This window comes from Gallinula chloropus (assembly GCF_964237585.1).
Source record: "Gallinula chloropus genome assembly, chromosome: 5".
Taxonomy (NCBI): Eukaryota; Metazoa; Chordata; class Aves; order Gruiformes; family Rallidae; genus Gallinula; species Gallinula chloropus.
Window position 1 is genome coordinate 43,494,710 of NC_140090.1, and position 72,089 is coordinate 43,566,798.

General features: G+C 40.4%; 1 protein-coding gene across 1 annotated transcript; it reads left to right on the forward strand.

Annotated features, from left to right (window-relative positions):
- Nucleotides 1-6,732: 6,732 nt before the first annotated feature.
- On the forward strand, nucleotides 6,733-58,214 carry CABCOCO1 (ciliary associated calcium binding coiled-coil 1; the record flags this gene model as incomplete). Its single annotated transcript, XM_084264987.1, has 8 exons — nucleotides 6,733-6,750; nucleotides 13,836-13,948; nucleotides 16,837-17,006; nucleotides 20,085-20,229; nucleotides 25,122-25,194; nucleotides 54,554-54,676; nucleotides 55,366-55,503; nucleotides 58,200-58,214. 8 exons carry the CDS (start codon nucleotides 6,733-6,735, stop codon nucleotides 58,212-58,214), a joined length of 795 nt encoding a protein of 264 aa, XP_084121113.1.
- Between the last annotated feature and the right edge of the window lie 13,875 nt (nucleotides 58,215-72,089).

The following is a 72,089-nucleotide window of genomic DNA, read 5'->3' on the forward strand; positions in this document are numbered from 1 at the left end:
GCAAATGAGTAACAAAATCAGACTGAATTGCCTTGATCATTAAAACTTTGGAGGACTTGGTGGAATATTTTGGAGCCTTCTTGCAGCTGCTGTTTTTGTGCTAATTGCAGGTAGCCTGCACCCTGTAATGCTTCACGGGCAGCTGTGACCTCCTTTCCCCCTCCAATGGGGCCTTGTGAGGCAGGTATGCCTGCTCCCTTCCTGAAGGCTGTGGTATCACAAGGAAGTTTTTCTAGGAAGACAGCCGTGCAGTTTGTTGTGCAGGGAGCAGCCAGGAATTGCTATCTTCACAATGCTTCACTGCATCATTAGCAAAATGAAAATCTGAGGCCTTGATGAAAATCAAGGAGAGCTCTTCACCCAGCCAGGGCTGAGTGTAAGCAGTGGCCAGTCACCGTGAGCTGAAGAGTTTTAATCAAAGGCAGAATGAAGAGGAGGACTGTGCTCCCTCAGGCACACTCCTATGCTGGGTGATACATCTCAGAAACCTGAAGCCTGGTTGCTTCTCAGTAAGACAGCCATTTAATCTGTGACACTGTGCAAGGCTATGTTTTCAAGTGTGGTTTGTTTAAATGCAGCATGCCAGAACCAACCCTTTCTGGGAGCTCCTGTATCTAACGAGGCTACACCCTGGAGCAGAAGGAGCTCTATAGCAGGAGCTGTTCCTCTCCCCTGGCCTGGAATGTCCATGACCATCACCAGCCATAGATCTGCTGTTGTTACCCATAGTAGGAAAGGACTAGAGCAGAGTTTTAAGATCACTACTTCTGCGTTGTGCTCTGTCCTGCATTTGAAGGAAACTAAAAAAGTGGCCTTAAGCGCTCACATGCACACACAAATATGGGGTTTGTAAACATGAAGGACCACATGAATCCCAGAATCACTAGGTTGGAAAAGACCTTTGAGATCATCAAGTCCAATCATACCTGTCCTGTACTAAATCATATCCCTAAGTACCTCGTCCACCCTTTTTTTAAACACATCCAGGGATAGTGACTCAACCACCTCCCTGGGCAGCCTGTTCCAGTGCCTGATAAACCTTTTGAAGAAGAACTTTTTCCTGATGTCTAATCTGAACCTGCCCTGGTGCAGCTTGAGCCCATTTCCCCTTGTCCTATCACCTGTCCCCTGGATGAAGAGACCATCACCTACCTCTCTACACCCTCCCTTCAGGTAGTTGTAGGCAGTGATATGGTCTCCCTCCTCTTCTCCAGGCTGAACACCTCCAGCTCCCTCAGCCTCTCTTCATAGGATTTGCTTTCCATCCCCTTCATTAGCCTGGCTGCCCTTCTCAATGGCTTAATGCTACTGTGGAAACTTTTTGGCTGGTACCTTTTTTTTTTTTTTTTAAATATCTAACCTTTGTGACACTGGCTAACTACAATTTGAAGAGAAAAGTAGAAAGTTTAGAAGTTCACTACTGGAAACATGGGCTGAGCTCCAATCAACCTGCTGAGTGCAGATATTCTGTGAGAAAGGATGTGGCCGAGGGCTGGGGCCTTTAAAGTGAGTAGGGGAAATGGAATTAGCTCCTTCTAAGGTTTTTGCACCTCTGTGTCTTTCACAGTCAAAAACATTCATGGAAGAGCTGGCAGGCCTCATTGACAGGGCTTTAAACTAGTTAGGAAGGGGGGAGGGGATATAGTGAGGCTTGCTAGGGTAGAGCAAGTAGCCTCTAGCTTTATACTATATTCGAAGGGGGAAGAGGGTAAAATTCAACAAGATAGAGAAGGGCTTGGGGATGCTGAAATTCTACAAGATTGTAGTGAAATACCTCTAGTGTCCCATAGGAACTTCTGGGGACTCCTCAGAGGAGGTAGTATTGCTGACCCCCCCTTCTGGAACCTTCTAATGTCCCTCTAGGAGGCAGTGGGGGAAAACTTCAGATTCCTTCCAGAGGTTTGAGGGAGGGCTCCTCAAAAAAGGTAGGGAGTCAGAAAGCCCAGCTTAAGTGTCTCTATACAAATGCACGCAGCATGGGTAATAAGCAGGAGGAATTGGAAACTGTGATGTCACTGGAAAATTCTGATCTAGTTGCAATCATGGAAACATGGTGGGATGATTCCCACAGCTAGAATACCCCTGTAGAAGGGTATCGCCTTTTTAGAAGCAATAGGCTAGGTAGGAAGGGTGGAGGAGTTGCCCTCTATGTTAAAAAGTGGATAGACTGTGAGGCACTCTCTCTGAGAAGTGGTCAGCAGCAGGTTGAGAGCCTGTGGGTCAGAATTAGGGATGAGAATAATAAAGAACAGCTGGTGATAGGGGTCTACTACAGGCCACCTGATCAAAGAGAGACTGCTGATGAGGCTTTCCTCCTTCAGCTGCAGGAGGCATTGATGTCACAGGCACTCATCCTGATGGGGGACTTTAACCACCCGGACATCTGCTGGGAAAACCGCATGGCAAGCTTCAAGAGATCCAGACTCCTGGAGTCTATAGATGACAACTTTCTGGTTCAGGTTTTGGACAGACCAACCAGAGGTGATGCATTGCTGGACCTGGTGCTCACCGGTGTGGGGGAGATCATTAAAGGTGTTGAGGTTGGAGACAGCCTGGGCTGCAGTGACCATGCCCTAGTTGAGTTTGTGATCTCAAGAAATGTGGGCCTGGCAAAGAGTGGGATCAAGACCCTGAACATTAGGAGAGCAAACTTTAGGCTGTTTAAGGACTTGTTGGCCAAGATCTCCTGGGAGGTGGTCCTTAGAGTCAGAAATGTTGAGGAAAGTTGGCTACTCTTTAAGGATGCCTTTCTGAGAGCTCAAGAGCTCTCTGTCCCTCTGAATAAGAAAGTGGGCAGGAGGGGCAGGAGACAAGCATGGCTAGGCAAGGACCTGCTGGCCAAACTGAGGGAAAAGAAAGGCAAATACAAGCTCTGGAAACAAGGGTGTGTTGCCTGGAAAGAATACAGGGATGTTGTTTGGACTTGCAGAGACGGGATCAGGAAAGCCACGGCGCAGATGGAACTGAACTTGGCGAGGGATGTTAAAAACAACAAGAAGGGATTTTACAGGTACATTGGCCAGAAGAGACAGGCCAAGGAGAGCATACCCCCCTTGGTAAATGAGAAAGGAGAATTGGCTGCAACTGATGTGGAGAAGGCTGAGGTACTGAATGAGTTCTTTGCCTTGGTCTTCTCTGGCAGCCAGGATTCTCACAATTCTCAAGACCCAGAGCCTTACATCCCTGGACCTCTAGGTGGGAACTGGGGGAGTAAATTCCCCCCACCCCCACTGTAAGGGCAGAGCAAGTCTGAGACCGCCTCATGAGACTGAATGTCTACAAGTCTATGGGGCTGGATGACATGCATCCCAGGGTCCTGAAGGAGCTGCTGATGTGTTTGCTGAGCCGCTCTCCATCATATTTGAAAAGTCGTGTCTGTCAGGAGAGATCCCTGGGGACTAGAAAAAGGGTCACGCCATTTATAAGAAAGGGAGCAAGGAAGACCCAGGGAACTACAAGCCAGTGAGCCTCACCTCTGTGCCTGGGAAGATCATGGAACAGATCCTCCTGGAAGACATGTTGGAGCACACGAGGGACGAACCTGTGATCCAGGGCAGCCAATATGGCTTCACCAAGGGGAGGTTGTGCCTTACCAATCTGGTGACCTTCTATGATGGAGTGACAGCATCAGGGGATAAAGGGAAGGCAATGATGTCATCTACCTGGACTTGTGCAAGGCCTTTGACACAGTGCCCCACCACATCCTTATCTCTAAATTAGAGAGATGTGGATTTGATGGGTGGACCATCCAGTGGATATGAAACTGGTTGACAGAACGTAGACAAAGGGTGGTGGTCAATGGGTCTATGTCCAGGTGGAGGCTGGTGACAAGCATTGTACCACAGGGGTCTGTCTCTATCAATGACATCGATGATGGAATTGAGTGCATCCTCAGCAAGTTTGTGGATGACACCAAGCTGAGTGGTGTGGGTGACACAACAGAAGGAAAGGAAGCCATCCATAGGGATCTTGACAGGCTGGAAAGGTGGGCCTGGGTGACCCTAATGAGGTTCAAGTGTCAGGTGTTGCACTTGGGCTGGAAGAATCCCAGACATAGATACAGACTGGGAGAAGAGCACCTTGAGAGTAGCCCTGCTGAGAAGGACCTGGGTGTTATGGTGGATGAGAAACTTCACATGAGCCAGCAGTGTGCTCTTGCAGCTCACAAGACCAATGGTATCCTGGGCTCCATCAGAAGAGAAGAGGCCAGCAGGGACAAGGAGGTGATTGTCCCTCTCTACTCTGCCCTCGTGAGGCCCCATCTGGAGTCCTGTGTCCAGAGCTGGGGCCTGCAATACAAGAAAGATGTAAAACTGTTGGAGAGGGTTCAGAGGAGGCCACAAAGATGATTAGAGGGCTGGAGCACCTCCCCTACGAAGAGGCTGGGGGAGCTGGGCTTGTTCAGCCTGGAGAAGAGAAGGCTGCGGGGGGACCTCATTGCAGCGTTCCAATAGCTCAAGGGAGCATATAAACAGGAGGGGAATCAACTTTTTAAAAGGGTAGACAATGGCAGGACAAGGGGGAATGGATTAAAGGTAAAGGAAGGGAGGTTTAGATTAGATCTTACGGGGAAGTTTTTTACAGAGAGAGTGGTGAGGTGCCTGGAAGTGTTCATGGCCAGGTTGGATGGGGCCCTGGGCAACCTTGTGTAGATCCAGGCCTGGAGGCTGGTGTCCCTGCCTGTGGCAGGGGGGTTGGAGCTCTATTATCCTTGAGGCCCCTTCCAACCCATGCCATTCTATGATTCTATGATTCCATAAGGCAGCAGCCATTTTCAGCACCAGAGGAATGCCGGGTTTAAACCCAGTATCTACCTGCTACTGACCAGATAACAACAGAACAAATGTACACTCTGCTATATTACATCCAAATACCACATTTCATTCCCCAGTTTTTACACCATTCTGCATGCGGTGCTTGCAGCTCTGAATAAATGTCCTTACTTAGCTAGATTTATATACACAGTAAAAGGGAAAGTAACTGCAGCTGTACTGCTATCAGCTATAGAGCACGGCACAAGTTGTGGGAATTCACAGTGTGGGCTCTATGCAGAGCTAAGCAATTCTTTAAAATGCGATGAATAATTCTACAAAACAAGGCAAAATCCAGCACTCTCAACCTCATTCAAAATGATTTCTGAGTCCTTTCAGAAGCATGATTGGTTTATGTGTGTCAGTGAGGGACAGGGTGTTTGAGCAGGAAGAAGGGTTACATATGTGTCTCAAAGTATAAATCAGAATCTTAGTGGGTAACAGGCAGGTTCTCGCTTCTCATGACCCAGCTGAGAAATGGGCACTGTACTGAGGCTTTGCGCATTTTAAGAAACTGATGATGACAAAATTCAGAAAGCAGCAAACCACTCAGAAACAGTGCAAGGCCTTGAAACAGCTGCAGAAATCCCGGGAGGCCCTTGCTTTTTACATAGTGGCACTGAAAAGAAATTGTTTTGTCATACTAGATCCCTCAGCGCATCAATAAACTTTGCAAAGTTAAGTTAGCTGCTGCTTTGTTCCCGTTACTGTTCAGTCACCAAATGCTTGCATTTTACTTGATCTCACAGGTAAGTGCTATTATTCTGAATGATTGCTGCTGCAAGTTCTGCATGCAACACAAACCTGACAGAAAATGTTTCAGCGTGGCTTAGTTTATTAGTCGTCCAAGTTTAAAATGAAATTAAAAAAAAAAAAAAGATAGGATAAAGAGGAGAAACAAGAAACACTGATGTATAAAGTACTGAAAATGCAGTTCAGTCTCTAAGTCTTTTTCCACTTGCTATAGTTTTTTAATTATTCCTACATTGTGCATAAAACGCAAACGTAGAAGTCCAGATCCTTAGCTGGAGTAACACTGCATCCCTTTGTTGGTCCCAACAGACAAGCCAATTTATGCCGGCTGACATCTTGAGCTATAGTAATTGGTGTTGACATTCTTGGACTGTACTTAGGTTTAGATATTTAGGTGTCTGAAGAAGCTGAAAATGCTGGGATGTCGTTAAGGTTACTGTGGGGATTAACTGTGTGATGCCCTCCTTGTAATTGTTATTCAGACTGTTTAGTTACTGGCCCTGTTTTGCTTGGGAAAACTGCAAGAGTGGAATTAGAAGGGGCATGGAAACGTCACTGCATTGTGTGTGCTGGTCCTAAGCCTTTGCCTTGTTAAGTCTCTCCACAGCGGCCTCACAGCGACCAGTGGATCTGGAAGGCAGACATAGGCACTGCCCCAAAGAATGCCTCACACCTCCTCTGCCACCTTTTTGCCAGGACTGTTCTTCCTGCAGCCTCCATGGTGCTGCTTCTAAGTACACCTCGTCCTTACAGCCCTGTGCCCTACTCAAAAACATAGCCTGTGGCATCTGCTGTATGAACCGTGATGCTCACCAAAGCCCATGTGACAGCAACGGACTGGACGTGCTTGCAAGGAGCCGAGAGGAGCCAGTGGAGCTGTCAGGCAGACTGGATCCTTCCACGGGGCACCCAAGGGACTGGCAAGCTGCGTCCTGGGCAGGAGCAGTGAAGGCAGCTCGCCTTGGCCCTGCCTCCGCCAAACCTGCCAGGCTGCTCTCAAGGCATGCTCCAGGCTCGCCGGCCTGCTGCTGCGGCGACAGGGAAAGCCCCTCCGCAGCCCGTCATGAGGTGAATACGCTCGGCAGTCAAGATGGCGCCTGGGTCCGGGGAGGAGCTCCGCGCCCCGCTCTCGCTCTCCGGGCGACGGCGACGCGGAGCCGCGGGCAGCATGGCGGCGCCGGGGCAGGTACTGCCTTCTGTGGAGTTTGAGCCGCGGCACGCCCGGGCTACCGTTCTCCCGGCGGTAGCTCGCCCCGCGGATCGGGGGTGGCGTAAGGGGCCGCAGCGCTGGCGCCGCCGAGGTGGCGTGCCGCAGGGACGGGACTGGGGCCAAGAGCTGAAGGGAGGGGTGCCTGGCCGTCCCTGCGGAACAGTTCCTCCCCAGAAACAGGTGGAGGCCTCGGCTGGCACAGGCCGGGCACGGGTCTTCCCGTGCCTCATCTCACCCCCACATCAGGGAATCATAGAGCATCCTGAGCAGGAAGGAACCCGTAAGGATCATTGAGTCCAACTCCTGGCTTCACATCTCAGGTGCTCATCTCCTCACATCCCTGCTGTGCCTCCCTCCACATGCTTGCTGTGATTCAGTTAGTTAGGGGTTTGCCTGGTTAAGTGTATGGCCACTTTCTTGGCTCGTTCGCAGTGGTAGGAGCCTCTCAATTTTTGATAGCTGAGGGAAAGGTGAATGGTTTCAGTTCAAAGAGCATGGAGGGATGGAAGCAAGTTCAGCAAGCTTGTGCCTCGGCTTCAGAAACATGACGGTTCTACTTCTCACCTTTCGTTGCATTAGGAAGCCAGTGTGCTCTAGAGGATTTTGTAAGTCCACAATCAGTCTCCATAATATGTGTTTTTTTTGTCTTGTCTTTGGTCTCCTCCATTTTTCTGTGTTGTTGTTTTGTTTCTTTTTTTTTTGCATTGCCATTTTTGACTGGGTTGGCAGAGGTGTGAGTTCTGACAGGCAACTCGTGTCATGCCACACATCAAGAGAAATACAAGATTACGAGCTGTTCCTCCAAGAACATATGAGGCGTTATGTCAGCTCAGTTTCTCCCTCAAACCTATGTAGTTGTAGTTACTATGAGATAATTTCCTTCCAGTTGAACTGCTTTGTTGTCTTAGATATCTGAGGAATTACCATGGCTCCTGTGGACATGATTAACCGCTTTCAGCCAGCATAAGGGTTGCTTTCATCTGTTGGCACAAAGCTATGCTAGCTATATGAAACATTTACGTTTCCTTAAATAAATAAATCTTCTTATATGTAAAACGTATTATTACGTGTTCTAAATGCATTATGAAAAATATATACACCTTTCACAGTATTCTCTGTTAGCGTTGTCTGTAAATATTTTGGCAGTTGGAACAGCGCAACACTGGGGTAATGCAGTCAGATCATAGTAAAAGGATACAAGGTGTACTGTATGAGAAATGACAGGCTGTCAAAAGTATGTTGTACATCCACTTGAAATGTACCACTGAATTTTTTGTCGTTTTTACTTCGTAGCTTTATCAAAGGAATCTTTAGGGGAATTCAGTGAACAGTTTTTCATGTATTTTCCCTTCCTTATATATTGTTTTGTTCTACATACGATAGCTTGCCTCTGTGCTATTTCCCACTATCCGTTATGATTTATTTTTATTGTAAACTCTGTGGAATTGTGTGGGTTTTAAATTAAATTATATAGTCTCCAGTTTTGGCTGAAGCTAGCTTTGTACACTCCGTACATAGATTCTGCCACCACCTATACGTAGGTACTGTATTCTGCCACTGCTTTTATTATGTTGTTTCTTAGATAGTGAGACAATTCCTTCTGATTTAAATGGAATATTTTTTATAATTGTTTGGACATGTAATTACTTTTAGCAGAAAGCTTATTAGAAAATCCAAGTCCTGATCTTAACAAGTTTTGCTGCTGCTGCTTTATTTTTAACAACATTTTTTTCCAATAAGTAGTCTGCAGCTGTGAAAACATAAGTGAAGTTTAATGTCATGATACATTCAGTTATCCATAAATCTTGACATTTGGACTGAAATTTTTGAAATATTTTGTTATTAAAAAGATGCTATCAGGGACTGTTGTTTATAATGGTCCTCTGAAAGCTGCATGTATCTCTTTTGAATGTAGCTGAAATTAGCGTTACTATTTTTATTTCTGGATTTGTTTGACAACAAAAGAAATATTATGACTAAAAATAGCAACTATTGATTTTAACTTCCCATTGTGGGAGTGGACAAGAGGGACCTTTTTAAAACAAACAGGAACAGGGAATGTGTTTCTGTTTCTGCCTTAACTATTTACGTAGACAGCTTCAAGATTTGCTGCTGCTGCTGCTGCAGTATTTGACAGCTTGATAACAAAATGCATATAATAATACAAATAACAGCCTGTGTTGCCAGTGTGGGGAGATGTTGGGTGGGTTTTTTTCCATTCCCATTTTGATTAAAGCTGTAACTGATACACAACACTTTCAGGGTACATCTCTATGTTTGTCAGCAGTATCGCTCAGGCAGATGGAGCTGAGCTAGCTTTAAATGAACTAGCTCAGGTACCGGAAACTATCTAGATGCGGCAGCAGAGTTTAGTCCAGTCTAATTTCCCTGATGGAGTGAGGCCAGGAGGATCTTGGGTTCCTTACACTTCGCGAGTTTGCTGTAAGTTGGGAGCTGGTAAGCCATTCCTTTCTGAGAATATTTTGGAAAGTCATGGTTTTGTAAAGCATGGTGGTACATCGTCAAACAAGTGCAAAGTGACATCTTCAGCCACTGCAGAGGGCTCACCCCCAAGGAGGAATATATTTTCTTTTCGGAACACCGGTGCTAATTTCCATTGATGTGTTTCCAGGTTTTGCCACTCTGGAAAGGCTCTCACCAAAACTGCAGATAACGGAGTGTTTTTTCTAACCATGGATGGCTTGGTTGGGATTTACATTTTTGAGAGGGGGTTCTTCCCCACCCTGCAATCACAGGTTTTTTGCAGTTTGATATTTAACTGCATCGCTCTTGCGCTAACATTTTCTACTACGTGGAGGTTCGTAACCATTGGCTGAGAGATTCAAGGGAGATCTTGTTCGTTTGATTTAGAATGACTGATTTAGTGTTTAGATGTGATGCCGTTGGCAAGAGCTTCCCAAAGTGTTTAGAGTGATGTGTTGAACAGCCAGAAACATATTGCATGTTCAGAATGGCTAACAGTTCTTTGAAGGAAAATAAAAGGGCAACAAATAATTCTCTAGTAGCAGTCTGTATTTAAATAGGGTTAAGTCTACTGCCACGTAGGATTGGTTTGGATTTTTTTTTCCCAACACATGAGGGTAGTGTTACCAGCATTGACTCACACTGGATTACCTCAGTCAGTCACTACAGTTAACAGTAAAATGAACGATAAATTCTTTGACATCAGTGAACATGCATGTAAAATCTCTGTGAGTTTTTAATGATGGTTGAAGAGAGCAATCAAGAGACAAAACAGTATTCAGTCAAAAAAATTGTAAGTGTTTAGGCAGGTGTCTGGGTATGCCCTACCCAAACGGAAATTTTATGGGATCTTTCACATGATTCATGGATTTTCACTACTTTTTGAATTACAGAAACATTGATAATTTAAAACATTAATTTTCTGAATTATGTCCGTTCTCTCCCATAGTTACTCATCGGTCATTTGGAGCTCTTAATCTGATGTTGGCAGTGGTTGTAGCAGACAGTGATGCCACAAATACATCCTTATGAGCAGTAACAATGACAGGGATACACTGTGGGGAGGGGGGGGTGTTGCTGCTGGGAACACCGTTACATGTGTGAGGTGATGAAATGGTGCAATGGGAAGTGTTCACCTTGCCGTGTAAACTGTCAGATTTTGATGTGGAGATTACGGACCCTTATCTGCAATACTGAGTTAGCACAGCTTGAATATCTCTTAAGTTTAAACTGCAAATTTTAGTTGGTTAAAGAAAAATATTTCTAATGCTAGAGGACATTTGAATGTGTTGAAAGAGATTATAGGTGACAGTGCAAGGCACCTGGAGTTATTTTTAAATTAATTTTTGTAATCTCATATAGTTTATATATTGCTGTAACACAGCACTACATCCTAAGACCTCAGCAAATTTTCCCAGAGGTCCTTCTTGCTGTTTGTAATTCAGAGAATGAGATGAGCCTTAGCACCAGCATGTTAAGTGTGCTGGGCCTCTTAGTACTGTGTGGGATAGAAGGCTTCATACCATAGTAAACCGGGTACATACTGGAGGCAGGAGAAAATTCCTTTTTGGATGAGAGCTTTTTTCTGACATGATAAATGTTGCCTGATACCTTTCAAGAAGCAGTGAGGAATTAGTTTGGGTAAGATTCTTGAGAGTTCAGTGAAAAAGTTGCGTTCCAAATTGGTCAACTTTTTGCCTTTTAACCTGCTCCTTAGACTGTGAGATCCAAGCAGTGGGAGGGAAAAGACTTTTGATGCACCTCTGTACCTAGGGCTGGTGTCACTGTGATCCTAAATGATGGAGAAGTGTTGTGGCTGAGGGTGTGCTTCATTCTTATGCCTGGCTTGTAACTGTGGAGGAGAAACTGGAAGATAGCTTGATGAGAGCAGAACTGCTAAGCCTTCAACTTTCTTAAGCTTTTCTTTCTGATACAGCGCTGAATTCCTCTTGCTGTACTAGTGAAGTCTGTCTGGGGTGTTAGCTGTAAAATATTAATATTTTGTGTCATAAAGAAGTACGATCAGTAAGGTGTTGACTGGTAATATGAAATATGTAATGGTGCAAAAAGACATATTAAAGTATCAAATGTATTGGACGTGTTAGGAGAAAGGGATGAATTGGTATTAATTTGGTTTTGAAGGCATCAGTATAACCTATTTTAACTCAGCTCTTGCAATTCCTAAAGAATCAGTTGCTCACCAGGCTTCTTACACCACTAATGATATGAAGAAAGCATTTGCTTCCTTTCCATTCCTGGCTTTCAGCATCTGTATAATATTAGTGCATCAAGTTATTAATTCTTTTATTTTTATTTTTTTTAAATATATTTTCTGAGCTAGGACATGCAACTTCAATTATATCAACATTACTGACTGTAAGAGTGCTTCATTTTATACGGTACGGATTATTACTCGTAGAAAAACACCCCACAAACACTTGCCATACTACTGTCTGAAGAAGGCCTTCGTTTACTTCATTCCCATTGCTGTGATGAGACATTGTATCTGAGACTAACTTTACAGTTGAGAGTAGTAATTTTTCACGTAAAAGCACTTGTGAAAGTACTTTGGTACTTAACTAGAAGGAGAAAAACCTTGTCTGCCTACTAAAAGTTCTCCTGCCCTGTTTGATCAGTCTCGAGTGTGATCCTGAGCAGGTCCCAGTTTCAGGTCTATCTTGCCGTTCAGCAGCAGCAGGGGGAGCAGTGTAGCTTTATTTGGGGCTCTCCTTGACCTACGCTATAGTTATTAGCCCAGAACAATGCTGTTCAGACTCCAAAATTAATTCCTGTAAGAAAATCTTCTGCTTCTCTCTCTCTAGGTGAGCCAAAAAGATTACTGTGTGAGTTTTGTCTCGTTGCACTTTTTTAAAGCCCAAGTCCAACAGATGTAGAAGTCTAACTGCTGTGAGTAAATTCTGATAATGTTTTACTCAGGGTTGTTTATGGCCTGGTTCAGAAGCTGGTCAGACCAATTAGACTTACAGCCATGAGGCTGGAAGGGAATTTGGGGACATAGAGTCCTAGAATCTCCTGAGCTGGAAGGGACCCATAAGGATCATCAAGTCCAACTCCTGGCTCCACACAGGCCCAGCCAAGTCAGAGTATGGGACTGAGGGCATCGTCCAGATGCTTCTTGAGCTCAATCAAGCTCAAGGCCCCTTTCCTGGGGAGCTGTCCCAGTGCTGTACCCCCTCTCAGTAAAGAACCTCTTCCTAACATCCGACCTAAATCTCCCCTGGCGCAGCTTCATGCTGTTCCTTTGAGTTCTATCACTGGTCACCAAAGAGAGAGGAGATTGCACCTGCCCCTTTGCTCCCCCTTGCTAGGAAGCCACAGACCACCATGAGGTCTCCCCTCAGCCTCCTCCAGGCTGTACAAACCCAGGGACTTTGGCCTGTCCTTGTAAGACTTCCCCTTCAGACCCTTCTCCATCCTTGTTGCCCTCTGGACGCTCTCCAATATATCTTGTGCTGTGACGCCCAAACCTGCACCCAGGGCTCCAGGTGAGGCTGCACCAGCACAGTGCAGAGCAGGACAATCCCCTCCCTGGACCTGCTGGCCGTGCCATGCTTGATGCACCCCAGGATGCAGTTGGCCCTCCTGGCTGCCTGGGCACACTGATGGTTAATGTTTAACTTGCTGTTGATCAGGACCCCCAAATCCCTGTCAGTGTGGCTGGCCTGCTGATGACATGCCTCACCACATGAGCTGGTTCAGCTGCCTGCTCAGAGCTGGGCCAGCACTGAATGCAGCCTTGGGCTTTGTCCAGTTCAGTCTTGAAAACCTGCAAGGATGGACATTCTTGCAACTTTCTGGGTAACCTGTTCTACTGCTTCATTGTCTATGTAGTGAAATATTTTTCCTTGTACTATCCTGTGCTGAGGTATAACCCCAAAATATCATCAGACATTCCTACTTTTTATGAGGTCATTGCATCGTTGGCTCAGGCTCAGTGGCTTACCCCTGTAGTGTGTACAGCCTTGTATTTTTTATAAGGAACTGCTTTCCCTGAAATACCAGTGTTGGTTCCTCGTATGTGTAATGTTGTGTTGCAGCAAACATTCTTGGACTTTTCTTTTTGTTAGGGATTAAGTCGGTGTCAACAGTAAATTAGAAAATGCAATCAAGTCCAGGGTGGAGAGCAAATAGTACAGTAATGCCTCTGTGTACTCATAATATCTTAAGCAGAAACTGAATTTAAAATTTAATTACTCTGCAGTCTGGTATCGTGTTGGTCAAATCTAGATTCATGGATGATTTTTTTGCACCTTTGTATTTTTATTGTTTTTACTTGCAAGGTAATTTAATCTTGTGCTTCACATAATATGTCACTATGTTCCCATATGAATTTAAGATAAAAATACTATTTTCCCTGTATCTGCCTGGCTTTTCTCTAGTGAAAATGTGTTAGGGTATTGTGTTGCTGCCATGTAATTATAGCTGTGTTACATTTTTGGCATTTGTTGATTTAATCCCTTGCATACTTCCTCAAAATAAAAATGTTATTTAGATAAGTTGCCAACATGATAAAATAAACATTATAAAATTGTATTTCTACATACTTATGCATGTAGGAAGAAGAACAAGGTCAGGATGCCAAAGGTGGAAAGAAGGTTATTAATTCGATGTTCCTTTCTGTTTCCCAAATTGCTGCTTTGTCAGAAGAAAATGTAGACGGAGTTCAAAAGTAAGTGGCAATGATAACAATGCTAGAACCGATATAATAATGAAATAAAAATTACAGGCTGTTTGCTAAATTTCTTTTGAGATGGTTACGTCATTAATCTTTAATTGTTCAGTTAAATCAGTGATAATTAATGAGTCATGAAGGAGGGAATACCATTATCTCAAATCCACTTTGTTTTCCTGTATTTTCCCTAATTTGTCTTTGACTTTTTCCCCTCCCCCCAATGTTTCAGATTGATGTGGTTTCTGAGTTTACAATACTATTAAATATGCTGTAAATTAAATACTAATGTAAATAAGAACAGGTCAAATATTGAGCCTTTTTTTAGTAACTCTCACTTGGTAGCTTTTTGTTTTGTAAAACATTTAGGAATCTGTACTATAATGTGAGCTACAGACAAATCAGGAAGGTTTAAAAAATTCAGAAAAGGATGGAAAGCTTAGGGGAGATACTAATAGGTAGTTGTTATGGTGCACTGGGGAAAGAGGGGGCAGCCAAAGACTTATGTTGTAAGCCCATCTTGTCTTATCTTTCCTGTAGCAACAGTCTCCTTTGTTATTAGCACTTAATAGCAGCCCCATTTAGGAGGCCAGGTTAGCCTGAGACTCTGGACTTATGTTTTTAAGTGCCCAGATTATTTAGGAGGCCTTGCATCCACTAGAAAATCCTTAGTGACCTGAAAGCCCAAAGGGCTGATCCATTGGACTAGTTTGGGGTAGGGGGAATAAAAAAATCCAACTTTATCTTTCTGAATAGGTAAACTATTTAATAGAGATTAAAATATTCCTGAAAAATACTCTGTTCTTCCTACTTGCCACTGTTCTGGGGGGGAGGGTGTGGTGGTGCGGGGGGGCAGGAAACGATCTTTCTCTTTTGGGCTTTTGGGTTTTGTTGTTCTGGGTTTGTTTTGGGTTTTTTTGGGTTTTTTTAGAAAACATGAAAGAAGATATATTCCCATCAAATAATAAAAAGATGTATTTCATTTAGTGTTTTCTCTTGCATGATAGGCTTCTTATTTTAGGGGAGACTAAAGCATAGACTCAATGGACACTGTAATGTGCTTAATGAGGCAACTTACTGTGAAACTTTCTCATTAAGATTGAAAAGCATTGAAAGATCATACATTTCTTCTTAGTCTCAGCTGATCACCTGTGTTTATATTTCTATATACTGTAAAAGTGGAACATAACGCATATACTGCATCTGACTGAGAAGAGGATAGTTGCAGGGGATTTTATTCACTCTGAGCAGTTTAGCAGCAGCATTGAAATGTCATTACTTCATTGTAGTGCATCATGTCTATACACAAGTTCAGTTTGAAGGCCACAGCTAAGGTTAGAAAATCAGAACGGGTCTGATTCAGTATGAGAACTTTGATGTCCTGCATTCCCATCTATTGTGGAATTCTGTACTGCTGGCTGTCTCTGTAGGACTTGAGCACCTTCTGTGAAGGAAGAAATAGCAATCCAAAGAATAGAAATCCACATGCCCCATCATTTCCCAGTTGTTCATAGGTACTGTTGTCAGTACCTATGAACAACTGCCTTACAGAATATTGAGAAGATGAGTACTGGCGTTGTTAGCAACACTGGAGAAGTGCCTGAGAAGGTCTGATTATGAAAACACAGAGTTGGCAGAAGCTTCAGAAAGAGAGGACTGTTTCAAACCTTGGAAAGTTCAGCTGGCCATGTTCCACTTCTATTTCAGTACACTGTTAAGTGTTTTTAACCGACTTGCATGTGTGCAGCCATACGAATTTGTCATGCAGAACAAAACTGATTGGATTATATGCTTTACTTTGTTAGCTATTGAGGCTCTAATTAAAAAAAAAACCAACCACTGTCAAATAAAATGAGTTTTATCTCTACCGGCTTTTGTGAAAACTCTGAAAATCTCGTGGTTGCCTATCTGTAGGTCTGAGGTTAATGCCCTTCTTAGGAAAGAATGAGAAGCAGAGGGGTAAAATAAACCCAAACAAACCAGGCTTTGCTCTTTTACAGGGAATTAGAAACTCTGATCAGAACTGGCATCTGTATTTTCAGGTGCAGTTACGAAGCCAAGGACTGCTTTAAGGTGAAACTTAACTACCTGAAACATAGCTGAAGTTATACTGGAAGAAATGGAAAATGAAGTCCTAGTCCTGATGCCCTCCCCTTATGTGGAAAAATGCACGCAATTATTATAAAAGACATAACTAATTCCATGTTTGGATAGAGTAGACATAAATGTGTCAGCAATAGCATGGTCTCCTACAAGGGAGTGCATTTTTTTCATTAATTTTTCAAGTTAAAGTGGAAAAACCTCCACAGCGTGCCAGCAAAAGAAGGATAAGGCTCTTCTTAAATGTCTTGACCATTACAAAAGTGGAATTCAAACCTGTAAATTTTTTAGGTACTTTCAGTGATTTTATAATATTTATATTAATTTTCAAATGTAATTTTTCCTCAGAGGCTGCATGAAAAATAATCTTGAAAGATTATTACAGCATTGTAAAGCTGTCTCAGTCAGAATGAAAGAGGGGTAGTACAAACTGGAGACTAATTGTTTCGTTTCGTCCTACAAACCCCTTCCTGAACAAACACTTGGGGTTTTTTTTCTCCTCCGGGATTTTCAGTGCATTTCTCTTTGTTATGTGCAATTCTCTTATTTTTATTTCATTAATCATATCTTAACATTTAAATAGCATCTTTTGAACATTGTTTGCTTCTTTTTTCAGCGGATATGTCCTCTGATCATAAACATTTATAGTAAGGAATTAATATAGCTAAGTCAGGAAAACACACATACACATATATTAGCATTATAGGTATAACTGATAGCAGACTAAGTTAAATTTTGGAATCTGTTATTTTTAAATTTCATTATTATACTCTGCAAATTTTTTCTAGGCAACTGGAAGAATTTCTGAATTTTAAACAGGTAAAGACATCACTGAAAAAAGCTATTTTGCTGGATTATTATACTGCAGGATTTTTGTGGGCTAAAGAAATGAAGTTCAGTCTTATACAGCTCTCAGGATTCATGGATCTATTGCATTTCCTGTTGAAGAATCTCCTTGGTAAGTATAATTAAATGTAAAGTAAATATCTGAATTGGAAGGCATGAATATTTTCAAGTCATTTTAATAAAGTGATAGTTAATTACAAGTAATTGTAAAGTGATTTATTTTCCTCTTGAACGTTGGCATGTTATACCTTATACCTGAAAACAGTTCTTATTGTCAGGCGTTAAAGTTTCATTAGAGAGAGCTGTATTCTTTTTAGCAGAATATCCCTTATTCTTTGCTTGTACAATATGTGGTATAAAAGGACCAGGTCCTGAAAAGACCTCATCTTTGCTAGGGTAAAATAAATAATAATTATGGTAGAGTGAGTGCAAGGAGCTCCTAAATTCCAATTCCGGCTGTCTCAGTGACTGACTCGCAGTAGCCCTGGGCACATTTCTCTGCTGTTTGAGATATTCAGTACATCCTGTAACATTACAGCAGGTGAATTACATTTATTTTATCCTTGGAGGTCAACTCTGGCACAAAATATATCGCTTAACTAAAGACTGGTGAGAGAAGTAAACTGGCATCACTGCCAAAGATGAAAAATGACAATGAGAGGACTGTAGCTCCTGTGGCTATGAGGAAATTTGCAACAAAGCATGTAGCTTGGGTCTAGTGGGAACAAAATAGCAGAAAAAATGGGTAGCAGCATCCTCTAAAACCTGTATTTGAGAGATCACAATGCTTACTTAACATTCATTTTGAAGGTGATTATTTTGAGAAATGTCCATCCCAGAGGAAGAGTGAAAGGACTCAGTGGTTCTAGTCAAAGAGAAGATGAATATTTAAAATAAACCTCATAATAGTTATTATACTCTTTCATTGTAATTTAATTCAAGGGCCTTTCTGACTTGGAATTTTGACAGAATATGTACGTGCTTTATGATCATTGGAATTCCACTTGTCCTTCCTGTGTCTGATGAGAAAGTATCTTAACATATGCTAACTATATTAATACAACAATGGAGAGGAATGGAAACATGCCAGAAATTAGTTTTATGAGACTGTATGTAATGCATGTGTACTAGGCAGACTGGTAGCACAACCAATTATTAAAGCAGACTGACGTTTTTCAGGAATGGGATCTTAGGGGGAGAAAGCTTTGCCAAACTTTAACTCTTTATGCTGAAATTTTGCACAGCAACGTCTGCCTCTCTTTAATTTTTATATAAATAAATTACAACCAAACAGTTCAATGGACTTCCAGACAGAGGCTGTGGAAATAATAATTTTTTTTAAAAGTAGTATTTTATGCCTTTTTGCCTTTTTTTTTACCAGCTCTAATACCCATATGCTTTGAAGTAAAGACATAAGGTTTGGCAAGCAAGTGATGTGAATTTGCTTTTTGTTGTCCTGTGAAAATTCATTTGGATTTGGCTAAGATACATGACTCTTAGGGAAGGAAAATGCAGTTTGTAAACACTTACAGGGGATGGCTTACATTTTTTTCACAGCTAAATTTCCCAAATAATCCATCTTATAAAGTATGCTGTAGCCCAGGGCTGAGATGAATTTCCTTGTAATTACTGTTCTCAGCTGGTGCAAGTTCCAAGACCGAACATTGCAACTAAGAGCAAAATAATATCTTCTATATTAATGGCCATTTCCTTTCCCTTCCTTACACCAGACCCAAGCGGCCTTGAGAATTAGCTACTTGACCATAGTAGCAAGAATAGCACAGAGCAGGGAGATGGCTTTAGAGAAGGAAGGCAGTGGAAACTCATTTAAGGGTGGTAAAGGAGAAAGGAAAACTGAGGCTTGGAAAGCGGAGGCTTTGGTTGATCGGGAGCCAGGATGAATTACTTCCATAATTTGGTTCATCTTCTAGATATTGAGAATAAAGTGCTCCTTACCTCACCGACACCCTGTAAGAGGAAGCTGGGGCTGAAAATCAGTTGTGCAAAGGAGGGAGAAAATTTGGACAGGCTAGCAACAAGGCCTGACTTCTCATGAACTTGTTCTGTGGCTTCACTTCCCTACTAGCTGTGATATTTCTGGTTCCCATACTGTTTCACATTTCCCCTGGCTTCTATTCTATTTCCTCTACATTCTCTCTATTACTTTCTTGCTTCTTCCATTATGGTTATTTATATTGTGCTGCCTCCATTACTGAAAACTGAGGTGAAATTTTCAGGGTTTTGATTGCTATACCACTAAAGGGCAAAACTATAAAGCTCAGAATCTTGTAATTTCTTTGTTTTCTGTATGAAGAACCAAGGAGCAGATCAGTAGAGAATTAAAACAATAAGGAAAACTAGATTTATTTCACCACTGGTGGTGGATGTTTCCCCATTTTCTACTCTAGATTTTTTTTAGACTTAAAAAGAACAAGGAAATTGTGTTCAAAACTTTTTTAACCACTACCACAGTTCTAAGGATGGCACACAGTGTACAGAAAAGATGCATACTTTCTTTTTTAAGGTTCAGTGAACAGTGATATATTTTCTGTCAAGACAGTTTAAAAAAAATAATTGAAAGTTTTACTGACACTTGGTTTTGATTTCCAGCACAAAAAATGTAAAGTAATTATCTATTTTTGGGGGTGTATGTGTGTGTAAAAACACATCCTGTCCCAAGATTTATGATACATGTGGAGTATTATGCATATTCATGATTAATCAGTTATGACTGTAAGCACCTAAAAATCACTGTTACCCTTTTTAATACCTGTTCCTGTATTAATGTTTTATGTTGCAAGGGGCATGGTCAGAACACAAATCTTTTACAATATCTATGCCAGTAGTAAATTTATTTTTAGAATAAAGATACTACACATTTCAAATTTACATACTCTTCTGACGACGTTTATCTCTGCGTAAGTAGGAAGCCAAGGTGTAGTATTGTAAACAGGCACCGTTGTAATCCTTATGTTATGAAGGTGAAGCAGTGATTTCATGATGGAATTTTAATGCACTTTTTATTGGTAGGAATAATGGCAACAAACAGGAATTTTTTACTCCCCTTGCTTTTTAAGATTTGATGTGGGTCGTAACTTCTTCAACTTAAACTCTTAGAATTAAAATGGGCCAAAAGCCCCCACTGTGTCATGCTTATACTTGGATTTTGTTCTTTGGGATTCCGTTGCAGACAAACATATGACCTTAGGAGATAATTTAAAAGAACTTGGAAGAGCAATGGCTGGAATTGGAGAAAGTGATTCAGAAAGAAGTGGTGACTTGAATTTCTTCAGCATTGAGGAAGCCAAAGCAGTGATTGATTACTTGAGTATCAGGTATTTATTTCTAGAAGATCCATTATTTCCTATTTGAATAATTTAACATGGTGGGAAATTGACTGATAAAGTAAGTTGAAGGCTTTTAATTGGGTATGTTCATACTCTGCCAACATACTGCACACAGCAAACTTGAAACATTAAAAAGAAGAGATAACATTCAAGTATTAGTAAAGATCTGGCCACAGATGTCAAAACCCAGGAAAGAAATTTTAGACTGGAAGTTTATCACAATGTGAGAATACACTGAAAAAATGTCCTGGGTTTTGTTATAGGTGATTAAATGAAAAGGGGAGTGTGGTATATTGAGAATATTCTGAGCTTGCTTTTAAAACTTTCTACTTTTAGATTACAGTTGAAGAAAATCCTAGGTCTTGTCTATAACTGCAAGTATTCATCTGGCTCTGGAAGCTCTATTGGACTTAAGTGGTTTAAAGTTATGTACTTAACAGAATTTAGGCTATGACTGCATGAGTCATAAAAATGTTGTGTTTCAAAGTTAGCAAAATTTCAGCATCTACATGAAAAGGCTTTGTGATAGTTCTTGGCTTTTAAACAGAGACACAGACTAACAGCAGCAATTCAGTTAATTTTCTGAGTAGAAAAATTAAGGGTCTCATAGCAGCCAGTCACACATCACCATGTAAACACATACAGACCTTTCTTCTGCAAGATGCCACTCTAGGGACAGTGGCTGTGTTCATTTATCACTGTTTACAGTACCTGATGGACAAAGTGGTTCTCAACCTCCTGTATCACACACAAGTGTTGGGGGCAAGGAGATGGCAAAGTTTCTGTTGTCATGTTTGCCCATACTGTCTACTTCACCTGTACTTTTCAGTTCATTTGCTGACCTGAATGGTAGTTAGGGAGAGAAATTTTGTGTCAGATGGGTGTAAAAAGTTGGTAAGTTCATCACTGATCCATACCTAGAATTGTTGGGAATTTTCTGACCGTGTTTTGCAAGGAAAGGTTTAACACATCTTAAGTTTAACACACAGAGTTGTTTTTTATAGAGTATTTTCTTGGATGCAAAAAAGTATTTCCTCTTGAAGGAAGGCAAAAATACTAGAAAGACAGATAGCCTTCCAGTTTAGGGTATGCTGATTTAGACTGGGGATTTAAACCCATCACGGGTGATTTTTTTTACAATTGGGCTATAATGTTTGTCTCTTTCTCCTGCTCTCTTATTTTTTTCTTTTGTTTCTTTTTCGTGGAAAATGTATTTTTATAAAATCCATCTTTTCCCATATGAAATGAGAACATCTCTTTAAATCTCAAATTTCTGCAGTCAAGGCAAACCTATGTCCTGCCAAGTACTAGCCCTAAACTAAAAGGAAACTTGGCATTTAAGATGTCTCACACAAATTCTTTTACCTCCCCCTTCCCATCTGTGCCTTTTATATATTTATTTGGAACAAATGTTCTTTCCAAATAGTGTGTCTATAGCTCTTGTGTAAATTATCCATTGAAAGGTATCTTGTCCGTGAATTAATTCCTTCGTAGTTGCAGGAATTTCATCCAAGAGCTTAGGTGCTCCATCCCAGTACCACCAAAGTTATAACTGGGCAGGAAGACTATCAAGCCATGAGACTTTTGCAGGAGAAGAATATTTTAGCCACATACTGTGTGGCTGAATGTTCAAACTATTCAATTTTATTACAAGTATGTGCTGTTGCAAGGTCATGGGTATATACAATTAGACTGAAACATGTCATATGTGTCTAGTTTATACAATCCAACATTTTAGTCATTTCAATATTTATTTGTTTTTAAATAAGAACTGAATCAGCACACTTCTTATGTGGGTGTATTTTTGAACTTTATGAACTCAGAAATAGGTTGACTGGGTTTTATTACAATTCAAATTAATGTATTGCTTCCACATTTTTTCTTGTTCTTCACTTTTTTGTTTAATTTTAAGTGATAGACCTGTAGCTGATTTTTCTACTCAAGATAGCATGACATGTTTTAGTTCAGATCACATTTTTACAGATGAGCTATAAACCATGGGGATTTAGAATGGAAATGGGGACAAATGCTTAACCACATTGGCACAGGCTGTGCAGCAACTATAATGACACCTTCAGGTTTGGTGGAAGGTGACAGTTATCATCTTTTTATCTTGTCTCCTTGGGCAAACACACGTCAACATAACTCTTGACATTTTCTTTCAGGAAGCAGTGGAGCCAGGGAAATATGTCATTGCTAATCACCTTCAGATTCTCATATGACATCATAGGAGGGTCTAAAAAAAATCTTACATGAGTAAAATTATTTTCGTGTAATTGCTAAAAAAATTGGCATGGAATTTTTCAATTGTTCACAACAGATACACACAAAAACATTTTATATGATGCCTGATAGAAGAAAGAACACTACTCTGTTGTTTAAAAATAAATGTCGATGTATAATTTTCGTGATTTGATTTAAAGAGCATTAAATGGAGAAATTCTTTCCTTGACAGAGGATTAAGGGTACCAGGTGGAGGAATTTTAAAAATAAACAAAATTCAGAAACGCCCAAAGTAATCCTTGTATTTCTGAGAATATTATAAATTACCTGTACCTGTAACAGAGTCTATAAAGAATATCATAACCCTGCATTTAGAAGGGAAGAGGAAGAGTTGATTTGCAGGTGCTGTAAATCTGGATCCTTTCCAAGGCTCTGGAATAATTAAAAGCAAAAAGTTTGAAACGTTAAGTTCTGCCTGTGCAGTTTGAAAGACACACATCTTATTTCTTTGTGTGTCTCTGACGTTCATAAAATATTTTTTTTTCCAAATAATCCCTGTTAGAATTTTATCAAATAATAGGTGTATATGTGAGGTGACACCTGTATTTCCATACATGCATAAAAATGTACTGCAAATGAAATGGCAAATATCGTAACAACTTAATTGCCTATGTGTGCTTTGGGTTTGGGGAAGGGAGCTTGTCATTTGTGGAAGCCGAATTTCCTGTGCAAGTTGGTAAACTCAGTTGTTTTTAACTAATGGTAATTGAATGAATGAATTAAATGTAACTGTAGAATAAAACTTTTATATGGCACTTAAAGAGCCAAATGCTCAATGAGGCTGCCATCATACTTCTCACCAAATTAAGAAATGCATCTGCACATATGTGCAAAAACGTCTGCTCCCATCGGGTAAAAATGTATTGAAAAGTTTCACAGATGCATTTGACTAACCTCTGGAAGATGTACTGCTGCGTAAGGGTTGCAGGCCGCGCCACCGCTCCCTTCTGTTTCTGAGCTGCTGTCATGGGCAGGAGGAACCACAGTTGTACCTTAGTGGGCACTTCTGCACTGCTGAAATTAGAGCATATTGTCCCTGCTCTGACATATTGTGGAACCTCTGATGCCGTGGCAGCAAGCAAGTACGGGATGGTGATTCAGGGAAAGTCAGCTAAAATAGCACGTACCAAGCATGAACTCCCACAGCTGCCTTCCCTGTTACCTCCCAGAGACAGGATTGTATCTCAGATACCTGTATCCCACCACAGCAGCCTTTGGCTGTTATGGGGTGGGAAGCTGCTAGGTGGGAGAAGAGCCTATGCACCGTGGGTCGGCCAGCTGGAGTGGCACCTGTGGGGCGGGCGCTCTGAGAGCCTCAGGCAGCTCCACATCTCAAAGAGCAGCCTGTACTGGGGATGTGGCCAGGCTCTGGGTTTGTAAACTTGTTTTCATGGCAGTTGTATGACATCCTGCAGCTCATAACAGTGTCTTTAGTGTTAGCTGGATAATTGTCTATGTTGGGTGTAGTAGTTAATTTTTATATTGGGCTTTGAAATTGCAGTTGGAAGGGATTTCTGGAGGCTGTCTAGTCCAAAGCCCTCCTTACAGCAGGCCTCGGTATTCCAGATGTGGCCTGACAAATGCCAAGCCAGGAGGCATTGCCATCCCTGGTGATGGCTCTCTTAAGAACCTCTGTCCTGTGTGTAGCTGGAAAGTACGGGAACCAATTGCAGATGTTCGCTGCAAATATTGCAGTACCTTTATGTGTACATCAGGCAGGAGTGTGATAAAATCTTGGAATCATTCTTCAACCTGGACTTGCTATGAAATCAGAGAGTTGTGTTTTAACTTGTACGTCAAAATGACATGACAGAAGCCAGAAGTTCTGTATCATGATTTTAAGAGAGCAAGTAATTGTAACAGATGGGCTGTGACAAACCAAACCTTTGATTTAACAAATGCCATATCATTGATCATTAGGAAGGAGAACAAGGAAAATTATTTAAAACATGTGAAAAGAAAACCCAGATATGTTTTAAGCAAGATAAATATTTTGGGCCATTGAGTAAGTCTATTTAAAGTTACTTTTGTTGTAATACACATAACGCCAGTGTGTCAGTCTAATTTTTTTTTAAGTGTTTTTGTTTCAGTTTTTTTAAGGTTTTTTTCAAGAAAAGGCTATGTTGATTTTGAAATATGACCTTGAGAGAATAAATGCTTCCATTCTTTATTGTTGTGGTGCTCCAAGATCAATCTTGCTCCCTGGACTGGCAGCCCATCCCAGAATCTGAAAGCTGATTTGGCTTTGTTTCCTTCTTGTCCACTATTATTGCTGATATTAAAGGCATAAGGGTCCAGGTGATAAGTGTGTCAGGAATTACATTTTTCAGAGTAGAACTTTGTCTTCTCAGGGTTCAATTTCATAGGGACCAAGTGGATGCATTTTTAAGTATCGTGCTGTATTTTCTAGGGCCATCTGGTAGTAAACCCCGTAAATTAAATACTCTGAGTATTGCACTTGAAGTTAAACAACCATTTCTTTTTAAAATGTGGAGCCTTACCATGCTAGCGAGTAACTCAGCTTAACAGAATTTTTAATATTCTTTATTTCCAAAGATTTCCAGCTGCAATAGTACTATATTCTCTTTTTTTTTCAGCTTATTTAAACACTACAAGCAATATGAATACCTCTTCCACAGTCCTGGAGAAGAATTTGTGATAAGTAACGAGGTAATTTATATAGATGGAACTCATTATGCAAAGTTATTTAATGAATGCACCATGGCATATGTTTTATATTGCTCAAAGCAACTTCATGTCAACATTACTGCATTACTAACGTAAAATGGCTGATTAAAGAATACAAGCTAGATGTTTTGATCCTCGTATTCAGAATTAATTTTGGATTTCAAAAAAGTGCAAGCTTGGTTAAGATGTTAGTTGTGTTAAATCAGGAATACTTGCGTGCTTGTCTTCATGAGTTGGTGTACTTAATTTGAATTAGCAATGCATGTGTCTGACTCTTCTTAAAAATCGACAATCAAAAGCAGAAAAGGTTATGTACCAAGCCTAGTCTGACCACAGTCCTAAATTTATGTATGCCTGCGTATGATGGGTTTTGTTTCTACTGCAGCCAACAGTTAATTATACTGACTGTAAAGAAGCAAGCTAGAAATTCAGCATTTTGAAAGCATTCAGTTAGTAACAATGAGTTGGCTTGACTGTCAACTTTGTCCTACGCTCTAACTTGTATGTGAAAATACACACAGGAAAACGTATTGATACAGGACGTGGCCTTTAATCAAATGGACAGATCCAATTCATCATATAGACCTTCCTTTAGCCCTGACTCTGCATTTTTTGAGGAGATGTGTTGCAATGCAGAGGAAAGGATTTACATTTATAATTTATATTAGGAGACAACTGGTTGCTCAGAAAGGCACAGCAGTGGAATGTTTCTGATGGTACATGTTTTAGCTAATCAGTACATAGTGAAGTTAATGCACTGGAAAATTTTCTTTGCACTTTAAGTTCCTGGTTTGACTCCGTGAATGATGTGGGATAATTTCTTCCCATGCTGATTCTAAATATCCATATTATTAAAAAGAAGGACTTGACGTGGGTGCTAATATTTGAAAATTATTTTCATCATTTGTAAGGTGGGTTAAAATTCCAACTATGATGACATCAGTGACAAAACCATCATCTACCAAGTAGAGCAGGACTTCAGCATGGCTGTGTTATGGTTGCTTGTTTTTATATTAGCTAATCAGATCAATCGCTGGTTAGCACTTTCTGATCAATAAAATTATTTGTAATGAGGCTTTGATTAAGTAATTTCTGGTGTAAAATTCAGTAGTATTTCTCATAAGTTGTAGACCTGCTTAAAAGAAAAGTCTTTGTGTTTTCTGGAAGGCTGAGGTGAGTATTTGAGTCATGGAGATGTGGTTACTTTGCACAGTCTGTGGGCTGGGCAGTACCAACCTCTGCTGAAGGCACCACCTCCAGCAGGGAATGGCAATTGGTTTTCTGTGAATTGCTTGGGTGATGATCCATCAAAGGAACAGGCTCAATCTCTGATTATAACCATCACAAAAACCTTTGTGACAGTTTTGAGCCGTAACTCTTTTACGGCCGTTTCTTACCTATGCACCAGTTTAGTGTAACCCATCTGTTTTGTATTCCAAGTTCCATGGCAAAGAGCCTTTAATTTGTCCAACCGCACTTCACTGCCCAAGAAAATCAATACTTGTATTCTTGCAGAGTTTATTTTGATAGGGTGATACATTGTTCTTCAATAAGTAACAATTTAAGGCATTGGAGCTACACATACAAATTTACAGCGTTATTTGCACTTGCTTTATGTATTAGAATGTGATGAGAGGTGAACCCTCATAGGCTTGAAGCTCGTTTGCTATCACTTTGTTAAATTCAGAAGTGCTTATCCGTGAAGGAGAGTGTTACCTGCATTGTTTGCAGTCCCTTAGATGAACAGCTCAAACCCTGACAAGTTAAGTGGGGCAGGTGCAGTTTGGCATGGTTGGCTATGGCAGGCGCACATCTATGGCAGGGGCACATCTGGAGTCGCGGGCTCAGTGCATCTGCTCAGGAAACTGAAGGGGGCAGGAGATGGCTTGGGAATGTGCCTGCTGAAAGCAGGTGATAAATCTGAGCTGAAAAAGTAGCCCATGTAGACATGTTATATATAGCCCATAGCTAGATGCCGAGTGCTGCTAAAGTCTGAGAAGTTTTCTTCTAGCTCCGGTGATAAAGGTCTGTTCGTTTGGAATGGGGGACTGTAAATTGTAATTTGCCCAAATAACAAGAGCCGTGGTGTGCTGAGAGCTTAATTACACTATTATCTCCTTTTGCAAATGAAGACTTTGAGACAAGTCAGTGAAATGACTTGCTTCAACTGAAATAATTTGCTTCAACTGAAATGGCTTGCTTTAGCTCAGTGAGTAAATTTGTGTGCCGAATATATTACCTACGGAATAAAAGTCCAGCAGCCTAATGAGAAGACCTGTTTCTTTAAAAAAGAGGCAGCTCGAACAACTAAAAGCGGGACGTGGTGTTGTAATGGATATCCTTTTAGAGAAACCGCAGTATGTGTTTTCCAGAGAATTCTTACAGCAATGGATTGTAAACATATTGGATTTTATTTTTTCTCTAGCACAGGCAATTATACAGCATTCTCAATCAGGTTTCCTTTTTGATCTTTCACTGCAGTTATTTCCAAATGACCCTGTCATTTCCTGTGTAGAATAAAATCAGACAAGAAAAGGGAAATGACTCAAAACTCAGATTATGCATACAATATCTGTGGCCATGCCGCTTGATAAAATTTAACTTCCTTAAATATGGCACGTAATTAGTGGAGCTTCACAGCCTGATTAATATTCTGTGTTTGATGCAGCTAGCATAACAGAACCACCTTTGTAAAATACAGACAGTGTTTAAGTCTTTAAATAAAAAAATAGTCTTAACAAATGCCTGGCTAATTTAAATATATTTTTGCTTTGGCTAAAACCTTTAAATCAAACTACCTGAGGTGATCATATTGCCTAGGAAAAAAAGAAAAGGTTAAAACTGAGAGACATGAATGCTTGGTTAGATGATAAAACACACATCGTATATCTAACCTACTTTGGCAGTATTTAAAATTTAAAACTTGCCTTTCCAGCTATCAAATCTCTTACTTCTCCTTTTTTTTCCCAGATCTACAAAGACCTATATATTATGTATGCATGAATACCTGTTAGAAAACATGATGGTACAAGAAATTACTGAGAAGTGCTCAGAATGCCAAGTAAATTAATTGCTTTTTTTTCCCCCCGTCACTATTATGAGCAGTTCCCCACATTTAGAAAGATTGCAGAAGAAGCAGCGCTTTAGCTGTTCTGTGCCTGTGATCCAAAATAAAATGCGTGTAGTGCTAGCATACCGGAGTTCTTCAGGAATATTGTTGTTAAAAATACTGTGGGTTTTTTCCTCCTCTTGCCTGCTCTGGAGGTTTCTATGCTCTAGCTGTGATTTAATACACCTATATTAGCCTGCAATTTCAAAGAAAGCAAAAGGAAATACAGTCTAAATCTCGATGTGCAGGGATTCAGTGGAGCAATTCCTATTAACACACGTCAGGTCATGTAACAAAGGTTTAAATTGTTAATACGTGTGTTACGTAGAAGTTTTTATTCTTTTCTATGTTCAGTTAATTTATATTGCTTTGATAGGATGATATATTGCAGCACATCTTGTATTTTTTTTCCCCTCACCTTTACAAATTGTACCTTATACTGCATTTCATGTTTTTGCTGCTCTCTGTTGTGTATTTTTGGATGGAATGAGGCTAAGGTCTTTTGGGATTATGTCTGCTTTGAAACATTTCCTAATAAAAATAATGTGGTTGGTAAATCTAGTTTTATTCCTAGTTGCTTGAGCCAGCCTGATGGAGTAATCTGCTATTTTATGGCCCAGATTACTAGTTAAGTTTGACTTCTTGAAATAGTAGCATACAATGTAATTTTCTTTAGAGATGTCATAGTGGGTCAGGTTGCAATAAAAATATTGAAGATTAAGTTTAATGGCAGTGCAGATTCAGTATTATAGCAGTCACTAGATATCATCTTCTGTACTTTGAGTTCCAAAACAGTTTCCATTAATGCCTTCTTTCCATGCTGAAACATTAAGCTTTCTCACTGCGGCTGGTCTTTATCCAATTGTGGGTTGGGGTTTGGGTTTTTTTTTTGAAAGTTTGAACAAAATCCCTTCTGTGTTTGAATTTAAGGGAGTGGATAGTAAGAATATACCATTTGAAAACTAATAAAGCATTTTTTTTTCTGATGGCAAAAGACCTGAAGTCTGTGACTGGACTTTGACATGTCATCTTCATTAGGTGTTGTGTATTTAGATTGGTTAATCAATCATTTTTTAAACAAATTTGCTCAATGATTTCTTGAGAACTGCATTTTAAAGATGTATGAAACCAGAACATTTCCATAAGCATATTAGCTCACACTAGAGAGACTCATTCCCCAGCTAATGGAGTGCATGCTTTTCAAAGCTTGAAGGTTTCAAATATTTGTAGTGCATAAAAATCTCTGAGTTGATTTTCTGTAGCTTTGTTTTGTAAATATCACCATGGCAAAGACATCAGGACAATGTTGAAGGAAATAAGAGCATAGGACTGGCAGGGACCTCCTGTTGTCAGCTCTACTGCGACTTTCTTATAAGCAAACATAACACAATCCTCTTCAGGAGCTTCTCAAATTCTGGCTTTAAAAGACAAGTTTTTTGTCTTTGCAGTTCCAGTTAGAAGCCTGCCCTGGTGCCTGATTTTTGTAATGGTTGTAAAAGCTCTTATTTTCAGCCTAAGTGTATTCATAGCAAGCTTACGTGCATTTGTCCTCGTGCCAATTTGTGCCAGTATTGACCTTTAGTTCTTGTTCTATCCCCAGTGCTTATTTTTCTAGTGTATTAAGAGACAGCAATCTTACTGTCAGCCTTCATTTGGCTAAACTAGAAAAGCCAGCCTTCTCTAATCTGCTTTTAAGGTAGGCTTTTGATACATGAATTCTTATATTCATACCTGCCTCTAGTCATCCTGTTGGCCTTCTTCTGTAGTAGTTCCACTTTAAATTGGTTGTGTTTGAACACGAGTGACCAAACTGCAGGTAATATAGTTGCTGAGATAAAAGTAAGGCCTTTTACAGTATCAATAGTGCTCTCTTGTTCTCCACTGGGAATAGCCTACGTGATAGGTCCTAAATCAGTCGACAGTTCATACCTGTATCGTGTGGCTCTCTTGTCATAGGCCTGCTATTCCTATTCTCCTTTGTTACTGCGTCTTCCAGCTGAGGGTAGTCCCACTGCACAGTGGGTTTTAAAAAAATTATATCCCTACAATGTCACCTTACGATTTGTCATTGAGTATGAGAGTGAATATTCTTCAAGGTCATTCAGTCCCTTCTGTATGATATCACGGCCCTCCCGTGAATTGATCGTGTCTCTCACATTCCTTTTGCTTAGAAAATCAGTTATCTTATGAAAATAAACTATGAAATTTGTCTGCCAACATGTATCTTTGATAAATCAATGTTACGTTATATCCCATTTTCTTTAATTTCCATTTCCTTATTTATTCTTTCTTCCAAACATGTTCCTCAGGCTTTTACTACTATGAAGATCAAAACTGCAGCATCAGGAGCAGGTTCATTATTTTACGATTATTAATGTTTTAAACTGCTAGTTTTAAACTGGTATTTGGTCTTTTGATGTCTGAGGGGAAGTTTTTGATGTCCGTTACAGAAGTGTGTCGTACCCAAGACCAGATTACTGAAGCAAACAGCTGGAGAGCCAGTGGGGTTTTGTGACAAAAATCCCTGATATTCAGTCCTTTGATCCTGAAGTTTGCTATGGCTGCAACCAGAGAGATGTTGAAGGACTTGTGATTAGACTGAGTGAAAAGTGGAGTCTGTTAGAATTGTGTGCATTATTACTTGGAATATTTTAAGCGTATCTTGCACAGTAGAAACCACTCTTGTTTTTCAAAGACTGTCTTTGGTATACTCAGGTGCCAGTAGTGGGGATATTTTGACCTTTAATAGTTATGCTTCCATGTAGGTCACATGCTGCTGGTCTTCTGCAACTAATTTAATGTTCCTCAGTTTGGGAAGCTGAACTGCGCTGCTCTGAAACTCCAGAGGGTTCGTGGAATTCATAAGCCAGTGCTGAGTACTTTGCAAATCTTCCTTTAGAGAATGATTGACAAAATGTTTCCAAATTTTTTTTTTTTTTTAGGAAACATCCAATGCAGAACAAACCTGCTTTTTAATTCAGTAACGTGCTTGAAGTCGTGAAAGTAAAAAATTAAGAGAGGAAAAATGCCGGAGAGCTGACTTAGGCTCCACCTTCAATGTGCTGAGCACTATGGTTCTGACCCAGCCAGCATTTAAACAAGTGCCTCTTTTTAAGTGCTTGGGAACTTTTATTTCAATGAACCTATTCACATACACAGAGTTAAGCTGAGAAATGGCTGGGGTCACACTGCTCAGCACCCTGGAAGATGGAAAGCTAAAGACACCTAGAGCAAAATGAAAAAACCCTTGAAGCCCATCACAACTTTCACAGTTGTACAAGGCATCACGTTTTTTTGACTGTGTGATGTTAAGAGAGAGTGGAAAAAAACCCTTGGATTGTTGGCAGGAAAAGAATTCTGGAACGGTGCAGGAATTAATATATACACAGATGTGCTCTCAGAGTTTTTAAATTATTTATTTAGATAATTGTTGGTTTCTGTGTGCATGTGTGCACGCACATGTAAACGTACGTCATTCAGATAACAGCAGTCAGGGCTTGTGGGAATGCAAGTTAGCAAGGAGTTCTCGGCGTTGACTGGAAGGACAAACTGTGTGTTAATGACAGCATGGTTCTGCTAGTCATCCAAGTGGTGTAGGATCCTGATGACTCAGTGCTGCATCGGAAGACTGTAGCCCAAGTTGGAAAATGTTTATCAATCAGTGCGTCCGTTTGAATGGAAGGCAATGAGATTGGCATAAATGTGTTGAGCAGTTGAGCAAAGTACCTGAAGGTAAACTACTAGGATATGAAATTTGCTTTACTTTTCTAGTATTCCCGAATAGCTTATTCTGATGCCCTTTGGGAGTTCTCCTTGTTTTGCTTGACCAGCGTAAAAAAAAAGTAATTGGAGCTGAGCAAAGATCAATATTTTTTTTTTCTCACAGAAGATTCTGAGATTTTTGCAGTTTGATTTAATTCCAGTTTGAAAGAAAAAATAAACACTTTTGACAGAATTGCTATTCTCTCATGTCTGTGTTTAAACTCCCTCACTCCAAAGCAGAGCTCTTGAAGGCCGAGTCAGAGCTCCGTCCTGGCACCATACAATGCATATTTGTCTCTGCAAGAGCATGGTCCATGTGATTTTGGGGTCTGCAATCTGCCCTCAGCTGTTCTTAAGGCATGTTTTTGGGGAGCCAGGAATCTAGGAAGCAGATTGCTAGGCCAGCCAGCATGGCAAACCATGTCAAAAGAGCTTTGTAAGTAAGCTGGTGAGACCCAGGTAGGCTGCTACTGGCTTGTTGGTAAAAAGCAATTTGTAAGCTTCATCCAAATTTTTTAAGTAGTTCAAAGAATAAAGTTTGTAAGACATCTTAAAATATATATACATATAGTTCATTTTAATTATCTCACTGCATGATGTCCACTGCAGAATGATACTATTTCTGTTAATCACTTCCATGTTAGATGTTGTGGATCAAGGAGTCATTCGAGTAGTCAAGAAACTATTGTGTTGGGTTTGTTTTGGGGTTTTTTTTGGGGGGGAGGCGGGGGAGGGGGTGGGCGGGGGGTGTTGCTGGGGGTTGGGTGTTTTTTGAGGGTTTTTTTAATAGGTTGCCAGCAGGTACTATTTGGGTCCTTGCTGGTCCTGTGGGACCTACTGAAGACTCCTTTGCAGTTGCCCCATATCCAACATTTTCAGCATAGATTTTGTTAACGTGCAGACAGAGATCCATGCGCTGCTTTTGTGCCCCACTTACCTTCATCTGCAACTTATCATCTTCTGGAAGATTAAATTGTGTTCATAAAAGTATGTGCAGAATGGGCAAGTGATGTGATGTTTCATGGGAATGTTATCCCCATGGGTGAAGATTTATGTATCGAATTCATTCATCTTCTGACCTTATGTTATGAGTAAGATGTTGACCGTATACATATAAATAAAGAGCATGACATTTTTTTTACTGTAAAGATTTATAATCAATGTAAATTTTTCCATTTTTTTCTATTTTTAGTTGTCATGAGGACACATGCATTCAAAGTTTAAATTAAAGACAAGTTTTTCAGGCCTTTAAAGTCCCATTTTTAAAATGCATCAGAAAGTTTTTATGTTTTCTAATTTCACCTTGAATTTTACAACTCATAATAAGATACAGTATAAAGTATTTCGACTAAACATTGAATCTGATGTATTCAAATATTTAATTCATAAAAGATTATTTTGATTTCCTATAAATATGTGATGCTCAGCAGAATGCAGTGTTACTAATTAGAAAGCTTTAATGGGATGTCTGGTTGGTATGTGAGGTAACTTATACTGCTACTTAGGCTTACATGTAGTAAACCTTAGCTAGGAAAATTGTTTAAATTTCAAAGAAAAGATAATAAATAAAATGAAGGCATAGAATATTAATGTGAACTGTGCCTTTATTTTGTTAAAGCATTCAAAGTGGTGGTCTGTTAACAATCTAGGGCTATTTGGCAAGTCTTTAAGCTTGCTCAATAATCAAAACATAAAAGGACAATGGAAACTTTTCACAATAAAAGAAAAGGGAGTTGAGTACAGAAACCAAACAAATTACTCTCTGCTTTTTCTTGGTAAGGAGGTGAACTTTATAGGAAGGGCAGCAAGCTCTGAGTTAGGGTTGCCTTTTCCTGTCTTTGTTATAAATTACATCTGTCTGTGAAGAATCCGCTCCAGTTACTTTGTGCTTCATGGTTACGGGGGTGTCTCTCTGGAATGGAGCAAAGACAGGCAGACAGACTGGGGGAGCCTTCTCTTAATTTTATTGGTGGGGGTTTTTGTTGTTTTGTTGGTTGTTTTTTTTCACTCAGGGAATGGCAATTCTTCACACTAATGTGCCTTGCTTACTAAATACACAGATGGATTAAATTCCTAAGATCCCAGCTGTGTAAACAGAGTATTAACAAAACAACTGTTTTCTTCAACATTTTATTACTTGTTTTGTGTAGCTTGCTAGACTTTTGGAAGACTTCAACAACATTTAGGTTCAGTGTGATCATTTAAAATGTTTTATTAGGGCTTAAATGGGGAAAACATTTGGCAAAGGAATGGACTTTGCCCAAAGCATAATTCTTCATTCTTTCATTAGAGTCCACATACGCTAAAACAGTATTATGAGGCACCAGAAACATGGGAAGAAGTGGCCAAATGGTACTGGAAGGAGAGCCATGTCCTTGGGCTTAGTGTGTTCTTCATGCCCTCCTTTCTCCAAACCTGGGGAGCAGCTGAGGGACCACATGTGCAGCTGTGCACATAGGAGAGACTGGGACCCATGGCCAAGTTCCTATGCTATTTCTTTCACCAACTGACCCCAAAGTAGGAGCTGTTTACAGGTTGCTAGCAGCAGAGCAGAGAGGGAAGTGTTGCTTGTTGAAGCTAAGACCTCATTATGTGTTTCCAGCTATTGCACTCAGAAAACCAACATGAAATAGACTACACTCTGTCAGGATGGGCTTGAAAAAAGGACAACTAGTGTCTTTTGGAGTGTTTTGTGATTAAGACTGTTATCTGAAGTATTTTATGGTTTGGCTCTGCATTGCACTGATGAAAATTTGGTAGTGAAGTCATCCTGAGCCTCCTCTTGACCAGCTTAAAACAGCTGAGGAGGAATATTTAGTTGTTTATATCTAATGTTTGCTTTTCCTTACTTGTAAGAGTGGGCAGAATCTTTGGCTGACCTTAAGATGCTAAAGTGATGAGTATTTGTATAAACTTTATTTGCCTTTTTTTTTTCTTCTTCAGACTGATTTCACCCTTAAAATTTGTCTTTGTCTCAGATTACAAAGCAGGTGCCAGAGCCTGTTATAGGCTCTGCAGAGTTACTCTATATATGATGCTGCATGCAGGATAAAACCCAAATAAGCATGGATGTTTCCAGCTGAAATACATTAACACTGTGTTCTCCACTTTTCATGATGAGTGGTCCTTCTGCACTGTTTGGTTTGTTCTAGAAGAATCCAACAATATTGTAAAAATATGTTGCAGAAGATCCTGCTGCTGCTATTGCAGCACAGGACATTTTGCATGTATTACATGCTAACACATGTACTGCTCTATTTTCTTAGTGTTAGAATTCATAAAACCTTTGCTATCTCTCTGTTCTATTCAAAAAACTTTACGCAGGGAACAGCATCTTCTGTGCAGTTGCTCTGTAGTTTATTTTGACTGTGCATGTCAAACTTGGCTTGCGAATACCATCTAAGGAAACGGAGTAGATTCTAAGTGATAAAGATGAATGCTGCGTGCTTCATTTACAACAAGGTCATCCGAGTACAGTCAGAGTTGTGAAAACATCCCATGCTTATTCTCAAGTCTTGAATTTTGGATTGATCAAGGCTGTGGGCAAGTTTCAGGCCCTAACAGGCTGGAATTCAGGTTTGTGTCTTTGGATTCACTGACTGCTGGTTGCTGTGAGTAGGTATGTGTAGTACTCTTGTTCAGTAGAACGGTGGAGTGATAGGGCTGTTCCTCTGAGCTTATTCTACACTGAGTATCTGCCTAATACTCTTTCAGAGTTTTTCTTAGCATTCATTTTGTATTCATGACACCCATTTATCATTTTCATCTCTGCTGTTACACATTTAGGACTTGTAATGATTTTCTTTTGTTCTAAGGAAGATACTTTGCAAGCTTTTTGTATTCTTCAGGAGTTAGGATGTTGTTGAAGATTTACATTTGGAGAAATGTTAAATTACCTGTAATGATCATTTTTCAAATGAAGTATTGAAAAATCTTACCCTCACTTAGGCTTGTTGCATGAGACTGTTTTCAATTTTTGGCATTACTGTTGTCCCTGCAGGCCTAGGTTAAAAAAAAAAATGAGATCTAGTGGCTAATTTCTTATTTATTAGTTTGATTTTTATTGTTTTTTAAGTCCTGCCAGTGGTGCATTGTAGTGCCCTCTGGTAGGATTTCTAAAAACATCATTAGGTTTCCTTCCATTTTGAGAATGACCCCTAGACTGTATTTATAGGTGCATGTGTGACGGTATTTAACTCAGTACTGGACCATTCATTTCTGCTTAGTAATCACGTTTTGTTTGAGAAATCAAGAAATCGTCAAGGTGGAAGTAAGGAGCCAAACATTGCTCATTTTGCCATGACAGAGATTTTATCTTTTGTCCCTCCCTCCTTGCTGTGCTTGCAAATATAGCTCTCTGAATTTCTGAATGTAAAAATAATATCCTTTGCAGCCCTGGCACAGCAAAACACAATAGAAGAAGTTAAAGACAGGATTTCAGTCTTATCTCCGTGTTTCCTAACTATTGCTGGGTTGACTTCAGTTCCCGCTCTTGTTATTCGTACTGGTTTTATTGCACTGTATTTAACTGTCTTTCTTTGTTCTGATCAATCATCAGCTGAAAGGTTAAATAATAAAAGAAAGAGGGTACATAATCAAATTACCAGAAGTAATTGTTAGTCCAAGTCTTACTGGAACTTTATAATAAGCAGAAAGAATGGGACTTTCGTATCAGTCGTAAAGGCCAAGCCTTTAAAACTGACAACACAAACACATTGCTACATTGGCACATTTTTTGTGAATTTAAATTACAAATTATTGTGTATAATCAGAATCAGAGCAACTGAAAAATCATACAGCATGGATAGACTTTATTAATTTTCGATACAAATGACAGACATTAGACAAGCTTAGAAGTCTGACAGACCAGGAGAATCTTAATATTTGACAAGTGCAACATAAAATGAGAACTTGTCTTCTGGATTTTTTTTTTTCTTCATAGTAGCAGGAACATTATGCAAACTAATAAGCAGCAAACTATGTGCGTTAGAATAAAATGTAGAAGGCTGTGGTAAGGACCTTATTTAAGAAACAGGAAGGTTTGAAGACTGTACATTACATGGCCAACAGAACATAGTATATTAAACAGGGGGCTGTGGGTTGGTCTGAGAATTGGGAATCAGAGGTGAAAGTTTTTCAGTGCTTGAGTGCCATTTTAATACATTTAACACTTCGCAGACTATAAAGTGAATTGTTCTTGTTCCACTTCATAGCGAACAAATACAATTAGAAAACCAACCTGCTCTCTTCCTTAGCACTTACCTGTTAACATGCTCACAATTTTAGAAGCAAAATAAATTGCTTAATCAGATAGGTGTCAAAAAGCTCCAACCTATGCAGAAATAGAAAGTTTTATTTTTTTTATTTTTATTTTCCCTTTTCTTTTTCTGCCAAATCAGTTGGGGAAGAATGGAGGAAGCCTAAAGAAAAGGTAGCAGTTGACCAACTAAACCCTGCTCAGTGGAATTCAGTCATATAAAAGGCCATTTTTATAGATTTGTGCCACTTAGCAGATTTTGTGTGTCAAGTCCAGGAAGGACACAGTATGGCAGGGGAAATACATAAAGTTCTCATTAAGAGTACATACACTAAACTTGCCCAATGATGCAATAAACAGTAGTGGTGCTGCAGGGTATCACGGCTTCATTTTTACCCGGGGGACAGGTTAACTCTGTCAACTCTATTCCCTATTAAACCCAATTTACTTGGGCTGCATAAAATTCTTCAGTGTGACACTAATATTCTATTGAACTCTGTCTTCAGAAAACAGTAATTTTTAGTTATCAATAACATCTTGAATTTGAAAATTAAAGAAATTGTTAAGATGGAGACTTCTGGACAAATTCCTCACCAGATAACCCACAGGCTTTTAATGCCTGTGCTTAATCCTTTACTGGTGTCAGGAATGAATTTTGAGTGTCCAGTTAGGATTTACAATACAATCTAGGTATCTTGAATCCACTGTACCCTGAGTAATTAATATCAGGGGATCTACTAGTATTGTATCAAAATGGTACATAATGGTAACAAAACTGGACTACAAACTGAAAGTTATTAAATTAAAAAATATTATTGCAAAAGAAAGCAACCATCCCTTATATACAGTTGTGTAAAACACTGCTAGAGCTTTGTGCTGTGTGTAAGTCGCTTAGAAAGTGCAGTATTAGCTCATCTTATGGATCATTCCCAAATAAGACTTTATATTCAAAACATTGTAACTAATTTTGCTTTGTATGTTCCACAGTAAATTAAGGAGTCTAGTTAATTTTCAACATTAAGAGAAGGTTGCTGCAGTGATTCTGCAATATGACAGGAATTATATTTGTTAACATGCTTTGGGAGCATTTAAATTCTAATCACTCCGGCAAAAAGAAATTTCAAGTAATGGCAAGTAAGTTTAAATTACACAACAGTAAAGACTTTCATACCTTTGAAAATATTTCAGTGCTGGCTTTTTTTTTTTTTCCCACTCGCTTTGATTATCCATGATCACAGCAGCAGAATTCTATTGCTGTTGCCATAATTTCTAAAGCATAACTGTGCTAACATGAAATATGTATATATAGGTACATTTACCAACTTGTTTTCATTTTTTCGCTTGCTTTCCACTTTGTGTTCTGGGAGGGGCAGCTGCTTAGTACATTGGCTGAAGGTAAATGCAGAATTGGTGCAGGAGAAAATGGAAATATGTGGGCAATATTTGCAGGAAAAAAAGTAAGCTTTTTTAGCATGGTTTCTGAGTGAAGAAAAATTAGGCTTCCATCCTATAAAACCTTGCCTCTCAGACCTCTGGGGTCCCTCAGAATACCAGTCAGCATTTACTGTCTAAGAGAGTGTTTTTATGCCACATAAACTTGCCAGCTTTGCACCCACAGAACATTGCTCAGGATCAGGCCTCAGAAGCTGAGTACCAGCTAGTATTACCATTTGCACAGCTTCAGGCCTTGGCTAAGGTAAAAAGCTGACATACAAGACACTTGGTGGCCGCGGCAGGGAGGAAGATGCTGTCCAAGGAAGCATTTTTCGTCCCTTCTCTAGCTTGATGCTCTGCTGCCATGAAACTTTGCACCTCTTCAGCAGCACCTGCTTAATCTAAAATCAGAAGGGGGAACTATGCACCAAAATAAATTCCCCAGTTTTGTTTTTGTTGCCATGTTTAACCTTTGCTTTTTTAATCATATGCACAGCAGGAGAAAGGAAATGTGCTGGAATGTCTTGTCAGGTATTAAGGAGTGCAACTTTTTTTTTCCAGAAATCATGCTATCTGTTGGAAGTAAACAATAAGTCCACAGGCATTTAATTTTTAATAAATTTTGAGCTATGCTATTCTTTTAATTACATTAATCAGGCAGGCTCTGACACTGCAAGCCTTAGGGCTTGAAGTGCAATTTCAGTGCTTTGTAATAAATTTGCCGAACTTTGGAAAAAGATGAAATGGCTTAATATTAAACATTTGCTTGATTTAAATTTTACTAACCCATGCACTTTATAATTCATATTCTTTCAGTGCAATGTACTGCCACAGCAGAATGATCATAATAGCAATTTTGAGTAAGCGTTCCTCTTGCACACTGGTTTTGCTTATAAACTAGACGAATAAAGGGGCCTGGAGTATCGAGGGAATGCTAAAGATCTACAGAGCCTTTCACTTCAGGGTCATTGGTTCAACCACACATCATTAAAGACAGAAAGTTAATGCCTGACTGCTACTTCATAATATACATGAAATGAGTTTGTGGTGTCAGTGGAGACAAGGAAAGGATACAACCAGTTTAATGGCAAGAAAACATGTAGGACTAATGCATAGGTCTAAAAAACAGGAGGAATCAGGAGATACCCAATTTATCAGGCTCCTGTCTTCCTCCATGTGCAGTCCTAAGGGGCTGCATTCATTCTTCAGTCTGGAAAAGGTTAGAAAGGTTGTAACCACCCTATTTGGTCTCATTTGATGTCGTAAACTTAATTGAGCTGAGCTGGGTAAGTACTAGGCCGTGAAGGATCCGAGGAAAATTCAGTAGAAGGTGGTTGATGATGAAGTAATAGCGAACCTGTTTAGATGCTGCTCGGTCAGTGCACCACAGGCTCTTCGAAAGAAGACTCAAAACTGATACCCTGACTGCTTGTCATTATCTCAAGCATATAAATCACAGGCAGAAAACTGTTGGCCATCATGTCCTCCTGACTGCCTTCCCAGTGAGTAATTACAACCTGCCGATGTTAATTCTCCAGCTAAGTTAATCAAATGAGGTACTCTCTATTTTGATGGGTTGTGTGGCGTGATTGTTGAAGACTTTTAAAGAAGTAGCTGCTTTCCAGCGCTGTGATCCCTTTATGTGAGACCTCTAAGAAGATTAGGTGTGTTTAGAGGAAGGAGTGCGTGTAGCATGGCGGTGACTTTTATTAGCCATTTCATATGTAGTTGTCAAAATGAAGTAAATTGCATCTGTCTACTGTTGTGAAAAGTGCATTATTTTTCCCTTTTATTCTATGACCCATTGAGAATTTAAAGGGTACTGGTCCACAGCTGTCTTTTCTTTCAGTCTTGTTGTTATTGTTTGAAATCTGGGCTGAGACTGCACCCAGGATGCCTTTGCTCGGTGTACATGGCTTTTAGTGAAATAAATTATTTCAGCCATTGTAAAAGAGCCCTATGACTTTTTCTCCTTTCCATAGTGGCTTTAGTCATACACAAAAGAGAAAGAAAAAAAAAAAGCTTCACATATGTACTTTTATTATTAAAAGTTTCTAAGAACATTTTACGAATAAGAAGGGAAATAAGGTGGGAAAGATCAGAGAAGGACAAATCCAGCCTTCTAAATAAGGGGAGATACAAAGGAGTTTGTGGGTACAACAGAGATATGCAACCCCAGCTTGGTTTGGCTTGTTTCTTTTGCCCTTTAGCCCGTACTACTTACATCCCTAAAGTGTTTATACCTTTGGAAGTGATTTTAGTCACAGGTATTGTATGGTTTTAATATGTGTGCACATTGAAATATTTCATCATTTTATATTCAATATGGGATTTTTATTTTTTTTATTCTTAACACTTTTCTGAAGCAGAAATCATTTTTTGAAGAACTCTTAACTGTCTGAGCCATTGAATATAATGTAGTGGTTGTTAATTTATAGATGGCTTCACTTAATTGTGCTGGGAAAATGCCACTGGAAGATTTTGTAATAAGATTTTACGAATGAAATTTTGGTTATGTTGTAATAATTTGGTGATGTTCAATGAAAGCACCTTTCAATTAATAGCTGTAGCCCATGTTTGTTTTTATGAGGACAGTGAAGTTCCAAGTATTTCACTGAAGAGGCTAGATATCTTTTCGAATTAATATGAGAAAAAAAACTTGGTAAAAATTACATTTCAGCCTCTAGGTATTAGCAGATTGCAAGAGTTTTTCTTTTCATATAAGTTTCTGTCTAAATTCACATCGTAACTTTATTTTTGGCAGTGACAGTTTAAAAACCTAATCAGGGTCAAAAAAGGAAGGAGTCAGATATCAAAAATTAGGTATTTTTGCAGTAGTCCAGGGGGAAACATGCACAGTATGTGTCAGTGCTCTTCCTGAAAGAAACCATGGTAATTATTCCCTCACTTTGCACTTTGGTTTTTTCATCTCTAAATTTGAATACAGAAATTTTGACATGAAAATCAATTAGGATCTTAAATTGTTTTCACCTCTGTAAGAAAAAAAAATTACACAGAGTTGAGGTGTAATTCTTCAATCACAAGTTCTGGCAACCTGCAATATTTGGTCGGAGGGTTTTTAGGGTTTGAAAGAAAAGAAATGGATCCAACAGAACTTTTACATTTCAGAATATTAGTGCATCAACTTTATTGGAAAATGCTGAAATTGTTCAAATGAGCTCAGTAAAACAATTTGGACTACGGTTCCCGGAATGCTTGTGAAGCTGACATGTCTACATGTTCTTAAAAAGTCATAATCCATCATTCTGATGCTAGATCAATGGATTATGACTTTCTGATGTCAGATCTGTGAATTAAGGCTTTTTTGAGTACAGCCTTCTATCCAATTATTGTCCCTATTCATATATTATAAATCATTATTCCTTCGCCAGGTAGTCAGCAGTTTCTATTTCCTAATGTTTCAGAGCCTTCTTTTTTTAGCCATTCTGGTGTTCCTATTGAGCAATCAAAAACGGAGAGTGCTGACCTGAAAAATAAAGCTTCCATCACAGAAAACTGTTGAGGAAACAACATTCATTTCTAATTCTTGTAGTTTCTGTTGAAATAAAGGAAATTAGATAAGACTGAGACAAATCTCATCCCTTTGCTGCACGAGCAAGCAACATGAATTAGCACAAAAGTTGTTGGTGTGTATAGGCTTTATTTTAAGTGCTCATACCAGAGTTTCTTTAAAATGATGCTTTCTTCTGATAAGTTTGTTTGGGCGTTTTTTTGTATGAAGACAGAGCAGCTTCTGATTTAAAGCTGGAATTTGCCGAGCATGATACCTTAAGTGATTGTGTCTATTAGGTGCTATTAAACTGAAGTTCCTTTGAATGAATTATTTATAGAGTAATAAACTTACTCCTAACACAGTGGAGTATATGATAAAAGTAGAAAATGCCTTACTGTAACCAGGTTAGGTTTGTCAAATCAAAATGCATCTTAAAAAACTTTATTAAAAGATATTCAGAAAAAGAAGAGCTGGGGCCTATCGTGCATCCAGAGAAGTCATTAAATGAAAAATAATCGTGTTATGTTGGAGAGTTATCTCAACAGATTTCTCAGGATAAGGGAGTTTAGGTCTAGTGCATACGTAGATGGAAAAAAATCAATAATATGATCTTCTTGTTGTTCTTTATTTTGTTTTGCTGTGCTGATACCTCTTCATTAGGATGTGGTTTTCACACTAGATGGCTGTGCATAAAATATGTCCAGTCAGTACGGTAGAGTTGTTGTCAAAAAGGATGGAAATTGATGAAAGGGAGGGTGGTGTAATGAGTGTGGTGGATTTTTTCTCTTTTAATAATGATTTATTCTAGTCCCATGTCTGTCCCAGGAGAGCTGTGAGAGCGCTGGCTTGTGCCTCAGTTTCTCCTTTGCTCAAAGGAGAAACTGAGGCACATGCAGGTTCCAAAATCTGTGTCCCAAGGATTGTTTCCATGACACTTTTCTGAATTTGTGTGTCTCACATTACCCCTCTTGCTCTTCAGCACAAGGATGTTATCTGCAGCGGTGTGTTCTCTGTTACCTTTTGCATTTTCAGGTTTTGACCATTAAGACTTTCCAGGGTACTGCAGAGTTCAGAGAGAACTGGTTTGTTGGGAGAGTGTGGCAATAGATGTTCTGTGAACACTCCTGGAGAGAACAGGATTTCAGGGACAAGTACCAGCACAGCGATGGACTCACTAGCGGGGCTGTCTTGCTCTCGGTAGATTCCCAACATGATACAGCTTCACAGCCCTGTTCTGCTGCTGGAGCGTCTGGCGAACCTCTTTCTGCCATCCGCAGGAGTACGCTCCAACCCACCTTTAAATTCCCTGTTAAATGCAGTTGCCCACTAGATGGAGACACACAATATTTTATACATTTGCAGATATACAGATGGTAATCAAACCCACCAGCTGCTGCCTGCTCTTCCCGGGCACCTTGCCAATTTACTGGCAGTATGTTGACTGGGAAGCAGACAGTGACACACTTTGATGGGAAAGCTTGTATGATGATTTTTTTGTTGTTGTTGTTATAATATTATTGTTTAGGTTTTTGGGGGTTTTTTGTAATGATAAAAGAGATCAAGATGTGCATCTTGATCAATGGGTACTGCTGTCTGCTTCCCCATCAGCAGCTTCTAATTTATAGAAATCAGTTTGCACGGAAAGCAAAGGTTTGAGGTCTTTCTTGTTCTCACTGCCAAGAGATGCTGACAAGTGAAAAAATTAAAATCAGAGAAGGTAGGGAGAGAACTAGTAAAACACTGGTTGAAATATAATTATTTAAAGTTCATGATTTTAATAGTTTTAAGGCCACAAGAAACAATCCAGTTAAAGGGCTCGAATTGGTTATCACTTGTGTTACAAGAGCACCTTAAGAACATTCTGTGATGGAGGGTGTTGCTTTGAGACGGAGTTACTGCTAAGAGACAAATAGATCTGTTCAGTTACTTTCTGTCACAGGGAAGTAGCCTGTCCCTGGCTTTGGGGCCATGTTTTTTCAAAGGTATCTCCCATCAGCTTTCTTCCTCACAGAGTATCACAGCCAGTATGCTTTATTAGAGTGTGTACATGATCTAATGAATACTTTAACCAAGAAGTCATATCAACGTGAAGATATTGTATGCAGAGGGACTATACTGATAACTTTGTTGTATTTGGTAAGGTCTTTTCCCTTTAGGGTCTCTAGTAGAGACTTTACAGCTCTTGGTATCGATTCCGTCTTTAAAAACCATTTTTTTGTTTTGGTTATTTTAGATCTTCTAGGCTTAAATAACAGTTGGCAATTGCTGATACATATATATATGTGTGTGTGCATATATAGATGCATGGATTGTGTCAGCTGGAGAAAGACTGTGTTGTGGTGCACAAGTGGATATTTCTGGCCAACATAAAAACACAAACCCAGTGGCAGTGGTGAGAGCTGCTACACATTCTGCCAAACATTAAAATCAAAATAGAGTATCATCTGACAGGAGGACCTAGGATATGTGACATTTTATCTAGATGGGGCGGGGGGTTATTGGAGGGAAATAGCCTGACATAGATAAGGAACAGGGCCCACCTCCAGAAGTCATCTTCTGAGTGCCATCTTGGATATGATCTTTGGGTTGTGAATCTTTTGGAAAAGTAAGTTAAAATCTTGGTTTGGTAACAAGAGATGCTGTTGGAGCCACACTAGATGTTCTACTGCTTCTTGCAGTCTGGCATGCTTGGCAGTTGGGGCCAAAGGGGAGTGTGAGACGGGAATAGTGTTACAGTTCAGCTTTGCCCTCCACTACTGCAGTGAGGGAGTTGGAGTTGTTCAGCCTTGCTGCCTCTCCGCACGCAAAGCATTTGCCTCTGTTGTTTTCTGCTTCCCATCGCTCCTGCTCTCTTCCCCTGCACATTGACCCACACTTTTCCCTAAGCTGCTGAATAAGTATTTCCTTCTGTGCCCACCCCACCTTTCTATCTATTGCCGGTGAGCTTTTCAGGCCTTACTGATTTTTCTGCCCTCTCCTCAACTTCTCTACTTGGCAATCCAGACACGTTTGGTATTCCTGATAGGTGTTTTCTCCCCAAAGTTAGACCAAAAGACAGCAGCGTCAGAGTAGGCAATGTCATGTTTCTGGGGATAGCTCTGCATCCTTCAGAGAAGGTGCTGCTTTTTGGCATTTGCTTCTTCTAGGTAGTAATGATGTTGCTATTTAGGAAGACTGCCAGGGAAAAGGTGCTGTTAAAAGGAATAAATAGATAAATCCCTTTGACATCATTGCTTCATTTTTCGCTGTCAGAAGCTGACCGTCACATTGTCTTTGCCTATTGTAGATCAGTTTCTCAAAAAGACAAAACACAAGGGGAGGAAAGCCTCTTGCATTCAATTTAACTCCTCACTGCTCATATTCATGTGTTCTGTAGCAAACTCTGGATTTTCACATCAAAGTTTGAAGCCTGTGTTCTTGATCCTGACTTACGTTAAAATTCTGTGGAAACCTTCTTTGAACAAGTGAACAAGGGTTGGTTTATTTAGCTGTCTGTATGGTAATTTTCTAAAAGAACAAGTTAAATTAGGGTTTATAAGGCATAAGGAGTTAAATGAATGTTTGTTTTTACTTTGTTGTTGTTTTTTAATAGGGAGAAATTATTCACTAGAAATGTTTGTTTCTCCTCATCCATTGTTTAAACAGATTTTTTAAATACCCACATTTGATTATATGATTTGTCATGAGCTTGCTAACAAGTCAAAGCAGAATGAGATTTATGCGCTTTTTCACCAGAAACCATTTCATGCCCCAACAGAAATGGAAATGACTCTTCTTCTCAGAAACCTTCCAAGTCCAAGTGGGAGGAGATAATCTGTAAGGAGATGTTACCTTCTCAAAAACAATCTCACATCATCTAAGGTGTGGTTGGCTTTGGCAGTTTACCAAGAGGAAGCTTATTAGGTTCCCAATCACCCACCAAGCTGAGCAATGCTCAAACAAAGCTTTGTTTAACTCTTCACCAGACTAACCCTGCCCCATCCACAACTGGATTTTTATTCAACGTGAATCATGGTATTATAAGACAGAGTTAAAACTGAACCCAGCATTCAAGCTGAGATCCAGTATAAAGAGATTTATGAACCTGTACTGTAGCAAGGAGAGCCTGTTTACAATGGGGTTTGAAATTCAAGCATGGTATAAGGAAATGGTGGTTTCTTTTGACTAACTGCCTATGGTAAGAATGCTGCAGATTGAAGTCATATAGACACACGATTGTAAAGAAGTGCTGGCATCTTAGACTTCTGTGGGGTTTTGTGTGTTCTGATCAAATATTCAGTTGCTAAAATAGGCTAGTTTCACATAGAGAGGTGGCTGAAAATTGTGACTCTCAAATTTGAGATAAAAATTGGCTTAATTCTGCATTCCCAAATTGGAAAAATGTATGTTAATAACTTCATTTTGATGATAAAAACATGAAAAATAAGTCCCAAAAATAGTGACGAGTCAATTTTCTGATAAATTTGTTTTCCCATTTGTGATTAAAATGACCTACAGTAAGATTATATTTTTTTTAACTAGGTGTTAATTAAAAATATGGAAATGGATTTAAAAAACATTGAAGTTCACAACAGAAGAATTACCATAAGTGATTTGTTCTCAGAGCCATGCCTGTTTTGAGATGTTTTTAAGATGTCTAAGTTACTAGTTGTTTTTCTGCATGATTGTTTCCAAAGCAAAATGTGATTCCAATAAAAACTGTAATTGAATTTACAGTCCACGGGACAAATTGTTGTTTTAACAGAAACTTACACACTCAGGCAAAGACTTTATGTTTTAGATCTAATAACAAAGAACACAAGCTCTCCATTTTTATAGGACTGTATATCCCGGAAAGTTTTCTAATGTAGCATATTTAAAACAAAACAAAACAAAAAATCTCTATATTGTAGTTTTTAAATTGTGTGAGCAATTTTTTTCCCCTTAGCTCAGAATCAATATTCTTTAGGTTGTTTTTGTTGCATGTTTTGATGGGTTGGGATTTTTAAATGCAACCTTTTAAATGTTAGAGCGGCTTTTTCCTGTAGCGTCAGCTAGGGCTGAATCAATATAGAGGAGCCTATTCAGGTTTAATGCACCTGATGGCTGAGAGATGTTTAGAGGTTGTTCCTTTGTCTGTTGGTGGTAGAGGAATGTATGGAGTATGAGCAGTTGTGTGAGGGGCTTGTCCGTGGCCAGTCTTGCATGGAGAAAGTGCTGGTTTCAGAGGAAATGGATGGGAAAGGAAGGCAGTTCAAGAGTGGCAGTGGACAAAGGCGGGAGGTGGGACCTCTGTCCAACTTGAGGCAGTGATTACATGTTTCTGTACCGACAGCAACAGATTATTTTTGTGCTGTCGGGCTCTCTCAGCAGGAACATCCAATCACTTCTTGAACCCTTTTTGTGTTTCAAAAGTTTCTTTTAAAGTTTTCCAAGTTTTGGGAGATGGAATCTTCCTGGTGCCTTTTTTCAGATACATTGTTCTCATGTTTAGATAAAGCCTGCGAAGGGTGCTCACTGACCTAAGAGAAATCTGGTGGGGTAACACGCACCTCCCTAAATACCCGCCGGCTCTAACTGGTGTGTACAGAGCATGAAATATGACATAGATAGATGTACATGCTGGAGATAGGCATGTCTACATTAGCCATTTTTTGGCAGTCTTAGGGTGACCTAAAGCCCTGTGGAACAGTAATAGTTGGGTAGACATTGCCATATCTCAGATGCAACACCTAGAAGAAACAGCCCGGGATAGTGCCAACAGCCACCTGAACTCATACCGTATGCACTCAGGGCTGCAGGAGGAATGTATCATGCTGATAATCCCTGCTGAGCTTCTACAGCAGTTCTTTGAATAAAAAAGGGAATATTTCATATTTTCCAGCACCAGGCACACCAGAGAGCTGGAGTGAGGAACCCAGCTTCCCTAAATTCCTTGTGTGGAGGTACACGCTGTGCTTTCAGGTATATTAAAAATTGTTAGGTTCTTGATTTATCTTAGTTGCCCAGGAGATGCAGTTTGCTTTGCCCTCACCAAATGGGAAGGGATTTAGGGGGCTAGCAGATCCCCTAAAGCAGGTATGATGAATACCATCCCTCTGAGCAATTTAGCTCTTACAGGCCATTTTGTGTCCAAAGGCACACGGTCCTATGCAGATTGTTTTTTCTGAGAGTATGAGACTGCGCAACTCTTCATAAAATGTATGAAGCCTCCTCCCAGACAGAGGTTCCATGATGTGCCTGCCCAAGTCGGTCCTCACATCTCTGTCACAATGTTCTCAGCGTGCCTATCAGATCTCTCCTGATTCAATGATTAAATGATTTAGAAGAAGTGATGTATGATGAGGGAATGTAAAGCTCTGGGCTGACAAGGTGCATGCCACCAAAATATGAGACTGCCTATTGTGCAACCTCTATGTTTATGGTTTTCTAACGGGATCACATGATTAATAAAAAAGTGCCTTTTTAAAAAAAAATATTTGTCAATCCAATTAGGTGGTTACTGTGGGAAAGGTTCTTGTGGTTTTTGGGGCTTTTAAAATTACTTTAGTTTCCCATCAAGCGTGACTGTATAGCCAGAGTAAGAGCCACGCGCTTTTTTCTTGTTTGATGGGTGCTCTTGAAGTGGAAAGGGGGTGACCAGCACTTTGAAGAGTCCTGACATGTACGAGTTGGGTTTTCAGATTTAAAAAAAAATATACAAAAATCCTTCACACCTCCTTATAATCTGTACACATTGTTTCTAAGAGAGTTTCCACAGGCATATAAAATGGTGACATGGATCCCAAGAAATCATGAGACTTGCTGTTTAGTTCCTTTTGCTTTCAGTCTAGTCTTTGAGCTTTCAAGATTTATGTGTTCAATCTTTCCTCTGCAACTGTCAGAGCTAGACACTAGCTTTATTTTTAAATGGAAGCTGAGATTCTCTTGTAATCCCATAACTCTAGGAGATTTGGCAATGCTAAACAGAATGTGAATGTTGAGCGGCCATTCCAAGGTGAATCATTTAGTGATGTGTCCTCAGCGGGAAAGCCAACTGAGGATTTTTTCTGTTGTTTGATGTCTCTTATTTTGTCCTTCTAAATAATCTGTGAATTGGCAGTAATAATTGGAAGCTTGGTAAAAGCAGAAGTAGATGACTGCAGCCCAGTAAAATCAGTATTTATTTTCTTTTTCTGGTATTTTAGGATATTCTTGCAGAATTTAGGTATTAAGGGCATTCTGCATTAAGATGTCTCTAGAGAGGAAGGCTTCGGTTGCTTTTGTAGAAGCACCCTTTTCTACTCAGTCGAGCATAAAAATTGGCAGCAGTTCCTGGAGTAGCAAGAAAATCCTGGTTGTTTGCCTCATATAGTTACTGAAAACAGTAAGAGGATATGTAAAAGCTTTAACTCCAAGGAAAAATATTTATAACTGTGACAGTGTTTCCTTAAAGTAATTTATGGGCAAAATGTTAGAAAGGAGGAATATGAGCTATAAATAATATTCCATATGTAAACATAATGGCAGTAGGAAATTCTTTTATTTAAAAATTAATATTGATGTTCATTAATATAAATTACCACATTTCAGATGACTCTGATGTCCTTGAGGCCAGATGTCACCGACTGATTTACAGCTTCCTGGGGGGAGGAGTAGATCCTGTTTTGTCAATGTAGGCACCAAATTGCTTCAGATAGCTATTTTAGACTAGATTAATTACTGATGTATTGTCAACAAAGTTGATTCACATCGCAGCTCAGAAACATAGAAAGCTCTCTTTATAACGTATTAGCTTGAATCGTGAAATGCAGGAAAAAAAGCATAAAGTATACCTTTGACTTACTGAACTTTGGTCTCATTTAAGGAATAGTGTTTTGAAAACTCCTGCCCAGTAACATGCACACAGACTTTCCATGTGCATCACTAGCAACTGGGAAACAGGCTTCAGAGGCCAAGTTTAGTCCTTCATCGATCTTAATTCTACTTTAAATATTAGTATAAATGCCTATGGTTCAGAAGGAGTCTTCATCCTCTTAGCCACGCCGTGCAGGTCATATATCTGGGTTCAGTTTTTAAGTTCTTCATCATATCCTTGGGACCTTGCATGAAGCACTGCTGCAAAATAACACAGCAAGTGCATTTGTAGAGTGACCAGCAGCCTCCCAGAAGCCTCCTCACCCATGAGAACACTGGTGGGCGATGCCTCAGAAGGCAGGTAAAGTGGATTTGTTTGCATACGCCGGCAAGTTAAAGGAACGGGTTGGGGTATGAGGCAGACTAGTTTGAGTCAGTGCGAGGCAAGAGCATCTCTGTCCATTAGTTAGTCATTCATATTCAACCACATGAGATACAGGAGGCTAACAAACTTTATCTTGTAAATGCCTTTTATTCCAGCAGCTGAAATTTAGCACGTTTGTAGATGTGCAGCTGGGCATGCTTAACGTGGATGGCAAACTGCTGTAAATCCTGCATTAAATATTTGGTTTCATGGCCAGTTTGAGAGAGAAGTCTGTACAGGTCTCTGGTAGCATAAAGACCTACAGCATACAATTAGAAACTACACAGCTGATATGAATATGGAGAACAATACACAAAGAACACCCCTTTTTATGTGCATCTGCCACTCATATAAAATCAAATCCATATACATTGAAAAGCATTGAAAGATGTTACAAGGCTTTGGAAATAGTCCACGCTGAACGTGGGATATTTATTTTTTTTCCCCAATCCTTATAAATAGCTATTTTCCTGTGTTTGGTCAGATTAGCCACAGTGAATTTATGTTAAGACTCTGTGGAGAGGAGTACAGAATTTCAGATAGTATTAAGCTGAAATGGTGGTTTGAAAATGTTTCTGTGATACAGAAGCTTTGTATTGGAGAGGCAGACACGCCACCCCCTCAGTCTCTTTTTCTCATTTCTGAAGTAAGTAAACATAAACTATCAATTCTAATTTTCAGCAAGTATGTTAGTAAATCAAAACTGACCTTGACCCTGGCTTTGCTAATTTCCAAACTCTGATATTTATTCCCCAAGAAGATTGTTTTCCTTCATACCACATACATAAATACTGCAAATCTTTCCAATGTCTTGAATTAGAGTGTAAGTAAATAGTTGGTTTTAATCTACATAATATTTTGAGAGCAGACGTTCTGTGCTATGAGTATTAAGATATACCCAGCAGCCATTTGTATAATACTAAAACCTCTTACATATATTATTAAAAGTAATGCTATCAGCTGGGGCTTGTTTTATGCCTCAGAAACTTAAATAATAAAATACAGCATGGATAAAATCTGCAATAATAGTAACTTAAGCAAAATTAATTTAAGTAACAGATAACATCTTGTGGAAAATGTAATGGTATATTGGTAAGTTATGCAAAGCTAATTTTATAATAACTACCACATCTGTGGAACTCATTTATTAGAACGCTTTACCAATCTTCGTTCCTGCCATTATTCTGCTTTAGAAATTTTCCCGTGTACTATTTTATTGTCTTTGCTCTGCCTCCATTTGTAAAAAGGTAATTTGCTAGCTCTCAACAACCAGAAAATTCTGTAGGTTTACATACGGAATGGCAGGATGCTTTTTTATACTTCCCTCTGTCTCTGCATGCTTTTGCCAGATGGAATTCCTGAGAAAAGCTGTGGCGTGGGGCTGTACACTGAGAGCAATGCTTGAACACCATCTCTGCTCCACAGCTGTGACTACATGAGGCTTGATGCAACTTGGGCTGGAGGGGAAGCAAAGGTGTCCCCGAATGCTATTTCCTGCATTAACCTCAGCTGAATTGAGAAAGCAGCCTCTGGTCTGCCCTAACTCCCCTAGGTTTGAAGGGCCCTTTTGGCACCCCACCGCACCTAGGAATTAGTAAGAATATTGAGTTTAACTGCTCCTTCCAGTGTCTTTCGGAGCATCCTTTTTATCTGCAGCTGACACTGATATGCCTTCTAACATTGGTGCAGCTGACTGCCTTGCGATTTCTTTATGTTTGAATTTTCCCAGACCCATTGGATCGCAGTGTGCAGGAAAATATTGCCAATTAATTTTAAGGCATTATCATCTTGCCAAACTGTTTCTCACATTTCAATAGTTAGATTGATTCAAGAGGACACTTTGAGTAATACATCTTTGTCATAGTGAATAATACTCACATAATGACAAATCTTCAGGAATTAAAAAAAGGAGGATAAATTTTTTAATGTAGGTCAGTGGAAGTAATTCGTCATAAGTTTACTCAGACTTCAGAAACTAGCAATGTTTTTTAAAGCTAACAGTAACTGTATAAAACTTACTGTGTCTCCTTCTCTATTTTTAAATAGATTTTATTACAGAGCCATTGGTGCTATTAAACATGAGGTTTTGTTCAAAGGAAATACAAAGACTTAATTGTATTTTTTAAAGGAAAGTATTGCATCAGAAGGATTCATTTAAATATGTTTGTTGGCTTCGGGCTCTCGCCACAATTCATTCGTTCTAATTTTCCCCTGGACTTGTTAAGGACACAATGTATAGGATGGAGCAATGCAGAGTGGCATTTTTAGGTCACTAATATTCATATTCTGCATTGAAGTTTCACAGTCCTTTAAAAAAACTTTTGGCTGAATGTTGGGACTATTATGGCTCATTAAAGAGACTAGTTCTGCTGTAATTTAGTTGTTTCTTAATGATCCAAGGGTTATTCTTAGACACGGAACAGATGAGTAAAGAATGACTCCCTTTAAAAGGATGCAGTGAAGTAAAAATATTATTCTAAAACAGAACCTCTGAAAAATCTTATCCATGCTACAAAAATGCATTTGATTAGCCAGGAACTGATTTTAAGAAACCCGGTCTAGGTTTTTTTAGGTTATTTCATTTTTTTAAAAAATTAGGGCTGGAGGAATAAAGGGAATAATGATGTAATTTAAATAAAGAAAATATTTTGAGTTAATAGTTAACTAACTAACCAAAAAATGTTATTTTAAGGAAGCAGAAAGTAATTGTGACTTCTCATCCAATTCAGCTAGTGTTTTTTAATAAGAAAATGTAAGGTAAGAAGCCAGATCAAAATGGAAATATTTGCTGAATCAAAAGAGCTCCAGTTGTTCTTTTATTAAAAATAGAATTTGAAAACAAAGCTGCTTTTTATTTTAGAAAGAATAATAACATTTAGCTTGACATCAGGCTTTTTCATTTTGATGCAAAACCCTAAACTTTCTGACTATCTTGAAGGTAATGGCAGAGTCCAAACAAAACTTCTGAAAAGCTTTGAGGACTACCAAAGAGATTTTGAACGCAACCAAGTACGATGGCTAGGTCTCACTGTTTACTTCCAATTTTTGCTGTTGCTTTTGCAAATGTGCAGAACCTTTAGTATTTTCAGCATGTTTAACTGTAGCAAGTAACTAAATACGCCAAATATCAACCTTGTGATGATTTCAAAGGTAGAAGGAAATTAATTTATGGGAACTGCAATTACCCTGATGTGAATTAATGTAGTTGCCTTACACCATCCAAGAGAAATCATGTTTGTAATAGCTGACTCAGAACTGGAACATCTGCCTGGTATTCTCAGTGGGCATTTCATTTCCCTTTGTAGAAGCCCCAGACAAGCCATTTTAGTATTATACCCTGTTTCAGGCTCGCTCAAAAATACCTTTTGTCACCCCATTTGGTGTGTATGTTCTGTCATCCATTTGTTTAAAATCAACACAAAACCCTTGTCCCTTTAGAGGACACAGGGCCACCTGCTGCATTACTCCTGAGAGTCCGAGCAAGGACTAAAGTGCTGCATCCAGCTACTTTGGGGTGGTGGGGTGGGGGGAAAATATTTACTGGTCTGAGCATTCCTGGAGCCACAGTTCACATGCCAGCAGAATACCAGTGGGGCCCATGTGCACGGGAAAAATAACGTGCTGGTGGTCAGCTGGGCCCGTTAATTCCAAAATGCAGCAAGATCCCTGCTCAGAAGTGATAAATTTGCATTGGGAAGACCGCATGTTACCTAAGCTCTGTGTTTTCTAAACTTAATTATCCACATGAGTAAGAAGCTGTAGTGTTATGAAATTATGAAAATCATCTGTTCTTTCCAAGTATTATAAAGAGGGCCCCTTGAGATGCAGCTAGAAATTAAAGCTGATCTATAATCATTTTCAGCATGCTTTCCAGTTCGGAGCACCTGGATAGTAACAAAAAAGGTATTGTTTTTTGTTGTTTGCCAGCCATTTCATTTCCATTTAAAAAAAATCTGCAATAAACCTCTGAACAATAATTAAACCCGAATTACCTTTTCTTTTTTTTTTTTTTTTAAACAGTGCCAGCATGTGATTGAACTTGCCCAACCTGCAGTTCCCCTCATCCCTGCTATGCTGGAAGAAAGCGTATCTTCAGATACCTCTTCCTCATTCATAGTACCACCAGCAGCTGCAGAGGCAGAATCTGAGGTATAGAGGTTTTTTCCTTTTTTTTTTTTTAAAGAAAAAAGAAAAGCTGTTTTACTGTGAGTATCGTACCTCATTTATTTCTCTTGAAGCCCCGTCATTAATGATATTTATTCCCTAGAATATAGTGTACATTCTCTTAAAGGATTGAATGAAGTTGCTTTTAATGTATTAATTAGCCAACAAGAGGATACACAGAATTCCAGAATTGTAAGGGTTGGAAGGGCCCTGCCGAAGCAGGGTCCCTAGGGCAGGTTGCACAGAGAGGCATCCAGATGGGGCTGGAATATCTCCAGAGAAGGAGACTCCACACCACCCTGGGCAGCCTGTCCCAGGGCTCCCACACCGGGAAGAAGCTCTTCTCCAGATTGGTGTGGAACTCCCTGTGCTCCAACTTGAGGCCATCGCCCCTTGTCCTGTCCCCACAGACCACTGAGAAGAGGCTGGCCATTTCCCCCTGTATCCCACACTTCAGGTATTTATAAACATTGATCAGATTTGTGTCAACATCTCTGAGCTCTCTCCCCATGTTACCTCAGGATCTGCCTGGCCTGGGCAGTTAAAGAGAGACACTGTTCTCTGTCGGAGCAAGAGTTCCCAAATCATTGTCTGTCTTTGGGCTGATGCTGTCTGGTCTTAGAGAGAGCAGGAGGATGTTCTAACTCATACTTCTTGTGGCTGGTTGCTGCTACTGTTCTGATCAGGAGCATTACCTGGAGGAGCCCTGTCCAGAGGTGGAGTCCTTCAAGGGAGATGCTGTGGATGTTACTGCCAAAGATCAGAAGTCTGTAGTGGATGAAATCCCAAATGAAATTATTGGCAATCTTGAGGTACTATTACTAGAATGCTATTCACTAATTCTGTCTGTGGTGAATTAGCTAGGTCAGCCTTAATGAATATAAACTGTATTCCTGCTTAAGCTGGCAAAAAGCACATCCATATGCTGTAGAAATGTGAATTAACCTCTATAAATAACTCCTAGTTTAGTCAGCTTACATGTGATAAGATAAAAAATATTCCGTAATATAACTAGATCTTCAGCATTCCTATGTGTTAAGAAACATGGGCCAAATCCTGCTTTTCAGTGATAAAATTCCTTTTCAGGGGGTGCAGGATCAGCTGCTGTGATGGAGCATATGCAATGTGTGCTTAATATACATCATTAGATGCATCTATGTTACACACCCTTCAATCTCCATGAGAAATAACATTATTAAGCCAACTCTAGACTTCATTTGGTAGGTGCATAACTGTACAAGAGCTGCCTCAGTGGGACAGCTCAGGTGTCAATGTGTGCTCTGCAGGCTTGAGGACTCCATCAGTTCTTTCTACGGAGTTCAGGGAAGGCAATGATGCTATTGTCGGTGCACTTAAATTTGTTGGAGGGCAATCAGCCTCTCTACAGGCAGGTCTGTAAATTAAAACAAATGGAAAGCCAGCAGAGTAGATCATTGTTGTTTTGTAAACTGCTCCCCCAGGCATACAAAATTATTGGTGGTGAACCAGCTAGAACTCTGTTCCACCCAGGAACTGGTAGAATTTGGTCTTTTTTTGCAACAGTGAGGTGGACGCTTTGGCCAAGCAGAGGTTTATTTAATACCTAACATTGTCTAAAAATAACGTCATGTTTTTCTTTACGTGGTTATGTGTGAGTGGGAAATATAAGTTGAAATAATAATGCCATCATTAGATGTACCTATTTGATTTCATATTCCATTTCAACATGTCTTTAGAAATGGGAGAGATCCTGGCCTATGTTGTCATATGCTTGTCCCTGCATACAGAACAAATAAAATGCATTAGTTTCATTTAACCTTGATTTCATTAGAACCAGTGCTAAGAGCTTTTTTTATTTACAAAAATTGCACAGATGAGAAAAGCATGTAAATTTTTTCCTCTTTTGCATCTCTGGTTATATATGCAGAAAATAATTTCCGTTTAGTTTAGAAGCCCGATGTATCTTTTCCACCTTTTTTCTCAGTTTGTTGACCTGTGAGGTAATCTTACCATTAGGGGTTTTTTTTACTTGATTCATGATCAAACTCATGCCATTTTGTTGTTATGAAGGAACTGTGATTTCACAATCTGCATTACACCTCCAGGGAACATGAGGCATCAGTTGTCTAGCTAAGTCTAGGAAATAACTAGTCCAAAATCAGCACTGATCACAGAAGCAGTGATCACAACAGAGCGAGCTGATTTTCATGAAGGTAGGATTGCAGACGCAGAGATTAAAAAACTGGAAAAAAAAAGGCATCTGCAGTGGCTGGAGGAGTATTAGCCTGGAGGATCAGTGTTCTACAGCAAAGCAGCTAAGTACACATATAATGTAGAAAAAGATAGGGACATACTTGTTGATGACTTGAGGGTGGATTGAATATGGTGAAAAGCCATCTCCAAAGTTAGAGAGTTGAGGTAGAAAATCCAGCTTTCTGATGCTAATTTGAGATACTGAGAACTTTGAAAACATTATAGGTGTGGTTATCCATTGTTAGCTTGCAGTATAGCGCTAGTAGGGATTTCTAGGACTGTTAAGCCACAAAGTTTCTAAAATGACAAGTCGTTGCAAGCTTCGCTGCAAGCTCTTCTGGGCCAAATCCATTCACTTTATTAACATTAATGTGAAGTCCATTAGAATATAACTCTCAGGTTTGGACCAGTTTATGTCCAGTCTGTAAAGTACCTCTGAGCCTGTTTCAGTTGTTTGGACAGAACTTTGCCGGTCTTGGAAAGACTGCTACTGTACTCCTTCCATTTGTCATGTATTTTGGCAGTGATGAATGCTGATACCGAGAAATACACATAAATTCTCATAAACCCCCAGTATTTGCATCTTCCTTTCCATTGATCCCACATGTCCAAATGCTATAGAATTAAAGAAGGCTACACGTTTTCACCGCCTAAGATTTCAATAAAATGTGTCATAGCCCTTATACCTTTGCCACAAATGCCACTTTGCAAATGAAATACTTGGTGTCTTACAGCAGTCTGGATTTCCAGAATGAGATACGCATTCATAATTGTGTTTGCAATTAAGACAGATGAGCAACATCACAGAAATATGTTTCTTTATTGTTCATTTTCAGTAATGCTTTCTAATTCCAGCAGCGTTTCGATAAAATGCATTCCGCTAGAGAACAAACATCTGCAGCCAAGGAAAACAGTGGCAACAACCAAATCCCAAAGCAATTTGTGTGATTTGGCGTTTATTGGCAAAGCCTGTCTGAGAATACAGGCAAATTAGCCTATCTCCCAAGACAAGGTGATGTGAGGAATGGCTGTCCCAGATCACTTCCTGTTCAGGGCAGCCATAACCACACGTCGGGATTGTGCGCGGTAACGTGATAAAGTGTTATCACGTAAGCACAGGCTGAAACACCGTTATGTCTGCAAAACAGGAAGGTGTGTAGGATAATGTCTGTCTCACTGTGCTACGGTGCGTCAAAACCACAAAGACAATGTGCAGCCTAAGATAGCTCCCCCGTAACCACTATTTTTTTTCTCCTCCTTCTGATTTTCTTTACAGGCAGAGATAAATTAAAAGCTGCAAATGCAAGAAGCAGCTTTCTACTTTGAGAGTGGAAAAACTAAGAAGCCCTAAATAACCAGATGAGAAAGGTGATGTTGAATTTTACAGTAGGGGATGGTGCGCGTGCGGAAGACTGGCTCCCTGCCTGAACGTAATTATTTTTGTGTAAAGGAAAACAGTTCTGTTAACATTTACCTAGAAATAGTTCATACTGGTTCCTCAAATTTACTGTGTTCTGCCAGTGTTGTTATTTGTTTAAACTTAAGTAGCTGATTATAAACAGAAGGATATGTAATTAAAACATGTTGAAGTTCAGTTTCCTTCTGAACAGAAATCCTCATTTAACAACAACAAAAACAAAATCACTGCAGTCTGTCCTTTTTCCAGTTGTGAAATATTTAACAGTTTCTGGTTTATACCTGTGGGATTTTTTTCAGGATATTTTGCTAGAAAGAGAGAAATCATCCTTTTTGGGGCACTGCAGATATAATGAGGAGAGAATTTAATTAAGATGTAATTACACACTTCATTATTAATATGTATGTTACTTCATTATAAATTGCTTCCTGAGCTTTAAACCAAATTGAATATCTTAACAGTTCTTTATTTCCACCATATTAAAATTGCATAAATGAAGAGTTTGCACTTTTACAGTATTCCCAAGAAGAGTTCCTTTTGATTTCAGTGGAAACTTTTCTGGTATGCACATACCCTTTCATTTGAGAATGTTTCCAAGTTTTGTCAGAATCTAGCCAAATAAATGACCTCAGAAGAACCGGCTTGACGTCTGTGTTTCAAAATCAGAGCCTGTACTAATTGTTGTCTTACAGAACTCTGTGCCCTAGAAAGCATGTTGAATACAAGTCATGCTTGCAAGTGTAAAAGCTGGATTGGATTACATGTTCAGTGGAATATTTGAGAAATAGAATGCTTTATTCATTACAGTTTCATGCTTGTTTCCCATTAAGTAAAAAGTTAGGTTTTGTTTCATTCCACCCCCCTCCTTTTTTTTATGGTGATAATGAAAACAATTTGAAAGCCTGACTCAGCCCACTCAAAAAAAGAAAGGAGCTTGAAATATTTTTCCTGAAAGGTCTTTTTTTGGGGCTGCACACACAGACAGAAGGGGGCATTACCTGCACGCTTTTCAGCACCTTCAGGCAGCCGCGCAGGAGCTGCCTCTGGATGCTCTCTTCAGAGTGCACCTCAGATGTGCGTGCCGGGCTCCTGCAAAGAAGTGCTTCAGAGATTTGAAATGGGGCAGGGTATTTTACTTGGTGTCATGCACTGAGGAAAATCCATCCCCTGGTACGTGACCAGGAGAAGTAAGCTCTGGAACGGTTTGCTTCCAAGCTTTTTTGATTGCTCTCTCCAGCCCTGGCCAGCAAATTAGTGAGAGCTTCCTTTCAGCTATTAAAAGCTAACTGTTCCACTTTGAACACTGAAGGAATTCACGGGGAATTATTTTTTTTTTACCTTAAAAAGATCTTTTGAAAAAAAAAAAAACCAAATTCTTTTTAATCTTTAAAAATTGTTCTGAATACTGGTTACGTTCTTTGTTGTTTTATTGCTTTGAAAGATGATTTTATTTTTGTTATCAGAACTTTCTGTAATCAAAATGTCCTTTATTTTGATACACAAATTAATCTACAAACACATTATGCTGATGTCACAAGTCTCCCTGGCTTTGAACTTAACAGTGAGAACAGAACTCCTGAAGAGAGCTGTGCATATGAAGAAAAGAGTGTTTCAAATACTTTTTAGTGAAAACGTGTCACTGGCAATTTAGCATTGTTTAGCACTTCAGACTTAAATCTGAAGACTGCAGTGTTCCCGCTATAGCGCTGAGCAGAAGAGGACTATGATTTATGTTAAGACCAACACTAAACAAAGGCTTTTGCCCATATCTCTTCCCCTCTCTTTCCCAGATTTTGTAGAACCTCTGGGAAATTTTAAAGTGCTTTGAAGATGAGAAATTGTATATGAACATGGAGTATTACCGCAATGATTTGTTAGCGTTCAGTCTCGCTACATATGCATAGCAGCTGAGTTATTGCAGAAATCCAAAGTGAAGTTCAAATCCCACAAAACCATATTTGTAGCTATCTTCCTACTGAACTAAATAATGCTACCAGTAAAAACAGCCCCAGGAATTTCCTGGGAGCAGGAGGGAGGGTGGTTAGGAGGCTGAAGGAGGGAAGATGAGTAAAAGGTAGGCATAACATGTCTCAAAGCAGTCAGAGCGCGTGTTCTGACACAGCATATGAACATCAAATTGAAGAACCCTTTAATGCCTTCAGAATGTTAATATGAAATGCAAAACGTCATGCTTTGGATAGATGGGTAGGAACAAAATGTTCAGATGCAATATGGTGCATTAAGAACAGTCTCCGTTCTGCATTCCTGGCTTTTCCATTGGTTTAAATCAGGCTTGCTGTTTTTCAGGTCTCTCATGTCATGTTGAGTTACTGCTGTAGTCATCTCTAAAAATAATTATACCGTCATTCCTGGGACCTGCAGTTGAGGCTTTGGTATAACATTCTTTGATTTTTATTTTTCATTTGCAACACTGTTGGTGTGACATAGTTCTTTACAATGCACAAACTTAGCCTGGTCCTTAACCAGTTCCCACCCTAGAGAGCGTTCAATTTAAATCAGGCAGATTTTGTAGAAAGGAAGGGAAGAGGTGTTACAGTCCACCTTGTCTGTCAGAGAAGTGGTGGATTTCCAGGGGATGGAGAACAGGTGAGGCATGGTAGTTTTTCCTATATGAGGTGTAGCGTTGGTATTTTTTAGTATCCTCCTGGTAAAATGCTGGTCTCCTCTAGGATCTCACAATGAGACAGTGAACAACTGGTAATTATCCTCTACTAAAAGAAAAGCTTTATTTTCAGGCAGTGCTTTTCCTGCATTATGCTGGCAGAAGAGAGAAGTTTAGGAGAGGGAAAGCAGCTTTTCTAGTAAGAGGCTGGCTTGAAAAAAGAAAAAGAAAAAAAAAAGGAGAAAAAAAGAGAAAACAGGTTTTTACCTGTTTCATAGTGTCTTGCCATGACCTTTTCTTTTCAAGCCTTGCTTCTCCTCTTCTGGCCAAAACTTTATTTGAATTTGGAAATTGCCACATTGTTTCCTTCCTAAAATTGTAACTGGCATTCATAGAAAATTTGCTTTCCTGGAAAAGCCACTCTGCGTAGGCTTCAAATTCAGCTTTTCACAAGTGAGAAAAAGATATTTTCTTCAATAACCTGCACTGCCAACCTGACCACAAAAATGTGTGCGTTGGTCCAGCTAAATCAGACCCTGGCCACCTTACTATTCTGTGATGAGTCCCATGCTTTAATTTTGTGCCAATGACCCCACTTGGAACAGATACAGGAGGCTCAAGATTACTCAAATTGGAGGCTCTCAAGGTGGTCCTCAGTTTTACCAGTTGTGTGTGCCAAGGTCCTGTAAGCAGCGAGGCACGGAGATGCTGACTTTTCTTGTACACCAGGAACAAGCGAGATCCAGGTAAGAGAAAGCCGTGTCATTCTCTGTGAGACCAAACCTAAATTTCTGCCACCTGCCCCATTACTTCTTGTCATTTCTTTTTGTGCCACGTCCAGCTTCAATTGCAGTCTTCCTGAGCAGAGCTGCATCGCTCAGTCTTTGCATGTCGAGGGTCACGCACATGGTCCCACCTGAATAAAAAGATACTGATAAAGGGAGGACAAATGACCATCTTTGGTCTGTCAGGCAGACAGCAAATATTTTGCTATCCTAATCATCAGAGTAGCAAGTTTCTTTGGAGCATATAAGTCATGAATTACCATGCAGTTCCAAGAGGAAAAACTTTGCCCTTTGATTGTTTTCCAAAGAAATGTTCTCAATTTCTTTTCTGCCAAATGTATATTACAGATCATAGTAACAAATTTTCCCAAGCCTTCTTGACCTCCTCCCTTCTTCACAGTAGTAAAAGAAATTTCACTCATCGCTGAGAGGTGTTGAAGATTGCTACATTTTGCTGATTTCAGAACTGAGTGAATGAAAGAAGCTTACAAAAATGTAGGTCCCGCATTGCAGAATGTGCTTAGCAACATTAATAAGAAAAATGGAGCTTGTGATATTTCTGCTAGTTCACAGTACGTTAGCAAATTGCCCACTAATGCGTTATGAGCTTGGGGGCCTGCTGATTCGTCCTCGTGTCCAGGCCAGATGTGTGCATACGGTGCTGGGGAGCGCTAATTCGGGGAAGAGTTTCTTTCTTTCCTTCTTTTTGCCTCTTCCCCTAGAAGATCTGTGCTCGGTTTTACTGAAGTAAGACAGCAATGCTTCCCGACACTGCTTTGAACATGGTGGTTTATTTTGATTGGAGTTTGGAGTTCGCGACACTGAGTGGCACCAGTTCCTCTGCTACTAAATCATTTGTAGACAGCTGAGTGAGCCTGCCAAGCCTCCAGCCTGAGTAAGGATTTTTGGATTGTTTGTTTTCTGAATGAGCAAGGTGAGAGACAGCTGTTTCTACTGTACTTCCTTGCTATTCGCGACTGCGGTCATGTGCAATTCTCCCAGGACAGTTTGGCCACTAACACTAAGTTTTCACTGGAGTTTTCTTACCAGGTGGCTGTTGGGGTAAGAGCAAGATTCAAATTTTGTGTTGGTTTTGCGCTGAGAACATTGCAGCCTATTTCTGAAATGTCACGTATTGACTTAACAAATTGCCAGTTCACGCGACTCTCATGCCCCAGAAACCGCTTCCAGTGATGTGTGGTAAAGGCAGGACTGACAGACATCTCGTGGTGGCTTTTCAAAGACAGAACTTTGGATTAAAGGCTTGCAGGTGAGACTGCAATTCTGTGGAACTGAGGGCAGAGATGTTCTTTTCCTTTTGCTTTAATTTGTTAGGTTTTTTTTCTCTTCTACTCCAATTTTCCGTGAGTAATGTAGATGTGGGGGCTGATCTATTGAAGGAGTCAAATCAATTATTCAATTGACTTCAATTACTATCAAGGCCAATATTTCTGTGAAATTATTATTGTGGAGGGCTACACGAAGGTATCTCTTTGTTATATATGACAGCTTCCAGTACTGTCTCCCAAACAGAAATTATGGGGCTGATTTCTTGAGCCCTTAGTCTCACTACCTCCCTACCAAGGCAAAGCACTTCTTGATCTCTACAGGTGTGTTTACCTTGGCATGAGTGAAGGATAACAGAGGTGTGCTTGGACTGCCTGAATGAGCATGTTTGCCCTTCCCTGGACTGTGCTTCTAAGAGGTTAAACATGTGTTACGGCATTGAGAGACAGAGTGATATAGATGGATGTTCGTTGTTCCTCAGCTCTGTGTCAACAATCAAAACTGAGCTTTTGGATTTATTAGCTCCAAATCTTGCACCTATCTTAAATCATTACCATATAATAAGAACTCTCTATATGGTGCATTGTCAATAAAACCTAATATTGAGAAGATTACTGATTGTCTAGTGCAAATGGAGAGCACTGTAAATGATTTAGAGAATACGTGTCAAACGTTAAAGCTATCTAATGCCTTCTAAAGTAGGTTGATACTTACAAATCTAAGATAAACGACCTGTAAAACCACTTAAGAAGAAATAATACTCATTTAATCAGGCTTCCAGTGGAAAGACTAGGTAAGAGAGAAATTCATAAGGAATTAGGAAATCTCTTCCAATTCAATACTTTGTTGATAGAGAACACAACCCTATGTTTGATAAGCAATGTTAGTTACCTCATGCTATTGTAATAGCACTAAATTACAAGCCCCCTGGAAAAAAAGACAAGGCCAGAGGACATCTCTTTCATGGTTTACTGAGCTTTCATTTTTCCAGATTCAGCACTGCGTGTATCAGATGGAGATATAAAGGGTATTTATTGGAATGATGTTTTTGCTGAATTGCAGAGATGGGGTGTTGGATTGGCTCCTGCCAATGTGTAGCTGTTCCTGCTCACTGACAGCAGTAGGTTTGGTTAATGCAATCCCCTGCAAGGAGCAAGGCATCATTTATTGGGGCAAACCTGGTTAAAATCAGGACAAAACAAACCCCATGTTCTTGCGTGGTGGAACAATAACTTGTGCAAACTTAGTCTACTGAGTAGAGTGGTATTTTCTGCTCTTTGATCCTCAAGAAATTTCTATTGCCTTTTCTGTTGGGTTTGGGGTGTTTTCTCCCAGACCCATTTGAAAGGTGCCTAAATGTAGGTGGCGGAAAAATCAGGCCATGATTTTCATTCTCAAAGTTCCGATTCTTCAGCTCTCGTGCAGACAAAACTCCCATTCTCTTCAATGGGTTTTTAAGGCTGCTTGTTAATTCCTGCTCATCCATTTGGCTTTATGACTGCACAGAGCTCAGCATCGCTGCCAACATTTATTAGAACTTGACGCAGAGCTTTTCCTGAAGCGACTGTAATAGTATATTTAGCCACAGAGAAACCTTTCCAAAGAGCAGTATGCTGTGACTCATGTGACTCCACTGCTGCTCTGTTGACCCTAGCAGACTTACTCATCGTTTACATAGTGGCAAACAAGATCAGATTCTGGCTTGTTGCCTTATTTCACTTGATCCAATAAATATGCAGCTTGCAAATGTGTTTTACTTCACATTTTTAAGATAAATTGGGTATCCAACTTCTTTCCTTTTATTGTGAAAACGGACACCTAAATGCTGCTCTGAGTGGAATCAGCAAAATGCAGATGCATCTGATCCGTATATCACTTATTTCTACTGAAAAAAATGACCAGGGGATGGCATGGTTGTGGTCAAAAATATGTTATCACCTGCTTTATTCTTGCTTGCCCTTGCAGAGGGCAAAACATATATGCAAGCATGCGTATGCTTGCTATGCAACGGCTGTAGTCACGCTGAGCTGCAGCAGCAGTGTTTGAATTGGTTGGGTTGGTAATAGGGGTGAAACCTTGGTAGCAAATTTCCATATGGCTGTGAATTTTTGAGATACTGAAGCCTATCCAAAACAAAAAAAAAAAAAAAACCAAAAACTTGTTGATTTACTTCCTACTTTCTGTTCAGCTGGCATAAAGCTAGAGTCATTTTGCTAAAATACCAGTTAAACTGAGCATACATTAAAGAAAGATCATTTCAGAAATCTGTCAGCTTTGGGAACATTGCTTTTCCATTCCCCGAGAATACCTCAGAGTAATTTGGTTTGCTAGTCAGCGGCAGAGCAGCTCTTGCTCTGCATTGTATGTGTGCTTGTGGCGTGTTCTTTGTAGGCTTGAGGAAAAAAAAAAATAGACCAGAGGCAACAGTCAGACTGCCTTTTACCTGGTGGTTGCAGGCACGGTAGAGTCTGGCAGTTGGCAGAGAGCAGGGAGAACCTGCGTGGGGTTGAGAACTGGAAGCTGAAGTCTTCAGTTGCATCTCAAACAGCTTGTGAAGGGCAGAACCACTCAGCGATCATCAATATCTGTTTTGATGTCACTGCTCTTTGTGGTTTGGGGTGGGTTTTTAAACACTAAGGGGTGATACAGGAGGATGTCAGGTAACTAGTTGTTATTTTGTGGCTGTCAGGTAACCAGTTAACTAGTTATTCTACTGTGGTTAATTTGTTGACAAGCCTGGGAGATGCGGATGGCTCGGACCAGTTGGAAACGGGAAGTCGCTGGGTTTTGGTTAGGTGTCAGGAGGTTGCGTTGCTGAACCGCAAAGGGCAGCAGAACAAGCAAATGAGACTGTGGGGCGCATCTCCAGCTCAGGTCAGCTGCAGAACCGGCATCAAGGAGGCCCTGCAAGGCTTACATCAGCTAAGGTCCTGCCCCCTCCTCCTCCACCCTGCGCATGGGACGGGCCTGCGTTCCTCACTTACGAGCAGGCAAATCACATGCGCGCGGGCTCCTCAGTTATAATTAAATTAAAATCTGGCTGATTTGGAAGCATACCTATCACATTCTCTTCTAGGAAGAAACTATTATTTCTTCTTTTATTCTTTTCTGCTTGAATCCCAAGTTATCAATGGCTTTCAAAGAAAAAGGAGATTTTCTTTAGGAAAAAAATGTCTATTCAAATTATTCATGATTTATATCAAGAAGGGACCTTTCCTCTTTCAACTAGCAAAAAGAAAAGAAAAAAATAAAAAAGAGGGAGTTTGATCTTCCTCAAAATCATTTGCAAACCTTATACGTTTCTTTCCAGGACTAAAACTTTCTTACAAAGCTTCAGATATTCAGCAGAATAACGACTATTACATAAGTGAAGCTCAATACAATACCACAGGGCTAATAAATGGTCTCCTGGTTCTATAGAAAATGTAACAAATCATAATAGCACTTACTGGGACCAGGCCAGGCACAAATGACAAAGCTCCTTTTGAAAGTGAGTTGTGGCCAGAAATACTCTTGGACCGAAATCATTCTCTCAACTGTCAGGGGGACATTTACTCCCATTAATTCTCAGCCTAGATTTTATGTTGATCCTGCAACACTGAATAAAATCAAGCCCAACAGAGCTACCAGTGCAGCTGTTACAGATGTAAATGGGAAGGAGACCATTTAAGACGACTCTGTTGCGCCTGAATATATTATTTAGAAAGCACGTAGGCTATATTAAAAATGGCTTCACATGTCCTCGTGGTGTGTTTCTTAAAGGAAGGAAAAGATGCTATGCTGTTAAGTGGTCTGTTAACATTTCTGATCACAGCTCTCTTACTTAGAAAATAATTGTTTTATTGTGTGCTGTGGGGCTGCCTGTAAATAAGCGGCAAAGGAGTATACTGCTTTGTATTCTCAATGGAGAAAATATCAAACTCTATTGATTAATCAAAGGGGACATTCTCTGATGGAAGGGAACCTTTTCCAACTTTATTAAAAATATTGAATAAACCATGAGCAATCAAAGTTCATAATCTGAACTCCTGGTCTACTTTCTTGGATACAGTAAACCTTCAAAATAACTCATAAAGCAGAAGATGAGATGTCTGTCATAAAAAAAACCCAACGACAACTAACAACCCACAGAGCCGCATAATCCAAAACCTCTATCTTGATTTCGATCTCAGCTATGCCTTTGGGGCTCCACTGATTTTACTGGAGTCACCGTGTGTTTCTGCTGGAGAAACTGAGTACTGAGCCTTGGACCTTTTTTCAGTGACAAATTCCGAAGCATCCTTGCACCCTCTGTCTTTCTGTGGAGGGTTTTTCCCTTGTCCTGAAAGAAGAAATGGGATTGCTCCCAGCAAAGCTGCCTGGCGATTCAGGATGATCTAGGCATGACCTGCAGACTGAGTGACTGTCCCCTCTGTTCCAGGAGGAGAGCAATCATACGGCCAGACACAGGGCAGCTGGTAGGAATGAAGGCTCATGAAATGGCAGTTCCCAGAGCTGAGGAGGAAACAGAACTCAAACAGGTGGGACTGGCACATCTCTGTCTTGCAGTCAACGCCGAAATCTCAGGGCCTGCATGAAATGTTATCGTTCCATTCAAGATCACGGTAAAGTGGAGTTTGGCAAATAAAATGCTCACATTTAGCAGCAGGAAAAAATTACTGGAATGTTTCCGGGTATTTTGATGGGACGAAGAAAAACAATTGAGGGAAAGAATAATTGAAGGGATACAGGCAAAGAGTGAGCACACTGATTGAGCGCAGCACCTTAATCGGATGCTGGTTTTGCTTAGGTCACAAGGTAGAGCAAGCTCAGAATAAGAAGCGTTGAGACAGCACAGGGAGAGACAGAGGTGTCCTCTGTGGCCACAGGCACTCGAATGTACAGATGTGAGAGAGATCCCGGGTGAGCAGGCAGCCCAGCATAGCAACAAGCAGAAACGTGAGGGTTTGGCAGGCATCCTCCATAATTATTTTGGGTTTGGGGGTGGTTTTTGCAGTGCTTTGCTATGTTGTCCCCTCGGTCCACCTTCCAAGCAGAGGTGGAAAGACAGCTGATGGCTCTGCCTCGGTCAGCACATATGCTGAACCTCACAGGGGAGTTTCACAACCCCACCAGACAAGGAGGTGAGGGTGGGTAAGGTGTGGCTGGGGTAACCTCTGGCTGGAAGGTGGGGTGGCAAGCAGGGGAGGGGAAGGCATCAAATGGTACCCAGCAGAGCCTGTCAAAGCTCTTTGCTCTGAAGGGAACAATTCATAATTTCCTTAGAGTAGCAACCCTGACCCAATGGGGAAAGTACCCCCCCAAGAGAACCCCAAACCAAAGCAGGAAAACCCCATCCTGAGAGCTTTCATGCCAGCACTCTTACCTGAAAGAAGTGTTATGGACGTGTCAGCAAAGCCTCCATCTCTGATTGAGTCCTCCTTTGCTCTGGAAATGAAGGCCGTCCTTGGGAGCAGAGAGATTTGTAGTGAAGCCCCTTGCCAGTCCCCAGCCAGGATGAATACAACACCACTAGAATTCTCATTAGCTCCTTGGGTCAGTAGAGATGGTAAGATATGAAAAGCAGGGGTCCTACATATCACCCCACCCAATGCTGTACTGCTGTTGATCGGGCTTATTCTAAACACTCTGTTCTGGTAAGGCAATGCATTAAAAAGACAAAAAAACCCACCCACCCACTTTATTAAAAAGCCCTTTCACAGAATGACAGATGTATGTAGCGACAGATTAATATAAATTTTAAAACCTGAACGTTATCCTCCAAGGGGAAGAAGCTCCTAACCACACATGCAAAACCAAACATGGCAGAGAAACCATCTCTGACAATGCATTGCACAGAATCATTTATTAGGTCTCTGTAAGCGGTCATTTACATGAAGCTTGCATTTAATCTCTTATTCAGCCATTTCCTTTTATCTGCTGGCTGCCTGTGTTTGGGAGAGACAGTGGTCCCTCAGCCTGTCTCATCTCCCACTGCCAAGCTGGTTTTTTTTTTTTACCTGGAGCGAAGTGCAGGGGGACACAGGGCAGAGGAGGGAGTTTGAATATCCTGGTTTCAAACTCATCTTTCTCTCTGATCCTGACTGAGACCAAAAGAGGAAGATGACCACCTCTGCTTTAGAGGTGAGCAAGTTCTTTCAAAACCAAAACCAAACACACCCTTGGCTGTCATCTTGGCCAGACAGCCCTTTCAGCTCAAAGCGTGGCAGGATGGTCTGTAAGGTCAGGGTGCACAGAAATATCGGCTTTCTTACACTGGGCATCTTCCGGGGACGTTGGCAACGGCGCGTGGCCAACTGCAGGCGTTGTTACAGAATCACAGAATCACAAGGTTGGAAGAGAGCTTTGAAGATCATTGAGTCCAACCATTCCCATCCTATGCTAAACCATATCCCTAAGTACCTCATCTACCCTTTTTTTGAACACATCCAGGGATGGTGACTCAACCACCTCCCTGGGCAGCCTGTTCCAGGCCCTGACAACTTTCAGTAAAAATTTTTTTTCTAATATCCAATCTAAACCTGCCCTGGCACAGCTTCATGCCATTTCCCCTTGTCCTATCTCCTGTCTCCTGGCTGAAGAGACCATCACCCACCTCTCTACAACCTCCCTTCAGGTAGTTGTAGGTGGTGATAAGGTGTCCCCTCACCCTCCTCTTCTCCAGGCTGAACACCCCCAGCTCCCTCAGCCATTCCTCATAGGATTTGCCCTCCAGCCACTTCACCAGCCTGGTTGCCCTTCTCTGCACTTGCTCAAGGACCTCAATGTCCCTCTTATGGTGGGGAGCCCAGAACTGCACACAGTACTCGAGGTGCGGCCTCACCAATGCTGAGTACAGGGGCACAATTACCTCCCCAGACCTACTGGCCACACTGTTTTTGATACAAGCCAAGATGCCACTGGCCTTCTTGGCTGCATGGGCTCACTGCTGGCTCATATTCAGCCTGCAGTCAAACAACACCCCCAGGTCCTTCTCCTCCTGACAGCTCTCCAGCCAGCCTCACCCAAGCCTGTAGTGCTGCATGGGGTTGTTATGTGCCATGTGCAGCACTCTACACTTGGCCATGTTAAACTTCATCCCGTTGGTCTCAGCCCATTGGTCCAGTCTGTTCAGATCCCTCTGAAGAGCCTCCCTACCCTCAGGCAGATCAACACTTCCTCCCAGCTTAGTGTCATCTGCAAACTTACTGAGGGAGCATTCAATCCCTTCATCCAGGTCATTGATAAAGATGTTGAATAAGACTGGACCCAGGACTGAGCCCTGGGGGACGCTACTCGTGATGGGCCTCCAGCTGGATTTTGTTCCATTCACCACCACCCTTTGGGCCCGGCCATCCAGACAGTTTTTAACCCAGCTGAGGGTCCACCTGTCCAGGCCAGTGGCAGTCAGTTTGTCAATCAGAATGCTGTGAGAAACCGTGTCAAAGGCTTTACTGAAGCCCAGGTAGACCACATCCACAGCCTTCCCCTTGTCCATTAGGCGGGTCTTCTTGTCATAGAAGGTGATCAGGTTAGTTTGACAGGATCTATCTTTTGTAAACCCATGTTGACTAGGCCTGATCCCCTGGCCATCACACATGTGCTGCATGAAAGCTCCCAAGATGACCCTCTCCATGATCTTCTCTGGGACTGAGGTCAGACTGAAAGGCCTGTAGTTCCCCTGATCCTCCTTCTGGCCCTTCTTATATATGGGTGTCACATCTGCCAGCCTCCAGTCGAGTGGAACTTCCCCAGTCTGCCAGGATTTCTGGTAGATGATGGAAAGGGGTTTGGCAAGCACATCTGCCAGCTCTCTCAGCACCCTTGGGTGAATCCCATCAGGTCCCATTGACTTGTGGGTATCTAACTGACCAAGTAGGTCTCTAATCATTTCCTCCTTAATCACGGGAATTTTGTTATTCTTCCCCTCTCTGTCAGCCAGATCCTGAGGATGAGTACTCAGGGAATAACCATCTTTTTACTATTATAGACTGAGGTAAAGAAGAAATTAAGGACCTCAGCCTTGTCCTTATCCCTTGTCACTAATATTCCCTCAGTATCCAATAAGGGCTGGAGATTCTCCTTGGTCCTCCTCTTACTGTTAATGTACCTATAGAAGGACTTTTTATTATCTTTTACAGAACTGGCCAGTCTGAGTCCCAGTTCAGCTTTAGCCCTTCTGACTTTCTCCCTACATGATCTCACTACATTCCTATAGTCGTCCCAAGACACCTGCCCCTTCTTCCAAAGCTCATATTTTTCCCTCTTATTCCAAATAGCTACCTGGATCAAGCCAAGCTGACTTACTTCCTCTCTCACTCCTCTTCCAACAGACTGGGACTGCCTGTTCTTGTGCCGCCAAGATTTCCTTCTTGAGGAGCAACCAACCCTCTTGGGCTCCTTTGCCCTCAAGGGCTTCCTCCCATGGAATCTTATTGAGCAGCTTTCTGAACAGTTCAAAGTCAGCCCTATTGTAGTTTAAGGTTCTTGTTCTAATGTCTCCCTTTCTTCTCCCAGTCCTAAGAATTCTATCACCTCATGATCACTATGCCCCAGGCATCCTCCAACCTTCACATACCCCACTAGGCCTTCTCTGTTTACAAACAACAAGTCCAGCAGGGCACCTTCCCTGGTGGGTTCATTCACCAGCTGGGTCAGGAAGTTGTCTTCCAAACACTCCAGGAATCTGCTAGACTGCTTCCTCCCTGCTGTATTGTGTTTCCAGGAGACATCCGGTAAATTGAAGTCCCCAATAAGGACGAGGGCTGGTGATCGTGAGACTTCTCCCAGTTGTTTTAAAAACAACTCATCAGCTTCCTCCTCCTGATCAGGTGGTCTATAGTAGACTCCCATCACTATATCTCCCTGATTTCGTTTTCCTCTGATCCTTACCCAGAGGCACTCAACCCTTTCATCATCATATACTCCAGCTCCAGGCAGTCAAACATTCTCTGACATACAGGGCTACCCCACCTCCTCTCCTACCCAGCCTGTCACGCCTGTATAGTTTGTAACCTTGCACTGCTGTTGCTAAAGCACCCAAGTGAGGTATTTCACATGTATCTGCATCGGGGG